This window comes from Eumetopias jubatus, unplaced genomic scaffold, assembly GCF_037043125.1.
Source record: "Eumetopias jubatus isolate StellerSeaLion01/CBP00866 unplaced genomic scaffold, mEumJub1_p1.0 scaffold_8, whole genome shotgun sequence".
Taxonomy (NCBI): domain Eukaryota; kingdom Metazoa; phylum Chordata; class Mammalia; order Carnivora; family Otariidae; genus Eumetopias; species Eumetopias jubatus.
In genome coordinates, this window is record NW_028274814.1 from 123,880,348 (window position 1) to 123,952,436 (window position 72,089).

Below are 72,089 nucleotides of genomic sequence, written 5' to 3' on the forward strand. Positions count from 1 at the left end.
TGTAGTGTTTTCTACTGGAAAGTGCTTCATAGGTATGGATATACCAGAGTTTACTTATTTGTTTACCAGTTAATGGACATTTGGTTGTTTCCAGGTTTTTGCTTCTATGAATAATGCTATGAAAATTTGCATACACTCTTTGTATGGACATTTAGATAATATTTCTCTTAGATAATATTTAAGAATGAGAGTGCCAGGTTATGTGGAAAGAACATGTTTAACTTTATAAGAAAATTGGTAAACTCTTTCAAAAATGACTGTAGCATTATGTATTCTTACCAGCAACATATGACAGTTGTGGTTGTTCACCAACACTTGGTATTGTCTGTCATCTTACTCTAAACATTCTAAGTGAGTATATAGTGTCTCTTATTGTAGTTTTAATTTAACATTTACCTGACAACTGAGCGTCTTTTCATGGGCCTATTGGTCATCCATATATCTTCTTTTGGGAATGTCTGTTTAAATTTTTTGCCCATTTTTTATTGGGACATTTGTCTTACTTATTTTAAACAATTATATTTATATTTTGGAGATAAGCTGTGGCAGCCAGCCTGGCAGAAGTGATGGTATGTGTTGTAGTCATTGTGGCTGTCATAACAAATACTATAGACTGAATGACTTAAACAACAGAAATTTGTTCTCCCAAAGTTCTAAAGGCTGGAAGCCTGAGGTTAAGATGCCACCATGGTCAGATTCTGGCAAGTGTTTTCATCCTGACATGTAGATGGCTGCCTTGTGGTGCAAGGCACACCACTTCACACACTTCACTGTGTGAAGAGAGAGAGATCTTTCCTTTTGCAATGGTTTATAGCTTTAAGTGTTTAGGTAAAAGAAAAGAGTATTTGACCTGAACCTTTTTTAAACATAATTTCAATATCATTCTTACTCACCAAATTTAATAATTATTCCTTAATAATATCAAATAACTGGCCAATGGTCATATTTATTTGATTGCTTTATAAGTGTGCTTTTTTTTAATAGTATATCCCTTTGCAACCGTCAGTTTATTCTCTGTGTTTATAGGTCCATTCTGCTTTTTGTTTATTCATTTGTTTTGTTTTTTTAGATTCCATATGAGTGAAATCATATGGTATTTGTCTTTCTCTCTTTGATTTATTTCAAACATAATACCCTCTAGGTCCATCCATATTGTAGCAAATGGTAAGAGCTCACCTTTTTTAATGGTTGAGTAATATTCCATTATACACACATATACACACACACACACATTCACACACACACACATACGCACACACACACCATATCTTCTTTATCCTTTCATCTATTGATGGAAACTTGGGTTGCTTCCATATCTAGTCTAGGCTATTGTTAATAACACTGCAAGAAACACAGGTGTGCATATATCTTTTCAAATTAATGTTTTCATTTTCTTTGGGAAAATTAGTAGACTAAGAGTAGACTAAAGTTACACAACTAGTAAATTATAATACTTGAAGTTGGTCCCATGCAGTTTGACCTAGAAGCTTATACAGTAGTCGCCCCGATCCATGGTTTTGTTTTCCACAGTATCAGTTACCTGCAGGCAACTAGGGTCTGGAAGCAGATGATCTCCTTCTGACATATTGCCAGAATGTCAATAGTAGCCTAACACTACGTTACAATGACTGCAACATTCACCTTGCTTCATCTCTTTACATAGATATTTTATCATCTCACAGCATCACAAGAATGATGAATACAGTACAATAAGATATTTTGAGAGAGAGAACACATTCTCTCTCTCATAACTTTCATTACAATATATTGTTATAATTTTTCTATTTTACTATTATTATTATCAATTATTGTTTTTATTTATTATTAATTATTGTTAATCTCTTCCTATGTTTAATTTATAAATTAAACTTTATTATAGGTATGTATTTATAGGAAAAAACAACGTATGTGCTGTTTCTATATTATTAGTATCATATATATTAGTATTTGTACTAGTATTGATGTCAACATTATATGTATATAATATATATAGGTTTGGCACTACCCACTATTTCAGGCATCCAACATCCATCATCCATTGGGGGTCTTGGAACATATTCCCCACAGATGAGGGGGGGTCTACTGCACTCTGAACAATTGCACCTGAGCTGCCATGACTGGATGCTTAGATTTTAGAATATTAGTTCTCCTTGAGCTCACAGAATATAAATACAAGAATCACATTGTATAGTCTATTGGTATATTGTGATCTCTCTCTTTTTCTTTTTGTCTCTCTCTTTTCTTTTTGTCTCATAGTGATGACTTAGGGGATATTTTAGATGCTTCATGAAAACTTGTTGAATGACATCTAACTTTGCAGGGGAGAAACTGTGGCATGTAACAATGATCTAAATATCCCGTTTTCCAAAATACTGACAAATGCAGTTTCCACTGACTATGCCCTGCTTCATTTCAGCACAAACAGCTCAATCCTCCCCCACACACAAAGGTCCAGTTTATCTAGCATGTAGCATTCCATATTTAACAAAGTAGGCCGAAAAGCTGTTACTCAAAAAAATGTACCCCGAGTAATAAGATTGCTGATGTAAAAACATATCAAAATCAAACTCACAGGAGAGCAGATTGTCCTCAGGCAAGACATATTAAGATGAAACTTCCCTACTACCTTTGTTTGTTGTATGGAAACAACTGTCATCATAAAAGGACACCCTTGAAAACCCCAAGACCCTTGCTCCCCCTAACTCCCCTGAAATGCTTGTTCACTCTTCCTGTTGTGTCTCTTCAAGCCTGAACATTGGAGAGGAGTTCTGTTCATGGCACCCTCCCCACCTCCCACCCCCATCACTACCCTAATCTCTCTACTCATCTCTCCAGGACCACACTTCACTGAACCTGCCAAAAACATTCCCTTCTCCGTTGGGGGCTCCCCCATGTTCCCTAAGAATGACTCTATCATTCAAAGTTCTCAACCAAGAATCTTTTCTACACCCCAAGATCAATACTCTGCCATGACAGTTCATATGATTCAGCAAAATGATTCTCAATAAATATTTATTGCAAGGAAGAGAAAAAGTCAATCTTTCCCTAGAACAAAAAGAAATTTCAGTGAAGGGAAGCATGAAGTGGGAAAAAATAAACCTTTCCTGAGCCCTTATTTGTGCCAAAACATTGTTCTAGATGTTTTATTATATTAATACTAATGTCAATTCCAATTTTAATGCTAAGGAATACTGACACTGATACTGATAATAATGTTGACATCAATACTAGTACAAATGCCAATACAAATACTGCTACTATCTACCAGTACCAATACTAAGGCAAAGACTGACACTGGTACTGGTACTGATCAAAATTTCTCAGGTTTTTTCCCACATGGATGGAACTCCACAAGAGTAACACTCCTGGCCTCTTACCCCCTTTTCTTACCATTCCTCTCCATGAAGAAGAAATGAGTAGCTTAATGGATGAGTAACAGCCACTGATCAATTAAAAGGCTATAATCCCTGAAGATTTATTCTCTTTTCATCTCTCTCTATCCAAGCACCGTCCACAAAAGCAGTAATCCTGGATAAGAGCGTCTGTAGGACCCAGTGTCCTTGAGGTCCTTCTTAAAGGCTTGGATTTTGAGGGCTGGTGGCACAGAGAGCAATCCAGCCCATTTGCCTAGCTAAGCACCCCTTCTAGCCCTCTGAGAGAGGAGGTAACAAAGATTGCTTGTTTTTTTCATGCTACCTGTTATGGAATGAATTGTGTCCCACTCCAAAATCATGTTGAAGTCCTAACCTCCAGGACCTCAGAATATAAATATATTTGGAGATAAGGTCTTTAAAGAGGTGATTAAGTTAAATGAAGTCATTAGGGAGGCCCCTAATCCAATATGATTGGTGTCCTTATAAGAAGAAGAAATTTGGGCACAAACATGCACACGCTCAGAGGAAAGATCATGTGAAACACAGAAAAAAGACATTCAACTACAAGCCAAGGAGAGACAGGAGAAACCAACCCTACCAACATCTTTATCTTGGACTTCCAGACTCTAGAACTGAAATAAATTTCTGTTGTTTAATTAAGCCACTTAGTCTGGTACTTTGTCATGGCAGCCCTAACAAAAGAATACACCAACCACCATACCAAAGTGGTAAAAATCGTGTTGAATTGCTCTCTTGATGGGCCACTTCTCCCAGTTATGTTTAAGTTCACAGATCATGAGCTCTTGGTGACAAGCATAGATGCACTGGCATCCTGACAAAGAAACCAAGACAATTTTCTCTGTCTTCCCTCCTTCCTTCTGATCTGAGCATCTGCTACATGGGCTTTGGCAACACTAATATTTGATTCTAGAAACATGATTCTTTCTGAGGTAATAGCTGCTCTTACATTTATACTAAACAACAACAACAAACTACCCAGTGTTATTTCAATTTCCCTTGGATTTGAACTTACCCCCTATGGGTGGCTCCTCTGTCTAGAACACTCTTTTCCAGAACCCAGTTGTCTTGGGTTAAATATCACTTCCTCGAAAATGCTTGCTCCAACCTCCAAGATGATATTAAGCACCTCTGTTAAACATTCGTATTGCACCTTATATTTTCCTTCATGAGCATTATTACAATTGGAATTAAGTCCTTATTAAATGTGATTGATTTTAAAATGTCTGTTTCCCTCCTGGGAAACCATAACCTTCATAACATCATGGGCTATGCTTTCTTCTTCCACTTGTATCCCTAAGACCTAGCCTAGTTCCCAGCACATAGTAGGTCCTCAAGACATATTTGTTAAATGCATGAATAAACCAATCCTACCAAGTAAAAGATAGATATCTCCAATTTTCTCTCAGACTCCGTTTACTCAAGCCTCAAAAATTCTGGTAAGAGCAGAATTTCCACGACATCTGAGGGAAGAGCTAAGAGGTGACTTCATTTAGGGTACCAAGGTAATACATACACAGGATGCCCAGTTAAATGTGAATCTCAGATAAGCAACTGAGCAGATAAAGTAATAGAAGCAGATAAAATAATGTTTTAGTCTAAGCTTGTCCCAAATATTGCATAATTATTTGTCACTTATCTAAATTTTATATTTAACTGGGCATCCTGTGTTTTTAATTAATAAATCTATATTCAGAGAATCATGTTAACAGGAAATTTAAATAAGCCAACAAGAGAGGTGAAAATTGCCGACTCCTTGAGAATAGGAACCAGGAGACCTTAGTATCTGCCCCACCCATTCTCACACACACATACACACGTGTGCACACACACATACCCTGTGGTGCCCAGTACAGTGCTTGACCCAAAGGCACCAATATTGACTGTTGATCTGAACTAAAGTTTTAAAATTTCACTAAGTATCTCCATCCACAAAGGACCATGACAGGAAAATGCTGCTTAAATGAATAACAGAATAAGCCAATAATTACATACCCCTAAAGCTGGAAGGAGGTAGGGACCACCAGTGGGGGAAATGTGGCCTAGAGTCCTTCTTTGACTTGTCTAAGACCTTACATTGGCAGTGGCATATCTGGGGCTATAACCAGAGCACCCCAACTCCTCAGCACTCCTTCTACACCACACACTAAAGATATTTCTGACAAAGGCAAACCTATCTGGCCATGAAATTCCATACCTGTGTTCTCAACCAGCTCCCTCAGCTATGTAACCAACAAACATCCACCAAGCTATTATGCATATGCTTTAAAGAAATCCAAGTAAGAGTTTTTTTCTTTTTCAAGCTAGTAAAGATTACTTTTAAGATGAATGAAACAAAATCATAAGTCAAAAATATTTAAGGCCTTTTTCATGAAACTGCCTTTCATTTGTAGACATATCAGATTATATCAAAGATCTCTTTATACATTTTTTTAAAGGATGGTAGCTTCAATTCAATAGTGTTAGGGAGACAATCCCTTAAGCTGTGTCAAAATGCCAGTTATCCTAGATGCCACCCAGATTTGAATAATTTAAAGAGAGACAAAACACATGCAGAAAGAAGGAATCATCTCTTGACGACGGTTGCTTTTGACGAGGCTGCTACCCCCCTCCCCTCCCCAAGCATCTTTCTCTCTCTATCAGTGGTGACAAGTGTCAAGCAAACCTTCTGTGGCTAAGGAAGGGGGAGGAATGGGCAGTGAAGCTGAGGGGAGGGGAGGGGGACGAAACATGAAACATTCTCAAACAATTGCTTAAGGAAGATTCCCTATCAGTGTGTGGTCTGGGGGAAAGAAGTCTTTTCCTTTTTTCACTTCTAATCTCTAACCGACTATTTACCTCTTTTTATAAACTTGGATCTCTCTGTTGCTCCAAAGGCTCCAAAACAAATCACTGGTCAGCCAGGATTAAGCTGCTTTGTTGCCAACGATTAGCAGTTTTGCTTGTAGTTTTAACATCTTCAGCAACAGCTGAATGTCAAATGATTCAGAAAATACTGGTCTTATTTTGATTGAATCCATACAAATGTTTGCAATAAATTGGGAGAAAATATCACATAGAAAAAAAAAATACCACATAGAGAGGATTCTAGAACATTCCAGAGAGGTGGAATTTAACATAGACCAACTGAGAACTCTAACAACATTTGTATTTGTTTTTTTTTTTAATGCAGCCATCATTTTGAAAAATGTTATATCACAGCCAACCCCATCTCAAAGAAAAAATCAATAAAACATCTACTTTAAGTCCAGACTCTAGGAAATGTTTACTCCTAACACATTAGATATTTTGTGGTTCAATATCCACATAGCATTCATTTATTGAAAGCCTACTATGTGCTAAGTACTATGCTGGAATAGAAATGAATAAAATCCAGTCTCAGTTTTCAAAAATCTTCTATTGCACTCACTTATATACTCATTTCAGCATTTAGTCATTAAAAAAAAGCCCCCAACAAGATAATTACCTGGGACTTTGCCTATGTTATTTGTGCATCCTTAAAGGTCAAGGACAATGCCTTCATCCTGTACCATCCCTTACTACACTTCACACAGATCTTCCAAATGGTAGCTGCTCATGGTATAGGGAAAGGCACTAATTGGAAATCAGAGGCTCTGACTCTGTTTCTGATTTCATGATCATGGGCAAACCCCTTAATCAGTGGGTCCTTGACTTTCTGCACTTATAATATGAGGAAAGCCCCCTTCATCATCCCTTCCAGTGCCAATGTGTGTGATTCCTTGCTCATACATGCTCAACTCATTCATTCATTCATAAACTATAAATTCTTTTTATAGAAACATCTGGTTCTTCCTTTTTCCATTTTTATAATTTTCCATTATTTTTCTTGTTTCATTGCTCTGTCTAGAGTCTCTAATATAGGATTGACTAGAAGTGTTTACAGTGAGTATCTTTGTCTTATTGCACAGTTTAAAGAGAATTCCTTTCGTGTTTTCAGTAAATATTTATCAGATATCTTTTGCCAGAAGAAGCATATTCTATTTTTAGTTTGCTAAGAGTTTTTTTTATAAATATGTTTTTAATTAATTGATTTTTCTGTATCTGTTTACACGATGAATTACAATAATAGGTTTTCTGATGTTGATCCAAATACCCATTTCTGGAATGAGTTCAAATTATATAGTTCATTTCTGAATTTGCTTTGCTAATGATTTTTGAAGATTTTATCTACATTTATGAGTGGAGTTATTAATTTAATTAACCTGATTTCCCTCTGTTATAGTTTTCTTGTCTGCTGGTATCAATCTTACATTAGCATATAAAATAAGCTGGAGAATGAAACTTTTTTTGAAAAAAGTTCAAAGTTGGAATTAACTATTTGTTGAATGTTTTCTAGAGCCCATAAAAATCATCTGGGCCTGGTATTTTCTTTGTGGGAATATTTTAAACAACAAATCCAGTTTCTCTTATTGGTTATTAGACCACACTGACTTTCTATTTAATTTTTAGTCTGCTTCAGTTATTTGCAGTAACTTTCTAGGAATTTGTTTTCAAAATTTTGGGTACAAAAATATTTGTAGCTTTTTCTTATTATCTTTTTAAATTTCTGTTGCATTTATGCTCATGTCCCTTTTTTCATTCCTAATATCATTAAGTTTTTCCTTTCTGACTTTCTCCACTGATCCTGCCAGAGGCAAGAATATTGGTCATTTAAAAGAATTAACTTTTAGCTTTATTGACTTTCTCAGTTCTATTTTTATTTGTTTTTTCATTTATTTTTGCGCTCATATTAAATAACATTTTTTTTAATTTTTTGGACTTATTATGCTGTTCTTTTTACAAGTAAAGTTAAAGATTTAGTTTACTAACTTTTGACCTTTATTTTTCTAGCTATAAGCATTCAAGGGTATAAAGGTTCTTGCTATAGCTGCATCCTACAAGTTTTCTAAGTACCTTTTTTTATTATTCACATGGTACTTATACCACAATTTCCAGTATAATTCTTCTATAACCCATACATTATTTAGAAGTATACTTCATATTTCCAAATGTATGGGGTTTTAAACAGTGATTCCTTTTTTTATATCAATCTTTAGTTGTGATCTTTATACACTATTTTTAAAAAATTTGTTGGTGTATCTTTTATGATATATAATGTGGTTAGACCTCTAGAACTGTTTCTCATGTGCTTAGACACTATTACATATTTGTCTATTAGAATAATCATTCATTTTATTCTTCAAGTCTTGTATAGCTTATATACTTTTGTCTGATTCCTGTTCTAGAGAGACTTGTCAGAGTAATGTTTTGTGGATGGTGGCTGCCGAGGAAGTGGGAGGACTGAGGAAGGAGTACTTGGGGCTATGATGGTGTTATGTCTTTGGAAAAAAGTCTGCACGAGTAAGAGCAACACACGACGCACTCTCACCTGCCTGTGCCCAGTTGGTGCACAGCACATTCCACTTACTGACTGGTGCGCTAGAAGGTCACAGGGCTCTCTACAACTTTGCATTTAATTTACTTTCTTACACTTTTCCCCCACATCCCTCTCACATTCACTATTGCAGATACATCGGACCACTTACCTCAGCTTATTTCCCTGCCATGAGTTGACTTTTCTCCTGCTATTCCTTCCTCTTAGAATGAACTCCCCCAACTCACATACATGTACCAAAACTTCTTGTGTTCTTTATGAAACCTCTCAGCATTTGCTCTATTTCTCAGTTATGAATTGTCTTGTTTCGCATTGCATATTTTTTGTGATCACATATTATTTCTCCTACTGGATTTTTAAGGACCTTGAAGTCTGGAACTTAATCTTCATCATTTTTGTAGCCCAACATTACCTAGGAAGGACCCAATAGATAAATGCTAAAAGAATATGCACATTTCCATGTTTAAATGCAGAAACATTCATGGCTGTAACTTCACTAATTAAAAATCACTTTGAGACGATGGACTCTGAGAAACAAACTGAGGGTTCTAGAGGGGACAGGGGTGGGGGATGTGTTAGCCTGGTGACGGGTATTAAAGAGGGCACGTTCTGCGTGGAGCACTGGGTGTTATGCACAAACAATGAATCATGGGACACTACATCAAAAACTAATGATGTAATGTATGGTGATTAACATAACAATAAAAAAATTAAAAAAAAACCTTCCAGAGCATTTAAAACTCTAAAAAAAAAATCACTTTGAAAGAGTCTGTCTGCCTGAACATCATAAATGTTCTGAGTTAGAGCAAACTAATTATAGCATATGAATAAACTTCTATAAATACTACTGATATTTTTTTACATTAATTGTTGTATAATTCAAGACCCAGATGTTCCAGATTTGTTGTACTAAAACAACTTGAATCAATTTGACTCAGTTCACACCCGTGGCAGGTTTTGTGACAAGTCAAATCACATTTTGTCTTTAGCTAGATTTGTCTTCATTTTCTTCAACATGAACTGGCTCAAGGTAGAGGTATCAAGAGAGGCTCAATGTGAGGGTCAAGAAAATAATTTTATACTGGTCATTTTAGAAGTTTCATTTAAATTTGAACTGTTCATGGAATTTTAATAAAGATGACCTTATTTTAGACAAAATTATGTTTGTAACAATTTTTAAAAGAGTTTTATCTTCTTCAGAAGTCTAGATGGACAGGTGCACCTTGTAATGGTTACGAGGCAGTGGAGGTCTGAGTACAGAGTGAGCCGCACTGCCAGTTCTAATTCCAGCACTTAACTATCTTGGAGATCCAACTACAACTGACTCTTCATTTAAATGACGAATCCATGTGTTTCTCAAATAAAACAATTAAGAAATTCTAACTTAAAATATATACATGGAATAACTTTGGAGTAACTTGTTTAAGATTCTTGCCAATTCTGGTGGTGCCCGATGTTGACAAAATAGTTCAGAAATGTTCCTGATGGCCCTAGAAATAGAGTTAGAAACTATCCTCAGTCAAATGCAAGACAATTTCTCTGGGAGTATCCACCTCCCAGTTGCCATTGTTGAAATGCTCTGAGATTATATTTTAGGAATTCCTGTATTTTCCAAGTGTTTTATTGTTTCTTTTTATTTTATGAACAAGTTCATTTGATTTACACATTTTAATTAACCATATTTTTCAACATCCCAGTCATCTATTGTGAGTTGGGTATGTATTCCAACTCCACATCTGGTTTTGACCTTTTATGTCAAATGCTATGTTAATACTGGGATTCTAAGTGTACATTGAGATAATACGTTGCTGAGTCAGACTTGGCCAGATGAGTAAATTTTTTCAAATGTAACTTGAAACCTATTTGCCTACAGGCTTAAAAAATTAAGCATACTTCTAAAACACTTACCTTGGACTCTGAGTTGTTGATTTGCCCCATGGGACTTACTGGTTTTTATCACCTGAAAGTGTCTTTTTTAATAATGGCTGAAATGTAGGTTTGCACTTGGATGGTATTTGTGATTATCTCAGTTCACTAAACAGCAAACCTGATTATTCTCCCAATTAAAACAGCAGTGGTTGCCTATTTCTCAGCAAGACACATGGAGCCACAACAGGGTCTTGAATGACCAAGATTTCATTTCTTTCTCAGAATATTTTATACGATTCAGTAATCAGTAAAATTGGTTCTTCTACAATGGACCTCCTCTGTCATTAGTGAGAATTAGCAAAGTTCTATTGCCCTAAAAAAAATAATAAAGTGGTCTATTACTGTGAATGAACCAGCTTTTTTGTGTGTGTGTGAAGACTTCTTTTAATTTTAAGGAGGGCTTTCATGCTTTTGTGTTGTGAATTAAATCACCATTTCATGAGGTTTATCTTTGTCTGGGAAGGAAGGAAATCAATCTTTCATTAAATCTGTGAGACCAGAAATTGTGCTTACCAAAAGGACTATAGACCTGGCAGATCCAGCACAGTGTCAAATATAGGGTGTCCAGGGAAGTATTACTCCTCACCCAATGCCAACACTCTGTGGAATGTGCATTAATATTTTCCTTTAAGGACGTACCATTCGATTTTTTTTTTTAAGTTTTACACAAGTACACTGAGGTCAATGCTCCTAAGTAGTTTGTGGGTTTGGATATATTTGAAGTTAAAGCTTGCATGCTCTGAAATGTAACACACGCAGCTGGGAGCAATCACACAGGCTGTAGAGTTGTTAAAAGAGATTCCTCAGCATCCGAGTGAGCTGTTGTTTCCTTGTGGGCTTAAACTTCCAATGTCAAGTCCTCTACAATGTGTGTGTGTGTGTGTGTGTGTGTGTGTGCGTGCGTGCGTGCATGTGTGTGTGTAGGGACAGGTTGTGGTTGTGGGTGGAGATGAAGAGGGGGACAGCAAACCAAACTGAGATGACAAACAATGTTGGTATAGTAACAAGAGCCTCAGCCCTGGAGTTAGTTCAAATCCCAGCTTTGTCACTTACCTGCCATGCTACCTTGGGCAAGTTCACTAGCTGAACCTTGGTTCCTTATGTGTAAAGTGGGGATCATACTTAATCAGGTAGTAGTTGGAAGGATTCTTGGTAATGTATGTAGTTTATCCCATAGTAGGTGTATCAGTTAGTTTTCACTGCATAACAAACCAATGCAAACTCTGTGCCATAAAACAAAAATTATTTAGTTTTCTTATCGTTCTGAAACATGGCAATTTAGACTGGGCTCAGCTGGGCAGTTCTGGTCCTGGCTGGCCCCCTGCATGCATCTCTCAACAGCTCTGCTTCTGCCATTTTCAGGTGACTTCTTGTGTCTTCTCATCCTGCGCTAATTAGTGCATACTTGTTCCTTTGGTGGAGCCTGAGATCCAAGACGGCAGAAGTGCAGAAAGCCTTTTGAGAACTGAGCTTTAATTGGCCAGTGCTACTTCTGCCATGTTCTATTGGCCAAAGCAAGTCACAAGGAAGGCCTAAATCCAAGGAAAAAGGAAATAAATTCTGTCTTGTTAAGAAACAATTTGTGAAGTCACATTGCAAAGGGCATAGATATAGGGAAGCCATTTATTTATGTCACCAGTGTAAAAAATATACTACAATATGGACAGAGAGACACATATAGAGAGACAAATCTATCCCCTGGAAGAGTAAGCCACTGTTGGTTTTTGTAAATAAAATTCTGTGGGAACATAGCCACACCCATTTGTGGACATACTGCCTATGGCTTTTCCCACTACCATAGCACAGATGAGTAGTAGCAACGTGGATGCTAAAGTCTGCGAAGTCCAAGATACTTACTCTTTGGTTCATTATGGAAGAAGTCTGCTCCAGAGCTTTACTTCCTCAAAACTGCTGATGTATGGACCAGCAGATTTGGTATCACCTGAGAGTTTGTTAGAAATGCAGAATCTCAGGCCTACTGTCTCAGAATCTGCAACAGGTTTCCTCTGGTAATGCACACTAAAGTTTGGGCAGTGCTGGACTAGATAGCAGCTAGATGGTTTGGACACAATCTGAGGAGTGTAAGGGTCCCAGTGATCACCCCTGAAGAGACAGGCCCTGGCCATAAGGCCCAGCAGGTGTTGTTCATTTGGGAGTCATCCTGGCTGCTGTGCTGGTTCCAGGAGCTCTGTCCATCTTTGGCAGAGATCCTGCCCTTGATCTAGGGATACAGAAGAGAATAGAGGTCCCATAAGTACATACTGGTGACAATGAGGCCATGGGATGCCCCAGGCAGATCAGCTGGTCAGGACTAGGCTCTGATTTCTGGGAGACCAGAGGAGGAAGAACCAGGGAATAGGCGGGACCCTGGTCTGAATCGAGGTGGCAGAAGCCAGCTGTAAGCTGGGTGGAGTCCAAATGGGTAAAGAGAAGCAGGCAACTCAGGAACCACCCTAGTACTGCAGACATTGAGTGTGGTTGTCAGCTCAGACCCATGGAGCAACTGAGACTGGGCCACTGTGTCTGCACTTGGTGGTGGGGTGGAGTCCCTGCTCAGGTTGTCTCCTTGAGATTTTAGTCTTTTAAATTCTCAAGAATATATGAATGACAGAGGAGGAGGAGCAAGATGGTGGAGGAGAGGACCTAAATTTCATCTGGTCCCAGGAATTCAGCTGGATAGGTATCAAACCATTCTGAACACCTAAGAACTCAACAGGAGATCGAAGAAAAGAATAGCAGCTATGGACTCTGAAAAACAAACTGAGGGTTCTACAGGGGAGGGGGGTGGGGGGCTGGGTTAACCTGGTGATGGGTATTAAGGAGGGCACATTCTGCATGGAGCACTAGGTGTCATATGCAAACAATGAATCATGGAACACTACATCAAAAATTAATGATGTAATGTATGGTGATTAACATAACATAATAAAATTTAAAAAGTTAGTTAAAAAAAAAAAAAGAACAGCAGCAACTCTCTGAACAGAAAAGTGACCACTTTCTGGAAGCAGGGACCCAACCAGTGGCAGATCTGGGGAGACTCCCCTTCCTGCCTCAGGAGAAACAGCGTGGGAGTGCACTGCAGGAATCTGTTGGGTTTGGAGACTCCAAGTCGGGTGCCAGAGATAGAAACGCTCGGTCACAGGCCGGGTGCCAGAGATAGAAACGCTCGGTCACAGGCCAGGTGAGCATGGAGTGTGGCAGGAGACCAGGGAGACGGGAGTGACTGATGGCTTTTCTCTGGGGACTCACTGAGGAGTGGGGGCCTGAGCTCTCGGCTCCTCCAGGCAGAGATTGGGAGGCCACCATTTTCACTCTTGTCCTCCAAAGCTGTAAAGAAAGCTTGCAGGGAAAAAAAGCTCCTGAGAGCAAACCTGAGCAGATGACTTAGCCCGGACCGACAGGGGCGGGGCAATTCCGCCTCCCACAAAGACATCTGAGAACCACTGCAACAGGCCCCTCCCCCAGAAAATCAGCAAGAACAGCCAGCCAAGACCAAGTTTATGGATCAATAAGAATGGCAGAACTCCAGCGCCAGGGGAATACAGCACAGAATTCATGGCTTGTTTTCCCCTGATTCTTTAGTCTTTCAAAGTTAATTTTTTTAATTTTCTTTTTTTCTTTTTCTATTTTTTTTTGAATTTTTCTTTTTCCCTTTTTCAACAAACATCTTATTAATCCCTTTTTTTAAAAAAATCTTTTTTATTTTTCATTTTTAGAGTCATATTCTATCCCTTCATAGTAGTTAACCTTATTTTTGGTATATATATATATATATATATATATATATATATATATATATATATATATAAGTTGGTCTCTCTTTAAAATTTTGGGATACAGTTTCATCTAACAGACCAAATATACCCTAAATCTCTAGTGTATGGCTTTGTTCTAGTCTCCTGCCTGATCACATTCTCTCCTTTTTTTTTAAATTTCTCTTCTTTCTTTTTTCAACTAACTTCTTATCAATTCCTTTTATAAAATTTTTTATAATTTTCATCTTTACAATCATATTCCATCCCTTCATCGTATTTAACCTTATTTTTGTACATATATGTTTTTCTTTCTTTAAAATTTTGTGAGGCAGTTTCTTCTAACAGACCAAAATATGCCCAAAATCTAGTGTGTGGCACTGATCTGTTCATCAGCCTGATCATATTTGATCATATTCTTTTTTTCTTATTTTTTTCTTTTTCTTTTTTACTTTTTTCTTTCTTTCCCTTTCTTTACCCCCAGTTTCAGGTCTCTTCTGATTTTTTTAGTGTATATTTTTATGGGGTCACTGTTACCCTGTTAGCATTTTGTTCTCTCATTCATCTATTCTGCTCTGGACAAAATGACAAGATGGAAAAAAACACCTCAAAAAAAAAAGAATAAGAGGCAGTACCAACTGCCAGGGAACTAATCAATATGGACATTAGTAAGATGTCGGAACTAGAGTTCTGAAAGACGATTATAAAGATACTTTCTGGGCTTGAAAAAAGCATGGAAGATACTAGAGAAACCCTTTCTGGAGAAATAAAAGAACTAAAATCTAACCAAGTCAAAATCAAAAAGGCTATTAATGAGGTGCAACAAAAAATGGAGGCTCTAGCTGCTAGGATAAGTGAGGCAGAAGAGAGAATTAGTGATATAGAGGACCAAATGATGGAATATAAAGAAGCTGAGAAAAAGAGAGAAACAACTACTGGATCAGGAGGGCAGAATTCGAGAGATAAGTGATACCATAAGATGAAACAATATTGGAATAATTGGGATCCCAGAAGAAGAAGAAAGAGAGAGAGGTGCAGAACGTATATTGGAGCAAATTATAGCAGAGAACTTCCCTAATTTGGGGAAGGAACTAGGCATCAAAATCCAGGAGGCACAGAGAACCCCCCTCAAAATCAATAAAAATAGGTCAACACCCCAACACCTAATAGTAAAACTTACGAGTCTCAGAAGCAAAGAGAAAATCCTGAAAGCAACTCAGGACAAGAGGTCTGTAGCCTATAATGGTAGAAACATTAGATTGACAACAGACCTATCCACAGAGACCTGGCAGGCCAGAAAGGACTGGCAAGATATCTTCAGAGCACTAAATGAGAAAAATATGCAGCCAAGAATACTATATCCAGCTAGGCTGCCATTGAAAATAGAAGGAGAGATAAAAAGCTTCCAGGACAAAGAAAAACTAAAGGAATTTGCAAACACGAAACCAGTCCTACAAGAAATATTGAAAGGGGTCCTCTAAGCAAAGAGAGAGCCTAAAAGCAGTGTAGACCAGAAAGGAGCACAGACAATATACAGTAACAGTCACCTTACAGGCAATACAATGGCACTAAATTCATATCGTTCAATAGTTACCTTGAATGTAAATGAGCTGAATGTCCCAATCAAAAGACACAGGCTATCAGATTGGATTAAAAACAAGACCCATCGATATGCTGTCTGCAAGAGACTCATTTTAGACCCAAAGACACCCCCAGATTGAAAGTGAGGGGGTGGAAAACCATTTACCATGCTAATGGACACCAAAAGAAAGCTGGGGTGGCAATCCTTATATCAGACAAACTAGATTTTAAATCAAAGACTGTAATAAGAGATGAGGAAGGACACTATATCCTACTTAAAGGGTCTATCCAACAAGGAGATCTAACAATTGTAAATATCTATGCCTCTAACATGGGAGCAGCCAATTATATAAGGCAATTAATAACAAAAGCAAAGAAACACATTGACAACAATACAATAAGAGTGGGGGACTTTAACACCCCCCTGACTGAAATGGACAGATCATCTAAGCAAAAGATCAAGGAAATAAAGACTTTAAATGACACACTGGACCAAATGGACTTCACAGACATATTCAGAACGTTCCATCCCAAAGCAATGGAATACACATTCTTCTCTACTGCCCATGAAACATTCTCCAGAATAGATCACATCCTAGGTCACAAATCGGTTCTCAAACAGTACCAAAAGATTGGGATTATTCCCTGCATATTTTCAAACCACAATGCTTTGAAATTAGAACTCAATCACAAAAGGAAAGTTGGAAAGAACTCAAGTACATGGAGGCTAAGGAGCATCCTACTAAAGAATGAATGGGTCAACCAGGAAATTAAAGAAGAATTAAAAAATTCATGGAAACCAATGAAAATGAAAACACAACGGTTCAAAATCTTTGGGATGCAACAAAGGCAGTCCTGAGAGGAAAGTATAAAGCAATACAAGCCTTTCTCAAGAAACAAGAAAGGTCTCAAATACACAACCTAAACCTACACCTAAAGGAGCTAGAGAATAAACAGCAAATAAAGCCTAAACGCAGCAGGAGAAGAGAAATAATAAAGATCAGAGCAGAAATCAATGAAATAGAAACTAAAAGAACAGTAGAACAGATCAATGAAACTAGAAGCTGGTTCTTTGAAAGAATTAACAAGATTGATAAACCCCTGGCCAGACTTATCAAAAAGAAAAGAGAAATGACCCAAATCAACAAAATCATGAATGAAAGAGGAGAGATCACAACCAACACCAAAGAAATACAAACAATTATAAGAACATATTATGAGCAACTCTACGCCAGCAAATTAGATAGCCTGGAAGAAATGGATGCATTCCTAGAGATGTGTCAACTACCAAAACTGAACCAGGAAGAAATAGAAAACCTGAACAGACCTAAAACCACTAAGGAAATTGAAGCAGTCATCAAAAATCTCCCAACAAACAAAAGCCCAGGGCCAGATGGCTTCCCAGGGGAATTCTACCAAACATTTCAAGAAGAATTAATACCTATTCTCCTGAAACTGTTCCAAAAAAAGAAATGGAAGGAAAACTTCCAAACTCGTTTTATGAGGCCACCATTACCTGATCCCCAAACCAGACAAAGACCCCATCAAAAAGGAGAATTACAGACCAATATCCTTTACGAACATGGATGCCAAAATTCTCACCAAAATACCAGCCAATAGGATCCAACAGTACATTAAAAGGATTATTCACCACGACCAAGTGGGATTTATCCCTGGGCTGCAAGGTTGGTTCAACATCCGCAAATCAATCAACGTGATACAATACATTAACAAAAGGAAGAACAAGAATCATATGATCCTCTCAATAGATGCAGAAAAAGCATTTGACAAAGTACAGCATCCTTTCTTGATCAAAACTCTTCAGAGAATAGGGATAGAGGGTACCTACCTCAATATCATAAAAGCCATCTATGAAAAACCTACAGCGAATATCATTCTCAATGGGGAAAAACTGAGAGCTTTCCCCTTAAGGTCAGGAACATGTCAGGGATGTCCACTCTCACCACTGCTGTTCAACATAGTATTAGAAGTCCTAGCCACAGCAATCAGACAACAAAAAGAAATCAAAGGCATCCGAATTCTTAATCTCAGGAAACAAACTGAGGGTTGCTGGAGTGATAGGGTGTGGGAGGGATGGGGTACCTGGGTGATAGACATTGGGGTGGGTATATGCTATGGTGAGCGCTGTGAATTGTTTGAGACTGTTGAATCACAAACCTGTACCTCTGAAACAAATAATACATTATATGTTAAAAAAAAAAAGATAGTAGGAAAGGATAAATGAAGGGGGGCAAATGGAGGGGGAGATGAACCATGAGAGACTATGAACTCTGAGAAACAAACTGAGGATTCTAGAGGGGAGGGGGGTGGGGGGATGGGTTAGCCTGGTGATGGGTATTAAAGAGGGAATGTATTGAATGGAGCAATGGGTGTTATATGCAAATAATGAATCATGGAACACTACATCAAAAACTAATGATGTAATGTATGGTGAATAACATAACATAATAAAATTAAATTAAAAAACAGAATATATGAATGATAATAAATGCATGTGAGGGGTTTCTATGAGGTTATAAATAGGCATGCCATAAAACTAGAATAAAACAGAACCTTCTTTGCGGATTTCTTGTAAGTATTGAGTTAATTCATATTAAGGTTTAAAGTATTGCCTAAAACATACAAAATACTCAAGAAATGCTGTCTATTGTTAAAATCATTTTTTATCATTCTTCATCATCATCATCGGGACCAGAACCTAAAAGTCATCAGGGTTTCAGGCAGCTGCTCTAGCTTCAGTCCTTGATTGAGTCTCACCTTCTTCCCATCTCTCCCTTGTCTGTTCTCTGCACATCTCTCAAGATGCCTTTCTCTTTCTACACATCAGTTTTCTCCTCCTTTGCTACTTGTGTTTTCCAGGCTCTGACAACTTTGAATTACAAATATCCTTGGATTGACATGCTAAACTCACCTGCAGCTTCACTGTCAGCTGGAAAATTCTCTTCAGGTTTCCTGTCATGAAAGAGTTGGATTGGTCCAGTTCATTCTGCACTGGCCAGAGGTGGTTAGATAGGCAGCCTATGACTCCCCTTGGGTCAGATGTCCATCCCTGGTCCAATCAGCTATGTTTGGGTGAGGGTGGGTGGTTTTCCTTGGAAAAGGGTATCAGGGGGAGAGATACTGAGGCTTGGTTTGGGGGATGGGGAACGAGACCCTGAGGATGCAGATGGCAAATCTGTTGCTTTACTATCAGGGTGAAGGTAAAAGCTAGAGATAAATGTGCCTGAATTTCCATCTGGAGACTGGTTGAGGTTCCAGCTTGGAAGAACTGTGGAAAGAAGTCAGGATAAATAAGGAAGAGGTGATACTACCAATAAATACAACTCTGAAAATTAGACATTCAACCTACAGTTAGGGATCTTCCATCCTGTGCACAGACCCTTATGGAGAACTTCATATTCAGAGTTATCAAACACCATTGAGCATTTGCCATGTAACATGTTACTTATAATAATAAATATTAGTATTATTATTATAAAAATCGACATTTACTCGGTGTTACCATGTGCCAGGTAGTAAGATAAGGCCTTAACATGCATTTCTTATTTAGACCTCACAACAAACCTGGGTCAGACAGGGAGTCCCTCCAAATACCACACAGCCTATATGACCCAGACAGCAAAAAGTCTTAGTGGATGCCAGCTAGACAGGTTTAACATCAACTCTAGTTGTGGTTTGTATTATTATCACCATTAGTAAATGAGGAAACTAAGACACAGAAGGAAAAACACAGGCTGGCAAGTTATAGTGCTGGGTATTTGAAGCTAAGGCATATAATTCCAGAGTTCTCACATCCTTACCTACAAAATTTAGAGCTGTGAAGAGTCATACTTATTCCTGAATTACCCAGAATTGAAGTAATGGTACCCACCAGCCACAATATTAGTTGGATTATGTATAGGCCTATAGCTGGAGTTTTTATTTATGCAAGGACAACTGTTTTAATGTTCCAGGATAGCAGGAATGCTAATCAATTCCTACTTCAAGATCAGTCCAAATACTGTACTTCAGTCCAATCCTTGCAGCCTTTGCTGAGTGTCCCCACTCTGCTCCATATACAGAATTAGAGACACATCTTCCTCGATATAACAATACTTTGTATGTACCTCTATCAAAGCATTTCCTACATTGCATTGAACTTAAGTATATGTACACTTCCCCAAGAAGTGAACTCCCAGATGTCAAGGACTATGGCTCTTTTGACTTTGTGTTCCAAGTATTACTATAACATTTAGGACATAGTAGATGTCCTACACGCGTTGCTGAATGGATGAAAGAATGAATGAATGGCTGACATAACAAATTTCTCATGGTAGAAGGCTATGTTCTTATGTCATTCAATCATTGTGAAGAGACAGTCAGATAATGTCACTAAAAGAAAGGCAAATATCTAATAAAATTTCCATTACATTTATTTATGATTTATGTATTATTTATTATTAAATTCTATTACACCTTTAGGGAAAAAAATGATCAAATTTATTGACAAAGAAGATTATAAAAATCATCGATCTTAAAATATACCATGACATTGTTTTAAAATCTCTGTGAAAAACATAGCTGTTTTATTTTTTTTTAATTTATTAGGTGTTACTTCCTCCTTCTCCTGTCCCTGCCTTTACCTTTCCCCACCCCATAACATCACGCAGCACTAAGATGCCACTTCATTTATTTAGATTCCATTTTAGTGGATTAGTCATTTACCTAATGGAGCTGGTCTCTCTCGTACAGAAAGCAAACATATTGAAAAGTAAATACAACTGAACAGATCAAGTAACTACGTCCGGTGGCTGCACCTGCCATTCAGACCCTTTCCATGGGCAATTTGAAAAATATCTGGCAAATTTCTGTATTTACCTTCTGAAGGTGGAGTAGAAAGAGCACTGGAACAAGAGTTAGGAAATCTGGGTCACAGCCAGAGCTTTGATCTTAAGAGCAGTGTGACTGTTGGCTTGTCACTTTCCTCTCTGGGTCTCATCTTCCTGGTCTCTAAATGGAGAGTGGGACCACATTCCCTTTAAAAGTCTTTCTAATCTTAAAATTCTACAATTCATTCATTTAATAAATATTCACTCAAGATCCACTCTGAGTAAGACACTCTGCAAGGCATTGCTGGGGATACTGAGTGGCAAGACAATATGGCTTCTGCCCTGTCTCGGGGCTTGAAACTAACAGGAACGCAGACATAGGATTGAAAACAAGCTTGAAATGTGTGTTAAATTCATTTGTTTTAAGGCTATTTAGTCTATGTTATAAAATTTCAAAGTATGGTCTTCATTATTAATCCTACAGATTTATACCTGTTCACTCATTTAGTTAAACACTTGCTGAATCCTAAGTAATCTAGAAAGCTCCTCTAAGGACAATTAAAAATGAAAGCCATAAATGAGAGAAACACTTTCCCATGATAGATACATCTTTTTCTCTTCCTTCTCCTTCATTTGGCTGATGGAATTTAACTATTATTTCAAGTCTTAGAACATGAATCACAGGATTCTGTAACCTCTTTCCTCCAATAAACCAACAAAGGAACTAAGTGTTAACCTTCTCCTCGTGAGCTTTCCAAAGTCAGCACCAGAACCCGGCTCTGAGACCCACCTGTTCTGACATAGGAAAATGTGAGGACACTGCAGATTGCATTTGTGTTTCACCTAAATTTATATACTTCCATTTGCAGTATGAAGCATTTCTCCAGACTTCATTTGTCTTAATTTTTAAAACAGAAACTCTTGTATCAATAGCTAAGTTGTGTTTTTTACACCAATATAACCATGGCAATTATCTTCTTTTTTTAAAGATTTTATTTATTTACTTGACAGAGAGAAAGACAGTGAGAGAGGGAACACAGGCAGGGGGAGTGGGAGAGGGAGAAGCAGGGCTCGATCCCAGGACCCTGAGATCATGACCAAAGGCAGACGCTTAACGACTGAGCCACCCAGGCGCCCGGCAATATCTTTTTTTTATAGTATTAGTTTGCATAGGAAAGTTCATCTTGTGATATATTATTTTTAATATATTGCCATACTTCAGTTGGTCTAAAAATTGTTGTTTATGACAGTTTCCAAATTACTTCTTTTTACTGCTAAAAAAATTTTAAAAGGTCACTAAACACCAAAATTCTGATTTCCAAGAATTCATTTTATCCCACTAACCATCTGCAATAAAATAAGTGTCAGATGTGTACTCACAAGATATTGCCACCCTAACATTTGGAATAGAAATATATGGCAATCAATTTGGGTTAGGTGATTAAACATCTTTTTTTAAGAAATAAAAAACAATATTTTAGTAGCTACTTAGGGGAAAAATATATGAAAATCCACATGTATACAAAAACTATGTTTGTGATGATTCACTCTCCAAAAAGATTCACAATAAAATTATATTGAATATTAAATTTTCCTGACACATTGAAAGGAAGTTTATTAATATAGATTTTACTTAAATCCAATTTTAGTGGCACTTACCTATTATGGTAATTATGATCTCCAGTATTATTATATTATAATACTCTTATTTTACTACTTGTCATTTACTGTCATTTAATCATAATTAACTCTCTGGATTTCTGTGGGAAATCCTGAGTATCTGAATGTTATGGAAAACCCTACTATATAATGTATTTGGAATTATGATGGGAAAAAAATTTTGAAAAAGACAAGTAGTTGGCAAATGTCCCCATGCTGTACGTGCCGCAATCTCGGCAAAAATGTTCACAATAACTTTTTTATAATCATTAAAATAATTTCAATTAGATATTCAAGAAGTAAAGCCTTGTTTTATTCAGTGTCCTACCACCTGCATTTTAAGAATCTTCCTGAAAGGCATATTAATATTATAATTATACACCTAATGATCTATCACGCCCATCATGCCCTTACAAGTAGAAAATGTTTCTTTTTGTTAGCAAAACTTTATCCACAATAAACTTAACAATGTACTGACAATTATTCTTAGTTACTAGATTTAATTCTATGAAAATGCTGAGGTTTGTCCCTTTTTCCCAGCTGTAGAGGACAAAGTAAAGTCACTTACGTTTGTTAGAAAAATGATTGCTATTTATGGCAATGCCAGAGAGAAAGAACATAAAATGAATGTGTTATATCAGCAGGAAAGATGTACTTGAGGGCAGTGGCTTTCAATATTAGTTGCATATTAGAATTACCTGAGAAGCTTCTAAAAATCCCATTCCAGAGGGTACACTCATTCTAATTAAATCAGAATCTCCGGGACGTGTGGCCCAAGCACCAGTATTTGGTAAAGCTCTCAGAGTGAAGTCAAATGTGCAACCAAGTTGAGAACTTGGGGCTATAGGGCACACAACAAGAAGAAAGAATCTGACCTTTGACTGCCTTCATATCTCTCATTTCCAGTAGACCACATTTCTGAGGTGGCCAAATAAAACATTCAGCCACCTGGACCTTTTGCTCTTAAAAGTCCTAGTCCCATAACAGGCAAGGGCCCCAATGGCTGGCCTGCTGGGGTCTTGGGCTGGTGTCAGTCTGAGAAGGGTTCTTCCAGGGAAGAGCTGTGCCCTCTGAGAAGATGGAGGCCATCTGCTCCAAGTCCCTCCACCAGCAGCATGGCTTCCCCTCTGAGGTCATCTTCTTCACATGGCTTGGTCCCTGTGTGGCTTGGCTCATGCATGGATGTTTAGACAAGGGTAGTGATAGCATCACTCCCTGTACTACAGGAGTCTTCCCACGCGTTCATTCTTAGCTCCCGAAGACCTGTTCCGACAACTCCTATCAATTCCAAGTTTATCTCTTCCTCTAAGCAATGCCCGGCATTCGTGAAGAGGAAAACAGAGGTGAAAAATACCTGAATTAATACCAAGGTGGAATTCTGATCAAAAATGGTGCTGTAGACATATCATACTACAATGTAAATAAATAACTACACCAAAATGTCCTTTCTTGTCCTGACTCCAAGGCCACATATAGAGCAATTTTTTACTTGGACACAATGTATTTTCACTTTTTTTTTCCCACTTCACTCCCAACCCCTTTTAATGTTATCAATGTCCTCCATTTACTTCTAGAGATTTATCCAGTGTGTCAGGATACACCATCTTCAAACTAATATTCCTGCTAAATAACCAATGATAATTCCCAAATACATAAACATCTTTTTAGGTCTTTATCTGAGCTGATTTCAAAAGCAAGTGTTATTTCATCTTTTCAAAGAACATATTTATCGGTAAGCAGTAAACAGAAGCAAAGAAAAAAAGAGGCTATTTCCTATTTCCACCAAGTATCGAGGACAAACATAATTAATAATTGTCTGAAATGAATAGAATTTAAGTAATCTCAGAGGATTGATATAAAGAATGTATTTTTCAAAATTTGAGCCCCATTGCAACAGTATAAAAAGCATCTAACACTATTATCTTGAGATAAGAAAAATTCATTGGAAACAGACATTAGAAAACCCACCTAGTGAAGAAATTACAGGTGGTTATTTGCTATACAACCTCAGGCAAAATTATTAAGCTCTCTTAGCTCCAGCGCTTTTACTAGTACAGTGCTGGTAATTCTTGAGGGACATAATTGCTTCACAGAAAAGCATGCGTATGGAGTCAAAAAGACGTGTCATTGAATTTCACTTCTGTTAAATACTGGTTGAGCAATTACAGACAAATTAATTAACCTTTCTGAGCTTCACATTTTTCATGTGAAAAAGAGTGAAATAATCCCTTATGTAGACAGTTATTTAACATATTAATAGCATGTATAAAGTGCCTGTTTAAATGCTGTGAGTACTCTAAGCACTTTATAATTGATACTGATTATTATTTCCCCTAAAGTTGGAAGCTACTGCAAAGATTAGCAATTGTAAGAGCCCAAAACTGGGCCAAAAATTCTTAATTTGTTCCATAAATATATATTAAGCCTTGATGTATGGAAGCCACTATGGAGACATAAAAATATAAATGTATACAACATTCCTTTGCCCCCTCAATTAGTAATAATTTAGAACAGACATATGACACTAATACAAATAACTATTGGATCAAGCAGTATGTTGGCAACTAAGTGTCAGCACCTGCCCAGACCAAGTGCCTTAAGACAGTAGAAAACAAGAAGTTTCCAGATAGAGCAATTTAGGTTCTAGCGGGAGGAAGGGGCCTTTCAGTTGGAACTTGAAGGAGTTGGATGGGCCAAAAGGACATCCAGGCAGGACAAATATGAAGTAGTCAATAAAACAGCCAAAAGAATGGGTAGAGTTTACTTAATCTGGTCATATTTTTGATGGAACAGGAGTAGCAGCAGTAATCCGATTGCTAACCATTATGTCATTCTAAAATTGTCAACTTGATTCCAGGTTATAGATTCAGTCAAAGTAAATCCAAAATAAACTAATATTTTAAGAGCCAAGACATGGATACCTTCTATATAACTCTAAGAAATGTCATTTGAGAACATTATGGCAGAAAGATGCCATGTGACGAAGGATATCAACTCTCCCCGCACCAAATGAAATTGAATTGTCAGTTTCTTTTAAGAGAACATAACTGGAAACTGAAATGACTTTTACAAGGGAAGTTTCATTGGATAAACATTTGCCATATATTAATTTACCTTTTTAGCAATTAATTCTATTTTAAGAGGGCAGGATTTAAAGGATTTGGAACAATACCAGAATATATTCAAATGATCTTGTGCCATATGACTCTGTACCATATGTGATCAAACTTAATTAAACTGATTTAAAAAAAAAGATGTCATTGTTTGCCTATAGTATGGATATAACCCTCAGAACCTAAACATTCCAAATATTGGAAATGAAGTCATAAAAGTAGTTCAACCGTGCAAAGATTTAATTTCTCTTTAAAGACATAGACCTGAGAGAAAAGGATTATCTGTTCATATGGTCAGAGTAAACAACCCACTTTTGGGCCCAACAGATGGAGGCTTTGAATCTGGGAAGGAGAAAGCAGAGAAGAATAAAAATGCAAAGCTTAAAATGACCATTTGAACTATGTTTTACAAAACCTTCTTCCCTACTCAGTGTGAGCCTGCAGGCTCATCATTACAGGTATAAGGAAACACGAAAATCCTCTGGGTCTGAAATTTCTGAGTCTATATTATTTATTCATCAGTAGGAAAGCTTGGTTTTAATATGCATAGTTAATCTTATAAAAACTGAATTAAGTAAAATTACCAGATTTTGTTTTCTCTACTTTCAATAATTTATTTCAGTTCCTTTAATATTTATCTTGCTAATACTATGCTTTGCAAGAAACAAGAAATTTTTATGATCTTTAAAAAAGAACTACCTGTAAAACTCAATATTTGATAAGAAATTTCAAGCCTGGGAATTCTTAACTTGGTCAAATAAAGGTTTCTTTCTCACAGTTTTCTCAAAAAAATTATTATCCATAGTCTCATGTTAATATTTTGAGTTAACATTTAATCAAATGATATTGAGAAAATGTACTCGAAATGTACATATAACACAACACAACCTAAGATAGCTAAGTGCCTTGAAGTGTCTGCAGTTTTCTTAAAAAATAGAGCAAAAACAAAGATTTCATTGTTCCCTGACACCACAAAAAAATTTGGGTTCTGTCTAATATACTATTCATTTTATGTCAAAGAATTTTTTTAAAGATTTATTTATTTATTTATTTATTTATTTATTTATTTATTTGAGAGAGAGAGAGAGAATGCGCACTCATGCAAGGGAGGGGAGGGGCAGAAGGAGAGAATCTTGACTCCCCCCTGAGCAGGAAGCCCTCTGTGGGGCTCAATCTCACAACCCTAAGATCATAACCTAAGCCAAAACCAGGAGTTAGACACTTAACCAGCTGAGCCACCCAGGCACCCCTCAAAGAAATTTTTATGTTATGAGCATATCATTTATGAAATCAGTATTTCTTACACAATTCCAAAAAGTAGCTATTCATTATTTCATTCATAGATAAAGTGTTGAAATGTTGTGAGGTTGAAATGAGAAAGCATAAGTGAAGCTCTGACCCTCTAGTTCCCATGACTACCCCTCGGCCAGTTTGCCTTCCCTACACACACCCCAATTCTTTCCTCTTTTCTCAGGAGTTCTCCCTGCTTTAAGATTAACCTAACCCAATACCTTCTCTCTGGGACTTTGCCTGATTGTCCCTAGTCCAGGTGGGCAAGTTTATTGACTACTCTGTATTTATCTCTAATGGTTGGACTTGGTTATACAGATTGGGAATGTAAAGTTTGTATTAAAATGGTCATTTAGTCATAATGAGCTACTTAAGACCTACTTATAAAAGGAAAAAATAACTAATAGTTCTTAAGTGTTCATTGAGTGCCAGGCTCTGCTCGGTCCTATTGTATGGATCATCATTCCAACCTCCTAACTGGTATGCACTATTATTATTCCCATCTTACAGATGAGGACACCGATGCTTGAGAGAAGCAATCTACCTAAGGTCTTGCTGCAAGTCATTTGCAGTGAGAGAGCACTTCAACCCAGGTCTTCCTGACTTCAGAATCTGTCCTCTTAATCACTGTGGTGTACTACCTTTCCTTAGGGTTTTATTCTATGCACAGGACCTAAAACTCCTTTGAGATGTAAATTCAAAAATTATAAGAAGCATTTATGAAAAGAAAACAACTTCATTGTCTTTTTAAAACAATGAATTGGCAAATGTTTAGCCATTATATAATGAATTTTTAGCATACACTACCCTTATTCATTTATGTCTATGGAAATCAACATGATGATGTTTAACACTCATTAGTCAAACATCATGACCTCACATTATGGTAAGTCAACAAAAAAGTACTTGAAAGAGTTTGATTTATTGTTTTTTTAATTTAAATTCAATTAACCAGCTTACAGTACATCATTAGTTTCAGATGCAGTGTTTAATAATTTATCAGTTGCGTTGCTGGAGGGAAGGTGGATGAGGGGATGGGGTAATTGGGTAATGGGCATTAAAGAGGGCATGTGATGTGATGAGCACTGGGTGCTATACACAACTAATAATTGATTTAAAGTATCTAACACAGTCTTCATAGCTAAATGATAATTCAAGTCAAGGCAAGGCAATTATTCATTTAAGGATTCCATGTGAACAAAGTAGTTTTAATTTGAAAATTAAGTTGTCTTTCTTCCAAAATTTTTAAAAAGATTTTTATATATACATATAGGTATACATATATATGCATATGTAATATATATATGCACATACATACATATTACATAATATATAAAAAAGATTTTATCATTCCTTTGAGAAACATAAAGATGTAAGAGTGACCTTGATAATTCCAAAGATTAAGGAAGTCATGAAGGACATGAATTTTCTACAGTCTTGAGGCAAACTCTTTGGAGCCAAATAGAAATGGAATGAGATTCTGGTCTGGCGCCCTCTAGCTGTGGGACCTTACACAAACCACAACTCCTTTGTCTCTTCATTTCTCCGTATATAAAAACTGATTTATTGAAAGAATTAAATGTAATTATGTATGTGAAAGTGCCTTTAACAATGGTACTTAGTCGACTTTTTAGAAGTTGATTCCTTTTCTCTTTCTTTTAACATTTTACACACATTTGTCGAACCCCTACTAGGGTTCTACTCATGGTTCATCCCCTGGGAATACAGACATTGAAGGCAGAATGGAACCCCCCAAATAGTCTGCGGTTTAATAAGAATGATCAGAAGACCAACGAACAAAACACAACATAACCCGTGTTGCACAGAGGTGAACACAGACTGCGGGGAGGACCCAGGTCAGAATGGGGACTTTCCGAGAGGATGGGTCTGCAGAGGGTGGTCCAAGCTTGGGAACACTCCCAGAGACTGAGGGGGACGTTCTTCACTTCGTTTCTCCTTTAAACCTCACAACAAACCTGCAAGTTACTTATAACCCTTCCCACTTTCCAGATGATGAAATAGTAGGGCCTGGAGAATTCTTCCTAATGTTCACAAGTATGAATACCAGAGAATAAATAGGGATGGCAATAATAGGATACCATGATTCAAAGACATGGCAAAAGAGGGTAGTTGGCTAAAACCAAGTAGCTGGACCAGAATGTCAACGTAAATGAAGCAAAAAAAAAAAAAAAAAAAAAAAATCAACTCTCTTCCAGGCTGGAGTGAGTAGAGTTCTAAAGACACCAAAGGTCTTATCAGAAGTCTTTGGAGTGGTGAAAAGTTAGGGAATGTCCTCAGTAGCTAAGAAAACCTCCTCATGTTATTCCACATCTCTCTTTTCCCTGGTCCAACTCAATCCAGGAGAGAAGGCAGGCCCTCACAAGAGGCCACTGAATAAACAGAGACTACCTAGTTTCAGTACAGCTTATATTAAATAAGAGAACAAACTCAAACACACAGGGTGGACAATATCAAGTGATGCAAATCAGTCAGCTTTATGTTATCATACTGAAAGACTAATATTACCCATTTGTTAGGAAACAAAAGCCAGGATGAGTGAACAAACCAGTCAACCCTTAGATTTTTCTTGCCTTCCAGGAAAGAGTTACATATGTCAACATTGACTCAGCAGGGCTGGTTGCTATTTAGAAAGAGAGCCACATTACACCCACAAGGTTTTTGTTCAATTTATGACAATGTTCCCTATAGAACATCAGTCTCTGCATAGTTAAAGTCATGATCTGGGTTGAGGTAAACAAAATTTTTTTCCCACTTTTACAAAAATTAAATCTGTGTGTGTGTGTGTGTGTGTGCATTTAATTTTATAAAGGACTCTAATATATTTGATTTCTAAAATGTCAGTTAAGACACTGAGATAAAAATGCAAAGAGGTTTATCAGCTCCTACAATAGAGATAGGGCTTGCCTTAAGCATGGCATGACTGGCGGTTCCAGTGATGTCACCAGGCCCTGGTTTTCCTGTGTCTTAGATCTTCTCTCTCCCATGTTGGCTCCCTTCTCCTCTCATTGTTGCAAGATGACTTAAGCAGCCCCAAACCTCATACCTCTCACCCTCACATCCAGTAGGAAAGGCAAGCCTTTTCTTCAACAGCACCAGAAAAGGTTCTGAGATACAACCCAATTGGTACAGCTTTGCACTCTGCCCACCCCAGAAGAAAACAATCATTATGAACACAGAAATGCAATATGTTGATAATCCAAGGAAGGGAGAGAAGAATAATGAATACACAGTGTTCATGAAATATAGTTTGAAATATAGTTCAAGGGTTCTTCAAAGGAGAAAAGGAAGAGAATAAAAGCAAATCAAGCTGGTCTTCAAGGGGATGTTAGGCAAAAGGGAGTGTCACCATCCCTGTAGAGGCTGATTTATAGCAGTCACACTACTTCAATAGCAAGCTTTATTTTAAAATGATTGGTTATTTTGTTTTCACAAATGTCACTTTTTCTAATCACTTCTCAGAATCCTTCACCAGATATTTCTTCTTTGCCATTCCCTTGAGTGTGGGTGCACTTTCAAGACCTGCCTTGGGGATTCTTTTATCATTGTGTATATATCCCTGCATAAGTCCATCCACTTCCATGGCTTCAAGCATTGTTTGAATCCATATCTCAAATTCAGATACCCTCTTTGGTGATCCCAAATAACACCCCTTTCTGGGGCTCTTAAGTCGCACTCACCTAATATTTATTAAGTATCAGCAATATGCCATTCACTACTTGATATGCTATGGGTAACAGCAAAGCAAAAGCAGGATGTGGCTCCTGACCTCAAAGAGTACTCATTCTGGGATGGAAGGTGGGCACTGAGTACTTGCAACTGTAATTAATGCTATGACAAGAGAAGAACAGGATGGACCTGTGGTCTCCAGATCCACATAGTGAACTGCTTGCTGGATGCCTCGACTCAGCATTCTCCAATGTCTTCATAACTGCAAATTATATTTCACCATCTTCTCCCCCAAAATCGTGTTCTACATTCGGTATTCCATTTAATAAAACCACCAAATACATAATCTCTCAGACTGGAAGCCTCAACTCTTGCCTCTTCTCTCCTCTCACAATTCCCTAAATCTTACTGATTTTTATTTCTCTCAGTATGCCAACTCTAGTTTCAGTGAACTTCAGACTCCTTGAATTTGATATACTCTTTCACATGCTACTCCTAACCCCTGGAATCGTCTTCACAATTCATTCTTCCCTTCTCGCTTTCTACTTCCAAGACACTTTGCATGAACCTCTCAACTTACTTTACTAGAAACAGGACATTAAGCTATACAATATCATGGATCAGAGTTTTTTCTATTTCCTGGCTGTAAAAAGGGCACTTAGAATATGGCATATTATCATTAAATACAAAATGAATAAATGAATGAGTAAATGAAAAACGTCTTCCTACCATTTCCTCTACTGGATTAAACTAGTATTATTGGTAAGCACTTCATATCAGGTAAGACCCCATCTCCACTATGTGCTATGGTGGTTTTATGTTGCGTCAGCTTGGCTAAGTTGGAATTACACTTCTCAGAATCCCCTTTCTGTATGGTCCCTGGGTAGAGTTGGGCAAAAAGAAACTTGTGGGAGGTTTAGAAGGCAGAAGTGAGGCAGTAGCCACTACACTCTTGAAGGTTATTGTGGCTAGAGGTGGCAAAATTCAGTTGCATGGGTATCGGCACGTTCCAGTTTGTTCCCACTGCTTGATTTGCAAACCAAAAGCAAATCTAAGCCCGTCACTAGGAACCTGGCTTCAAACTCACAGAACAGTGCCCACGGAAGGCAAAAGGCTTCTACACTAGCCCCCTTCACACCCTTACCCCAGGAGCTGAGAGTACCGAACTTCCAGTATTCTGCAAGCTCCAATTGGTCCATTGGTACCTATGTCTCATGATGGGTGATGGGTACCTCTTCTCTGATCCTCTAATTCCCCTTTATAGACCTTCAATCCCCAGCTCGTTCCATGTTGTATAAAGCCCATGCCTACAACACATTCCTTAATCCATATAATTCATAGATTGTTCTGCCTTTTTTTAACGGATATAAACTATTTATTGAATATTTGCCACCAAATACTGTTAAATACATTATCTGGCAGTAAATTGTTTTCAAGTTAAAACTTAAGACACAAACACTAATATTTACAATTCTTTTAAGGAATGTTATATAGTGACACATCAAGGCATAAATTCTTTTGGTATATAATTCTTAAAAAATGATACTAGCAAAAATGATGGGAAATCCTCAGCATGAGGATTTTTTACATTTTACAAAAATATGGTGAAAGATGGTAATAATCCTATTCAATATCCTGGATTCAATCCCTTCAGGAGATTGAATCAAACTTGAAAACTTGAAAATATACAGATAAGGCAGGTCAAGACTGCCACTGAGAAGTACATCTAGTAACATGTTCATCTAGGAGGCCACAGTTGGGAAGATCTGAAGTATCAAGTCAGTTCGATGAATGAGTCGGTTGGCATTTATAAACATATTTATTGCCTTGTCATCTTTAAAAGAGGTTTTCAGAGTGTCCATGAAACTTCTGGACTACTTTACAAGTTCTTTCTTTTGGTGTTCAACTGCCCTGGAGTTCTGGTACTGATATTTCTTGAAGATATTATTCACTATATCAAATTATTTTATTGTGTTAGTTATATCCTTGATCGTCTGCAGAAACCTTCCTCTGTCACAGATCTCATGTGAGATCTTACTTAGAATCTGTTTAGGTCCTCATGCCTTTTAATTTGGTCCTGGAATTCTGGCTTTGGAAGTTCAATCATATACTCTTCTATGTCATCAACTGCCATTCGAAGAAGGGACTCTGTGAATTAATGTCTACATTATTTTCCTTTAACATTTTCATAATGATGTCTTGTATGAAACCTTCATTTTCTTCCTTGTTCTTTTTTTTAAGATTTTATTTATTTATTTGTCAGAGAAAGAGAGATCACAAGCCGGGGGCAGGGGGAGCGGCAGACAGGGGGAAAAACAAGCTCCCCACTGAGCAAGGAGCCCAATGCTGGGATCATGACCTGAGCCAAATGCAGATGCTTAACCAACTGAGCCACCCAGGCATCCCTTCTTCCCTGTTCTGACACATGTAGTCCTTGTGCTGAGCCTGTACCCAGGGACTTTTCTTTAGTTTGCTTTATATATCTCCTACTCTAAAGAAGGTTTCTCAAACAAAGAAATAAAAACTTGACCATGTACTGTCATTATCTCAACTAATTTTGAACATGGCCTGCATAGTATAACATCTACTAGGAATTAAGCACAAACACTGATAATGAGAATACTTTACATTTACAGTGTATTATAGTCTTTTTAATGTTTTACCATATATCAATTATCTTCACAATTGCCACTAAAGCATGTGTATTGTTCCCTACTGTGTACACAGCACAGTACCAGACATTTATCAGTCTGTCTAATCTTCATAATGCAACAAAATCAAATTTTCATATGTGATGAAATAAAATATACTTTTTCTTTTTTTAAAGATACTACTTATTTGAGAGAGACAGACTGTGAACATGAGAGAGAGTAAGCACAGGAAGGGGGAAGAGCAGAAGGAGAGGGAGAAGCAAGTTCCCCGCTGAGCAGGGAACCCTATGCATGGCTCAATCTCAGGACCCCAGGATATGACCTGAGCCAAAGACGGATGCTTAATGGACTGAGCCACCCATGTGCCCCCAAAATTATACATTTTCTTAATAATGGCCATCAAAATGCCTTTTAGGACAAAAACTATATGGGGGCGGGGAGATATCTTGATAAAGAGCTTGGAATAGAAGTGGGAATCTTGAAGGTGTACATGTTAGCAGGAACCCAAGGAAAATAAAGATGGTCAAGGAAATGGGAGAAAAGGAGCACAATGAGGTGGAATTTAAATGTAGAAAGGGTGTCAAGCAAAATCTCACTGATGTGACCATGAGAGATAAGCACCTTAAGGGACTCTCAGAAAGCCAGGAGAGGGTTCTGGAATTTTTATATTTGAGCTCATTTTATTTGTATTGCAAGGAACAGGGAAATCCTAGGTGTCACATTATTTACATAGAGTTACAGAAATTGAGGATAAAAAGAGGAGCAACTTAAGCTCATAGAGCTGGACACAAGTTTGTCTGACTTAAGCTTCTACAATGGGTCTGAGGTCATAGGCGTATAGTCCATCCCAGACATACTTGACTCCACATCCCCTCCTTCGGCTAGACCACCTGTGACCCCTTAGGATGGGGAGAACTAACCTGAGCCAAGGAAGAGTTAGCAAACCTGTTCCCAATGTCAAAGCAGAGCCAAGAGCAAGGATAGCCTTGCGTATTCCACAGGTGAGCTTCCCCTGAAGTAGTTTAAGGGATTGACAGCAACAATGTCTGATCTTCTCTTCCCTGCTCCCAAGCTAAAGAGTGGTGTGAGCTCCCCAGATGTCAGGGAACAGGAAGGGAAGGTGTCTTAGAAATATTTCCAGAATATAAGAAACGCAAAGTTTGGGTGCCTGGGTGGCTCAGTCGCTAAGCGTCCACCTTTGGCTCGGGGTCATGATCCCAGGGTCCTGGGATCAAGTCCCGCATTGGGCTCCCACCTCAGCAGGAAGCCTGTTTCTTCCTCTCCCACTCCCCCTGCTTGTGTTCCTACTCTCGCTATCTCTGTCTCTGTCAAATAAATAAACAAAACCTTAAAAAAAAAAAAAAGAAAGAAACACAAAGGTCTTGGAGACCCTTGGAAAGAAATAGGTCAGGGGCCCACTTCCTTTTCCAGCCAAATGAATGCCTAGAGGGGAGACACAGAGGAACCTCGGCCTATAGCAATAAATGAGGCACTGTGTTCCCAAGGGGAGCTGCGTCTGGCTGTATTCATTGCTGAGAAATCCATGGAAGCCCCAAGGGAAATCCCTTTGGCTAATGAAGACAGCTCAGCCGGTGTCCTGCATGTCCACCATCCCCGGTTGTGTAAACCTAGATGCTTGAGGAAATAAAACACCCATAATGAGAAACAGAAGTTACCTGTGTTGGGTGCTTATTACATACCAGGCTCTGTCCTGAGGACTATTAAGCATTATCTCCTTTAATTCTCATGAGCCAGCTATGAGGTAGGTTAACATGATCATACTCATTCTACAAATGAATACATAGAGAATGAAAGGAGTAAAAAATAATTTATAGACTGTGTCAAAGACCCCTGGTAATACAGAGCATGGCAAGGTGCACTGGAATGAGTTGACTTTCCCCATCACTGAGAAGACAAGATAATGATGTCCCTGGACTGACCTGATAGAGCGGGGCATACAGGGATAAATAAGCAATGCACAACTTCCCACTGGGAAATGTGATGGAGATGGAGGGTGAGAAACATGGGGAAGAAGTCTAGACCATGCAGCTATACAGTGGAGCTTAGGTTTCTAATTAAGGGTTGCAGTGTAACCAAGTTCTAACATCCAGGCAGCTGGCTTGGGTGTGGGACCTGCATCTTCAGTTAGTAGGGCATTGAAAACACTCATCTTTTGGCCAGTGGAATTGAGAGCCCAGACTGCCTACACGCCAACCCTGGCTCTGCCATTTAGTAGTTTTGTGACCTTGAGCACTTTGGAAGAGGGGATCATAACAGCATCCCTTTTACAATATTGTGAAGATTAGATAAACTGTATTTGTGTTAGCAAGTATCAATTCCAACCTGGCAGCCTGACACCGACATCCTATCACCTGCTGCAGGCTGACTCTGTTTTCACCTTCACCCTCCATGTCCCCACACCACAGACCTAACATTCATCAGACTCATATATAAAAAATGATTGAAAGGTACCACCTCTGAGACTGTGTTCAATGCGATTATGATTACTCTCTCTACTCCCTGGCTGGCTCTACCACAGTTTAAGAGCGGCTTTAGAAAAAAAGAAGATGTGTCCAGAATCAGGACTAAGGTGAAGAGAGTGAGATGCATAGAGCTTAACACTGAAGGAGGCACCTGTGCTCAGGACCATGCAAGTACCTATGTCATGGCTTTAAAGAGAAAAGCTGGAGGGCTAGGATTTCAATATTTGAATTCCTGGTGGGTGTACAGTTTATATAGGAGTTACTAACTTTTTAGGTAAGTTGTATTCCTCAAAAGTTGTTAAAAGGAAAAAAAATAGCTTAAACACAGTAAGTGATGTTGCTAGTTAAAGGAATTAACTTATGAAAGCATTTGTAGAACCAAGACTCCATTGGCAAGTAATTTATTGTTTACCAGCAACTGAATTTTCCTTTGTCATGTTTGGTTACACTCTCCCTTTAAAAATTACCATGTGTTATGCATGTGATATTTGTTTTCCTGATAACAGAAGAGGTATATTCATGTAAGGATTTCTTTGTATTTTTTTTTTGCATGCAAGAAATGCAGCATTGAGGGAAGTAAAGTATCAAAGGGTCTCAAAGAAGTGCCATGAATTTTTCTACATTGTTGCAAATGAACTAGGTTCAAAAAAAAAATCTTTAAAAAATACAACAGGGTTGTGTGAACTCTACAAGAATGAGTCTTGCTAGAATTTTGGCTACTCGGTAATTCACAAAGAACCATCTTTTATCTTTTTAAAATCTCCTCTTTTTTTCTGTTTTATAAGTAGTTTTTTTTTCAAAATAGTGTTCTCTTTTTCCTCCTTGAGTTCATTCTGTGATTCTTTTTTTTTTTTTTAACTTCTTGAGTGGAACACTTAACTTATTAATTTTTATCTTTCTTTTGGGCATATACATTTCAGACTACAGCTTTAGCTACATCCCTTAAGTTTTGCAATAAATGTTTTCCTTCTCAAGTTCTAAATATTTTAAATTTTCATTATATTCCTTCGTTTCATAGTATATTATGTGTGTTTTTTAAATTTCCAAGCATGTGGATTTGGAAAGAGGGATAATCTTTCTGTCCAATTGTTTTGTTTTGTGGTTGAAGAATGTGGCCTGTGTAATATTAATCCTGATATTTATTAAGTTTTCATTTGTGACCTTCTACAGATTCCTATTTTATAAACTTCCATACATCTTTAAATAATATATTCTGTAACTGTTTAATGAAGGATTCTCTCTATATATTAGACCAACTTTGATCATCGTACTATGCATGGGATTGATATGTTAAAATTGTCCCTGTAAATTACAGATTTGTCGATTTCTCTTTGCAATTCATTCAGTTTTTGCTCTATGCAGTTTTAACGGTTATTTTCTTAGGGAAAAACATTCATGATTTATATACTTCCTGGTGAATTGTTTTCTATGTAAGATATATTTTTTTTACTAATAATGCTTTTTGTCTTAAAGTCTATGTAATTTAAGTTAATATTGTTATTCCAGTTACATTTTGATTTATAAATGCGTGGTATATCTTCTTCTATCCCTTTATATTAAAATATTCCACATAACTGGGTCATAGGTACACCTCTTATTAAAAAAATAATTGAATGGTTATTAAAAAATAATTCAATGTGTTACTGTATTTGTAGTTTTTGTTTTTAAAGTGCAATCTGGAAATTCTGGGAAGATGGTAGTGACGGTGGCAGTGTAGTTTTGCTCTTGTTTGAATCCCCCCCACCCTGGACATTAAAGCAGTCATAGCAATTAAATGGCAAAACCAAAGATCCGTGTACAAAATTACAACAGAAGTAGGCAACAATGTATCCCCCAAAACAAGCAAATGGAGACAAACCACCAACAGCCACAAGACACACATGGTATTCGCATCTGTGCAGGACAAATTACAGGAAAGCGAATAGTGTTGTGTCTAATGTTGACCAGAACCCCAAAAGAACTGATAGTTTTTTATTAGGAAGTACAGTGGGCTAATTTGAGACAACCAGATGTAACCAAGAATGAATTTTTCTCTCTCTAAAACCAAAGTGACTGAAAGGGTTGGAGCAGTTTAACCCTTATGAACTCTCAATCCTGAAATGGGCTTCCTTTCAATAAAGAAACCATGCTGTGGAGAAATTACTAGAAGTGGAATGAAATTGAACAATTTAAGGAAAATTAAGATTAAAAAAGAGAAGATTCAGACCGAAGGGGAGTAAAGAAGACAGAAAATCTTAGGGAGCAAGCAGCCATATGTTTTAACATTACATAAAAATAACAGAAGAGGGAGCTTTGTGACATTAGAAAAGCTTTCCTGAATCCTGCCTCAGTCTGAAAGGCCAGGATAACTAATTTCATGTAAATATGGGCAACAGAGAAGTATCAAGGTCAAATCCCATATAAAGTTATAAGAAATGAGGCAATAAGGAGCATAACATTTCTAGAGATTATGAAAGCCAGAAAAGTATGTCCACAAACAGATCAGCACGGAACTTACCATTTCAAAATTAGTTAAAACCCATTAAGAAAATTATACAGGATATGAAAAAAACAACATGAATCAGAATTTTTCAAGCTGAGACCTAAAATAACAGAATTCAGGAAAGAATTCAAAATAAAAGAAAATATGCTTTAAGATATTAAGGGCAAAATAGAAGAATACTGGTGGAAAAAACACACAACGAATGAATTAAAAGAAATAGAAAATGAAAAGGATTTTTTTTAATCAGAGGAAATAAAGATATTAAAAAGGGTTAAAGGAAAGTGACGAATACAAATATGGACAAAGAAGATCTAACATACAGATATTAGGAGTCCCTGATGACTAAAACCAGAGCAAAAGAATAGAACAAGTACAAATATTTTTAATTAAAAAAAACTTCCTCTGATTTTTTCAATGTTTGAAACCACATATTGAAACATCATACTGACTACCTGATATTACTGACTTAAAATGACCAATATCTAAGAAAAATCCTAGTAAAATCAACAAACTTTAAAGAAGGGAAAAAAATCCTTTGGGCATCTAGTAAAAAAGATCATGTGACTTATAAAGGAAATCTATTAGATTTATACCAGACTTTTAAAAGCAATATTTTATTCCTAAAGAAAATCGATAGCATCACTAAGATATTTAAGCAACAAAAGTATGAACAACAGTTTTCATACTCATTAAAACTGACTTTAAAGAATACCAGACACAGATGAACTGTTATCAACATACAAGATCTAATGGAATACTATTCCAAAGGGCCCTTCCTGAGGAATTTACTACAGAGGAAGTTTCAAACAACCTAAATGAATGGAGGCCTAAGACTAAAGAAGAGCTTAAGGGACAGAGAATATTATGTTATAGGTGGATGCTCTGATAATGTAGATAACATAATGTAGATCAAAATGTGATCAAAATGGCAAGAAATATGTCACATACCAAAAACCTGGAGCAAATGTATGTTTCATGATAAAGCATTCAATTTGAAGTCATGAACAAGTCAGAGATGCCCCATCACCACTTCTATTCAACATTATACCAGGGCTCAAACCAGTACAAAAGTTTAAAAGCAAAAAATATACTAAAAAGAAAGTATTAAAAAGTGTTTTAATTCAGACATGATGGTCCAAGAGATGATACAAACTATTAGAACTAATAAGGATTTTTAAAGTTCTGGATATAAGATCAATGTACAAAAAAAGTATGTTTCCTTATATAAACAAAAACAATCAGGGAGCTTTGTGACAATAGAAAAGCTTTCCTGAAACCTGCTTCATTCTGAAAGGTCAGATAGGTAACTTTGATAATAACATCAAAACCTATATGATACCTAGGTACAAACATAAGTCAAAATGTGCAAAATTTTAATGGAAAAAAAATTATAAAACTTCATTTAAAGACACAAAAACTGGTTAAAATAAAAGGAAAGAGACTATATTCATGGATGGGAAGATTCAACAGTATAAACATATCAAGTTTCCTCAAATTAATCTTTTTTTAATTTAATTTTATTATGTTAATCACCATACATTACATCATTAGTTTTTGATATAGTGTTCCATGATTCATTGCTTGCATAAAACACCCAGTGCTCCATTGAGTACGTGCCCTCTTTAATACCCATCACCAGGCTAACCCATCCCCCCAAACCCCTCCCCTCTAGAACCCTCAGTTTGTTTCTCAGAGTCCATAGTCTCTCATGGTTAGTCTTCCGTTCCGATTTCCCCCCTTTATTTTTCCCTTCCTAGTATCTTCTCTTTTTTTTTTAAACATATAATGTATTATTTGTTTCAGAGGTACATGTCAGTGATTCAACAGTCACACAATTCACAGGACTCACTGTAGCACATACCCTCCCCAATGTCTATCACCCAGCCACCCCATCCCTCCCACCCCCCACCACTCCAGCAACCCTCAGTTTGTTTCCTGAGATTAAGAATTCCTCATATCAGTGAGATCATATGATACATGTCTTTCTCTAATTGACTTATTTCACTTAGCATAATACCCTCTAGTTCCATCCACGGCATTGCAAATGGCAAGATTTCAGGGGTTTTTGATGGCTGCATAATATTCCATCATATATATATACCACATTTTATATGCTGTCTGCAAGAGACCCATTTTAGACCCAAAGACACCACCAGATTGAAAGTGAGGGGGTGGAAAACCATTTACCATGTTAAAGGACATCAAAAGAAAGCTGGGGTGGCAGTGTTCAAATTAATCTATCAATTTAACATAATTTTAATTCAGAGCAAAACTTGCTGAAGCCGTCCTTCCTCCTCCCTTGGCACGCATGTGTGAGTCCTCAGGTTGGATCCCTTCTCCAGGCACTGAGGCAGCTGTGTGGAAGATCGAGTCCTATTCTGCAGAGAACTTTCTTCCTGGTGAATGGCCTTCACTGGATGATCTATGTATTTTAAAGGTTTTTGAGTTTGGGGGAGTCTAGCAGACCTGCAAGAACAAAAATTACTCTTCAGGAAAATAAAATAAACCAACGTAACCACAGTGTTCATTGTAGAGTCAGAAATTGCTAGACTTGCAAAGAAACAGGAAAATAGCATCCATAGGGAAAGAATTCAGTTGATAGAAACTGACCAGGAGATGGCTCAGATATTAGGTTTAAAATGCAAAGACATGTCAGCAGTTACGCTGATGAAGTTTAAAGGCTTGTTGGAAAATCTGGACTTAATGGTTGAAGAGATAAGGGAATCCCTTAAAAAGGACCTAAAGGAAATTTTAGGAGTAGAAAGTAAAATACCTGAAGTGAAAAATGTAAACAACTCCAGTACCAAAAAGGAGTAGCCACAGATAAAAGGTTTAGCCACACACAAAAACAGGGTTGGCAGAGAAAATAGAAGGAGCAAACTCTGAAATAGCTGAAGATACTGAAAATTTGACTTGTAAAAGAAAAGAAATAAGTGAGCTGAGTAGCAAATTAGACAAAGCTGAAGAGTACAGTATGAACCAAGGTACGGAATTGTCCCATGATGAATCACAAAATGACAAAGTCATGGAAAGTATGGAAGAAGCCACAAGCAGTATTGACAACAACACTTGCGGAGATCATAGCATCCATACAGAAGTAACACGAGAGAACCAAAAGATTGGAGAGGATGAACTGGTCAAAGAAAAAAGAGAGGAAAAATCCCTCAGAATTTAAAGAATAAAGAGAAAATTCTAAAAAACTCCAGAGAAGATGAAGGAGCAGTACTTACCTTGGCGGCAGACTCTTCATCAGCAACACTGGACATTAATAAGCAATGGACTAATGTCTTCAACATTCTGAGGGAAAATGATTTTGAACCTAAACTTCTATGCCAAGTTAAATTAATATTTAAGTATGATAGTGAAGTAAGGACTTTTTCAGATATGCAAAGTCTCAGCAATTTTATTAGCCAAAAACCGTTTATGAACGAATTACTGAAAGATGTACTCCCACAAAAGGAAAAAATAAAGAAAGGAAGAAGGTATGGGATTCACGAAAAAGTGGAAAAAACTCTACTAGATTTGAAACATGGAGCTGAGGGGGAAGCCAGTGATGGCTTGAGCTTTCTATTTGTGAAAGAAATAAAGATTGATGAACCAGAGGAGGTGAAGAACTTAGAGACTCAGGAAGAAGTCTTCAGAGCTGGAGGAAAAGGGAGAAGAGGGTTCAGAGAAAGACTCATTTTAGACCCAAAGACACCTCCAGATTTAAAGTGAGGGGGTGGAAAACCACTTACCATGCTAATGGACATCAAAAGAAAGCTGGGGTGGCAAACCTCATAACAGACAAATTAGATTTTAAACCAAAGAGACTATAATAAGAGATGAGGAAGGACACTACATCATACTTAAAGGGTCTATCCGACAAGAAGATCTAACAATTGTAAATATCTATGCTCCTAACATGGGAGCAGCCAATTATATAAACCAATTAATAACAAAATCACTGGGTGATGGACAATGGGGAGGGTATGTACTATGGTGAGCACTGTGAATTGTTTAAGACTGATTAATCACAGACCTATACCTCTGAAACAAATAATACATTGTATGTTAATAAAAAAAAATCAAAGAAACACATCGACAATAATACAATAATAGGGGACTTTAACACCCCCCTGACTGAAATAGACAGATCATCTAAGCAAAAGATCAACAAGGAAATAAAGGCTTTAAATGACACACTGGACCAGATGGACTTCACAGATATATTCAGAACATTCCATCCCCAAGCAACAGAGTACACATTCTTCTCTAGTGCCTATGGAACATTCTCCAGAATAGATCACATCCTGGGTCACAAATCAGGTCTCAACTGGTACCAAAAGATTGGAATCATTCCCTGCATATTTTTGGGACCACAATGCTTTGAAACTAGAACTCAATCACAAGAGAAAAGTGGAAAGAATTCAAATACATGGAGGCTAGAGAGCATCCTACTAAAGAATGAATGGGTCAACCAGGAAATTAAAGAAGAATTTAAAAATTTCATGGAAACAAATGAAAATGAAAACACAACGGTTCAAAATCTTTGGGATGCAGGAAAGGCAGTCCTAAGAGGAAAGTATATAGCAATACAAGCCTTTCTCAAGAAACAAGAAAGGTCTCAAATACACAACCTAACCCTACACCTAAAAGAGCTGGAGAAAGAACAGCAAATAAAGCCTAAACCCAGCAGAAGAGAAATAATAAACATCAGAGCAGAAATCAATGAAATAGAAACCAAAAGAATAGTAGAACAGGTCAACGAAACTAGGAGCTGGTTTTTGAAAGAATTAGTAAGATTGATAAAGCCCTGGCCAGACTTATCAAAAAGAAAAGAGAAATGACCAAATAAATAAAATCATGAATGAAAGAGGAGAGATCACAACCAACAGCAAAGAAATACAAACAATTATAAGAACATATTAGGAGCAACTCTATGCCAGCAAATTAGACAATCTGGAAGAAATGAATGCATTCCTAGAGATGTATCAACTACCAAAACTGAACCAAGAAGAAATAGAAAACCTGAGCAGACCTATAACCACTAAGGAAATTGAAGCAGTCATCAAAAATCTCCCAACAAACAAAAGTCCAGGCCCAGATGGCTTCCCAGGGGAATTCTACCAAACATTTCAAGAAGAATTAATACCTATTCTTCTGAAACTGTTCCAAAAAAAAAGAAATGGAAGGAAAACTTCCAAACTCATTTTATGAGGCCAGCATTACCTTGATCCCAAAACCAGACAAAGACCCCATCAAAAAGGAGAATTACAGACCAATATCCCTGATGAACATGAATGCAAACATTCTCACCAAAATACTAGCCAATAAGATCCAACAGTACACCAAAAGGATTATTCACCACGACCAAGTGGGATTTATTCCTGGGCTGCAAGTTTTGTTCAACATCCATAAACCAGTCAATGTGATACAATACATTAATAAAAGAAAGAACAAGAACCATATGATCCTCTCAATAGATGCAGAAAAAGCATTTGACAAAGTACAGCATCCTTTCTTGATTAAAACTCTTCAGGGATAGAGGGTACATACTTCAGTATCGTAAAAGCCATCTATGAAAAACCCACAGCGAGTATCATTCTCAATGGGGAAAAACTGAGAGCTTTTCCCCTAAGGTCAGGAACATGGCAGGGATGTCCACTATCACCACTGCTATTCAACATAGTACTAAAAGTCCTAGCCTCAGCAATCAGACAACAAAAGGAAATAAAAGGCACCCGAATCAGCAAAGAAGAAGTCAAACTCTCACTCTTTACAGATGATATGATACTTTATGTGGAAAACTCCAAAGACTCTACCTCAAAACTGCTAGAACTCATACAGGAATTCAGTAAAGTATCAGGATATAAAATCAATGCATAGAAATCAGTTGCATTTCTATATACCAACAACAAGACAGAAGAAAGAGAAATTAAGGAGTTGATCCCATTTATGACTGCACCCAAAACCGTAAGATAACTAGGAATAAAGCTAACCAAAGATGCAAAGAATCTGTACTCAGAAAACTATAGAACACTCATGAAAGAAATTGAGGAAGACACAAAGAAATGGAAAAACGTTCCATGCTCATGGATTGGAAGAACAAATGTTATGAAAATGTCTATGCTACTTAAAGCAATCTACACATTCAATCCAATCCCTATCAAAATACCATCAACTTTTTTCAAAGAAATGAAACAAATAATCCTAAAATTTGTATGGAACCGGAAAAGACCCTGAATAGCCAGAGGAACGTTGAAAAAGAAAAGCAAAGCTCGTGGCATCACAATTCCGGACTTTAAGCTCTATTACAAAGCTGTCATCATCAAGACAGTATGGTACTGGCACAAAAACAGACACATAGATCAATGGAACAGAAGAGAGAGCCCAGAAATGGACCCTCAACTCTATGGTCAACTAATCTTTGACAAAGCAGGAAAGAATGTCCAATGGACTAAAGACAGTCTTTTCAACAAATGGTATTGGGAAAATTGGACAGCCACATGCAGAAGAATGAAACTGGACCATTTCCTTACACCACACACAAAAATAGACTCAAAATGGATGAAAGACCTAAATGTGAGACAGGAATCCTCTTCGACCTCAGCCGCAGCAACTTCTTCCTAGAAACATCGCCAAAGGCAAGGGAAGCAAGGGCCAAAATGAACTACTGGGACTTCATCAAGATAAAAAGCTTTTGCACAGCAAAGGAAACAGTCAACAAAACCAAAAGATATTTGCAAATGACATATCAGATAAAGGCATAGTTTCCAAACTCTATAAAGAACTTATCAAACTCAGGGCACCTGAGTGGCTCAGTCGGTTGGGCGTCTGCCTTCAGCTCAGGTCATGATCCCAGGGTCCTGGAATCAAGCCCCGCGTCGGGGTCCCTGCTCAGCGGAAGGCCTGCTTCTCCCTCTCCCACTCCCCCTTCTTGTGTTCCCTCACTCATTGTGTCTCTCTCTGTCAAATAGATAAATAAAATCTTAAAAAAAACTTATCAAACACCCAAAGAATAAATAATCCCATCAAGAAATGGGCAGAAGACATGAACAGACATTTCTCCAAAGAAGACATCCAAATGGCCAACAGATACATGAAATAGTGCTTAACATCACTCAGCATCTGGGAAATACAAATCAAAACCTCAATGAGATACCACCTCACATCAATCAGAATGGCTAAGTTTAACAAGTTAGGAAAAGACAGATTTTGGTGAGGATGTGGAGAAAGGGGTAACCTCCTACACTGTTGGTGGGAATGCAAGCTGGTGCAGCCACTCTGGAAAACAGTATGGAGGTTCCTCAAAAAGTTGAAAATAGAGCTACCCTATGACCTAGCAATTGAACTACTGAGTATTTACCCCAAGGATACAAATGTAATGATCCAAAGGGACACATGCACCCCAATGTTTATAGCAGCAATGTCCACAAGAGCCAAACTATGGAAAGAGCCTAGATGTCCATCAACAGATGAATGGATAAAGAAGATGTGGTATATATATATATATATATATATATATGTGTGTGTGTGTGTGTGTGTGTGTGTATGTGTGTGTGTGTGTGTGTGTGTGTGATGGAATATTAGGCAGCCATCAAAAAAAATGATATCTTGCCATTTGCAACAACATGGATGGAACTAGAGGGTATTATGCTGAGTGAAATAAGTCAATCAGAGAAAGACAAGTATCATATGATCTCACTGATATGAGGAATTTGAGAAACAAGACAGAGGACTGTAGGGGAAGGGAGGGAAAAATGAAACAAGATGAAACCAGAGAGGGAGACAAACCATAAGAGACTCTTAATCTCAGGAAACAAACTGAGGGTTGCTGGAGTGGAGGGGGGTGGGAGGGATGGGTGGCTGGATGATGGACATTGGGGAGGGTATGTGCTATGGTGAGCACTGTGAATTGTGTAAGACTGATGAATCACTGACCTGTATCCCTGAAACAAATAATACATTATATATTAATAAAAATTTTTTTAAGAACTTTAAAAAAAGAGAGAAGATGGTGTCCTCACCCTACCAGACACCAGGATTTATTGGAAAGTTGTAATAATTAAGGTAAACTTATAGGCCAACTGCATAAAGAATCAGAAACAGAAAGACATAAATGAGAATTAGAACCCTGAGTCATAATTGTTTTAGTTGATTATGTTTTAGTCAGGTCTCAGATTTCACTATTAATACAAAGACCATGAACTGGAATTGGACTATAACAAGATCTATTCTCCCGCAATTTGTTGTCTTACCTTGTTATATATAAAATAACTTTATATTTTGAGATGTTCAGTTTTTCATACAGGGTTTTGTTTTGTTTTGTTTTGTTTTGTTTTGTTTTGTTTTGTTTTAGACTATCCACGAAGGTAAAATAGAAGACTTTGGCATGGAAGGTAAGGAAATTTAATTGCAATGTAGTCTTTTGTCAAAGGTTCATTGTGAGTGACTCCACCCTCTTCTCATTTGATGATAAAATGCAATAGTATTCATGAAAGCGCTTAAAAAAATTCTCAGGTATTCTTCTGTCTCTGGCCAAAAGTAGTAATAATAGTAGCTGCTGGAGCCTTTATCATGATCCAGACACTGTACTGAACACTTTATATGAATTATAGGAGTTAATTCTGAACACAACTTTGTGAGGGAAGTGCAATTACCATCCTCAGTTTATGGTTGGCACATTGAGGTTAGGAGGAATTAGGTAACTTTCCCAAGGTCAAGGTCAATTGCATAGTAAGTAATGGAGTGAGGACTTACATCTGTGTCTGTTGAACAGTAGCACCTGGTCTCTTACTTACTACTCTGCAGTTTCTCCATAAAATACTGCCATTGCTCTGTTTGAAATTGAACCGGTACATTTTCGTCTTAACATCAGAGGAAAGGAAAACTCATATAATCTGAATAAATTAAAATCAACCAGTTATCTCTCCCAAAAACATCATTATAGAACTACATCAACTTTATTCTTTAATAAAAATTTGTAGTCTGCTGCCAAGAAATGCACAGGTGACCAGCAGACACTTCCAAAACAAACAAACAAACAAAAAACAAAATAAAAAACAAATTTTAAAAGTGTGAGAAACTTGGAGAGTATGCTATGTCCTGAAATATGAGTAAACCCCTAATGCCTCGTTTATGGAGTAGGTCTTGCATTGACACATGAAGAAGCTCTTTTAATTAACTGGATAGGAATTTAATATCTTCACATATGCAAGGCAAGTTGACTTGCCCAGGCAACCAGATACATCAAGCTTTCTGTATTAGTTCTGCTCTTTTGGCTTCTGAGTGAAGCTTCTAAGTCACGGGCATTAAGGTTGTCTTAAGTAAATGATTTTCTACTCAAATGTTCCTTGGGAAAATTAGGATATGCTAACCAGTGGCAGAGAGTACAAGGTGACCCAGCAAATTAAAAATTAATAATAATAATAAGAGCCCAAACAAAAATAGCCAAGAGATTAATTTACTGAATATCATGTGGTCCTCACTAAATGTGGGCAAAGAGATCTTCAGAGCCTTGCCAAAATATGAAACTCGCAATTAGGATGCCATGCAAATGCATATCTGTTTTTGCATGACGTTTTCAGAAATCATTTCCAAGAAGTTGAGGTGAGTTTTTCCACCTTAATATAGTGGTGGATTTGAAGGCATACCTTGAGTCTCAGCAATAGTGCCAAACTCAGCTAGTTTTCATGTCCACCTTAGTATTCTGCTGAATTCTCACCTTAAGGAGGTTGAGGATAGTTTTCCTAAAAATAGAGTATTATTTCTTCTGATATTTTCCTTCAAGAAATTTAAGAGTGTCACACACGATAAACATAACACTTGCTACAAAATTTCTTAGTTGTATCATTTACATCTTTAGCATTTTATTACCATTTCATTTGCTGTTTCTCACTAGGGTCCAAAACTCTGTCTCTGTTTAAGAGAGTATATTACCCTAAGAGTAATTGTCGTAATTCCTAATTATTTGTAAATTATTTCCCCATCAAAATTCATATGAGTCTTTTTTTAAGATTTTTATTTATTTATTTATCAGAGGGAGAGAGAGCCCACAAGCAGGGGGAGTGACAGGCAGAGGGAGAAGCAGGCTCCTCACCAAACAAGGAGCCCGATGTGGGACTAGAGTCCGGGACCCTGGGATCATGACCTGAGCCGAAGGCAGATGCTTAGCCAACTGAGCCACCCGGGCATCCCCATATATGCATCCCTCTTTATGCAAAAGTTCTGCAAAGATTTTCTGTTTATATTTATATACAGGAAATTAGTCTTCTAATGGAAATACATTTGTTTAATTACTTTTTTAAAAGATTTAACTCTATATTAAATTCTGTAATTTTCAGTTTTCCCCTCATTCAACAACTATTTATTGGTTCCCTACTATGTCAGGTTTTTAAAAGGTTAAATAGCCTACAGTCTAATTTCAATTCAGTAAAATGAAACTGAGCATGTGAGGTAGTACATTCTAGTCTGAAAAAAAGTAGACCAAACTTGTAAGTGTGATTATAAACACACTGATGAGTTTGGTCTGTTTTTTAGTAATAGAATTACCTGTGGTTTTACTTTTCTTCTTTTATTTTTTCTGCATATCCAATTTTATAAAACAAACACATATGCATGTATAAAAGGGGAGTGAAAAGGAATGTTATCTTAAGAATACCTTCTATTCAAGGTACACTGAGCAGGTGGCCAAGCTGAACAGCCACCCACAAGAAAAAAATTTGATTTAAGTAAAGCCATAATAGCTCTCTATTTTAAACTTTTTATTAGTCTCTTCACTGCTGGCCTGCCATGATGTCATCTTTTCTATCTGGACTGAACCGGGGGGCAAGGGGACACCCACAGAGCCATTAATGCTCCAGGAAGATATTGACCCTTGGCAGCCTGGTCACGTGTTCCCCGCAAGGCTCTGTGCTCCTCCTGCTCCACACATTCTCAGCCTTCCCACCCTGGCTTGCATCTGAGACCATAAGTCTAACACTGACGTGCCCTTGCATACTTATTGATGACCCCAGGACCTCCCATGTCGTCTGACTCTCACCCCTTTACATCTCTGTACATCCCCTGATCTGATTCAATCTCCTTCAAGACTCCAGACCCTTCCCCAGCAGCTTGGGAAAGACTGGTCAGCAGCCAAATGCCCCATATTGGCAACCTTTTCTTTGAACATCCTCTTCACTTTTGCTCTTTTAACTGAAACCTGACTGTCCCCTGGGGCCATTCCTTATTAGAGTGGGGCTGTTTTTCATCCTCTACCACCAGGCTTGAGGGTGGGTTACCTGTCCTCTATGTTTCTCACTTGTGAAACATGTCGGCCCCCCCCGCCAAAAAAAACTGAGTTCTGGTGGAGTTCATGCCATCAGCACGTACCCTGTCTTGAAATGTATTTCCTTAATGCTCTGCATTGTTAGCTTCAAATCTGAGAGAGTGACGATACTTCTAAAACGCATTCCTGGAGTAAACACACACTCAAAGCTCTGCCTGGCTTTAGGTCATAGAGGCAGGGCAGTGCTGCAGCAGTAGAATGAATTCCGTCACTGTACCCAATCTAAAATGAAATAAATCGTCGTCATGGATAATGTTGAGATGGTTAGAAGAGGAAGGGGTTTAATTCAGAGTGGACCACTCCATTGACTGCTGTGTCCCAGAGGATTAAGAAAGGAAATGAGCCACCACCGTCTAATCAGCACAATTCCAATGAGCCAACGAGAGAGCCCTATGGACCTTGGCACCCGCAGTCCCCAGCACAGCCCCGGCACACAGTAGGCCCTCTACACATACATATTAGCTCACTGAATAATGGGTTTCAGTGCCCCTCTATGCAATTTAAACTAGGTTTAGCCTATAAATTCCTGAAGCCTGCCATTTCCCATTCATAAATCCACAACTTAGCAAGTTATTCGATCTTTTCCTTAGTTTGCTTAAAGACTGGAATCTGTAGGGTCTGTCCCAAAGAAGAATAGAAAACAGATGCATTTCAGGGCTAAAAAACAGTTGTTTATTTATAACTCCAAAATTAAAGTCTAAAGCTAAAGCTACAGCACACTCTGATCATATGCTGCTTTCATTTGATGAGATGATTATTTTCATCTCTGATGGTTTCTCCCCCTCTCCTTTATTGACCTGGCTACCTAGGCAAAGAGGCCCAAGCAACATCACTGCTTATTCTTTGCAATACTTGCTTTCCTTCAGCAGATACTTATCCTTGACTTCCATGTCTCAGGGGCTATGCCAGGTATCGGGGATGCAACAACAAACAAAAGTGATTATGTCCCTGACCTGTTTACATTTTACCAAAGTGATAGACAAATGCTTCCCATATTTTGATACTATTTCATCTTGTTCTATTTTAATAGACTTAGAATTGTATCATAAAATGATAAATATTGTTTCAATAGTAATTTAAAATTAACAAAGAGACTGGGGTTTTACACCCAGTATCTATTTGATGCTCAAAAAAGCCCCAAGGCGTTGGGCAGGGGACTGGTTTTACTGACGTCATTTTTTTTATTATTATGTTAAGTTAATCACCATACATTACATCATTAGTTTTTGGTGTAGCATTCCATGATTCATTGTTTGCCTATAATACCCAGTGCTCCATGCAGAACGTGCCCTCTTTAATACCCATCCCCAGGCTAACCCATCCCCCCATCCTCCATCCCTCTATTACTGACATCATTTTACAGATGACAGTCAAGACGTTGAACATAATGACAGTAGCTGGAGTCATTCCAAGGGTATGTAGAAACTGAGACACACTTTGGGTAGGATACATGGCAAATGGGAAAGGGAGAAGATGGGAGCTAGCATCTGTCGGAGAAAATACAGTCCATACACACTGCTGGCCACCACCCTTTGAAATTTCTTAGACTGGTTTGTATGTTGGTGGGTTGGTTTGACTTTCACAGGACACACGCCACCGCCACAACTCTATCTACCTCCATGCCTGAACATCTTGTCTTGGTAGGTTGTTGACCAAGGCTACCTTTGACCATCTTAGACAGATATCCTCTCATTAGCATTTGGTGGGAAGACTCCTCTCAGGGTGTAACCTACCAGCCTTACAAGCAGAGAACATGACGTTTGTCCAGACAAGTTAGCCAACGTCATCTGTGGTGGAGTTTGCACTCTTAGAGGACAAGGCACTGTGTCTTCCTTTGATTACCTCCCATAAAAAGCTTCCAAAGACACCAAACAGGTATGTTATTGAGAGGTCTCTTTAAGATCAAATCACCATAATTCAATACAAAAGTCTATTTTTATTTGGAAATGATACCAGAGCTCTGAAAACTAGATACCTAAAATGGAAGGAAGAAATCTTATAGAACAAAACCTGCAGGACTGGTTGTATTTATGTCTGCATCCTTTATGCTATAAGGCAGATGGCCTAGCCCTGGCCAGTCCAGCTGACTGCTATTATTGAGGAGAATGTGCACATACTGTGTTACCAGAAAAGTCCGGGATAGGAAATTTCTATTAGATTAGCTAGTCTGAGCAGCCCCTTTTGCAAAGTTCTTTTCCTCTATTGTTAAAGTAGCTGTATTTGTATTCCTCTGTGGTCTTTAAATTCTACAGAAATTTTAAAAATAAGAAAAAGCAAAGCAAGGGAATGTCAGCTTGTTCAAGATAAGCATGCGCAAAAGTGGGGGCTCTATCTCTTCCATTTCTCTATAGATTTCAGGTGTAAAAACATCAGTCAGATGGAACTCAGGTTAGTCTCGAATGTTTCTTACTTAATTTGACTGTTTAAACTTTTTAGTTTCATTCTTTTCTGTTCTACATCTTTAAAAAAAATAGAGTATTTTTAGACTAAAGAAATAACATATTTTGTGAGCAGGTGGGGAGCTAGAAAATTCCAGTCACCAGGTGTCACACTATCAAACAGCACACCAGGTGTAAAAAGTGGAAAAATAACCTTCTAGGGTATCTGGGGAAAATTCCAAGAAAGGCCAGACAGTAATTATCCTAACCTCTGGCAGCCATTTTGCTTTGCAACTTAACTACAAAGAAAATATGACTATTAAAAAGATATATGCTAATTAGGAACACCTTCTAATCCAAATCCAGGGAGAAGCATACAGAGAGCAGAGTAGAAGCACAGGGTGCCTGTTTCCAGAGTCACCAGCTTTTTCTCATGTATTTCCAGCGGCAGTGTCCATCCATCATTCACTCACCTGTGGAAATCCTGTATCCTGTCTCAGAATGCTATCACTTCCAGAAACTTCCTCAGGTTCCAGTCAATTCAGCAAGACCATTCCAGGTAGTGAGGAGCCAGCAGCAATGAAAATAGACATTGGCCTCATACTGCTGAGCATCTGATGGAAAGAGAGACACCACACAGTCAAGAAACACTCACTGAGCACCTACTGTGGGCCAGGCATTATTCCAGTAACACACATTAACATGGTAGATATCAGAGCCTAGGATTGAGAGGGAGAAGAAAGGTAGTTGTAGTGTGTGTGTGTGTGTGTGTGTGTGTGTGTGTGCATGTCTGTGTGTGAGAGAGAGAATTTATGAAAGTTATAAGCACATAAGCAGTATCACAATTATTCATAAATTGGGTTAACATCATTAAAAAATAATACATAAGCTTTCCATCATAATTTACAGTTTACAAAGCACTTTCACATCAGGATTGGATCTGATGCTCAAACAAGCCCCTTTGGAAGGACAGCTAGCCTTAATGACTTCTTTTTACGGATGACAAAGCAAAGGGTAAGCCAGTGGCATATACTTATAAACACATGAACTGGGAGAGTACAGCAAATTCAGCAAGAAGCTGCCTCTAGAGAGGGAGGAACGATGAGGCATGGGGTGGGAAAAAGGAACCAAGGTGACTTCAAGTTTGTGGGCAACATCCCATTTATTTTATTTAAATAAGATCTAAAGCAGAAGGGGCAAAAGTGAACATCAGTTAATTCTTTGTGATGAGTAAGCATTTCCTCCATGTGACACAGCCCCTCTGCATTTCGAAAAACATCTTTCCAAAATATCAAAGTAGGAAAAAGCTATGACCAAAAAGGAATTAATAGCATTTTAAGAATGCTTACACCTCCCTCCATATTTTCGCCGTATATTGCAGACATTAAATGTCCTCCAGAAGTGGAGGTCCTAGCCTGCGTTAGTATCAGCAATTAACATCTAAGAAGCTCTCCTTTGTTTTTATTTTCTTTTTCATTTCCTTCCCTTTGTTTTTGTCCTTCTTTTCTTTTTCCCTACCTTCAGCAATTACATGACTCTGACTTACATAACCATTAGAACAAGTTGTTTACAGGTCTTTGTCCATTCACCTACAGGAGCATCCTGAAGGCAGCACCCTGTCTCAGGCACTGAGGTATATTCAGGGACTGGCACCCTGCCTCATTAACAGGTATATAATAAATGTTTGTTGCAAAATACACACCCCACAACCAGGGAACTTAATTCTAAATGGTATCAGCAGAGCCTGTTTCATTTATTTTTTTTTTCCTTAGTGGCCTGCTCTTTCATTAGGATTCAGGAATAAAAAAGGGGAAGAGTGATTAAAACACACACACACACAAACCACCCCTCAGGATCAAACCCACCGTGTCTTTTAAGTGTGGCTGTCTGAATTATAAGTCCTCCTAAACTTGTAAGCAAGATTTGGTTGCATTGTACTTGGAGAAAAATGAAGACTTAGTATTGATTTTTTTCCTCTGATCCAAAGAGAGTGCAGGTGTTTAAGCATTTATGAAATTGATTGACTCCCCTCCAGCAGCCAATTGATAATAAGTTTAAGCTTTGGAGTGAGGCTATGAAAGGTTTGATTATATTAACAATACTAATAGTCATGGGTTCATAAATCTTAAGAGAAAGGATGCATATGTCACATATAATGCATGAAAAAGTTGTTCTTTTATCATGGATAACTCACTATTGTGTGGAGACCTAGTTGATCAGCTATTCCATTATTTGAATAAGTATCTGATGTCTTGTTTTCTTTCAAGAAGGCAGGTGCAGGATGAAGCAGGAAGCCTGCCAAGAAAGATGATAAATTACCATTTGGTGCCTGAGACCAGAGCCCTATGATTGCAGGCTGCCAGGAATTAAGAGGGAAAGTAACCAGAAACTAGAAGGGAAATGACTTCTGACTATAACTTCAGAGGTGTTTACTTTTTGTCTTCATTATCTTTGTGGTATTTCAAGGGTCTCTGTTAGTTTTGTAACCTGCAAAATGAAGTGCTGTTTTAAAACAATCATGCACTACCTCAAAATATTATGTTACACCTGCCGAAGTCAAATAAAAAATCAGAGTTGAGAGAGAACTGGTCAGTGAAAGCAAATAAATGGCCTATGTAGACAAATGACAAGGTAAAGCAAGGGTGAAGTGTGGCTGGAGCTTCGTTTGAGAGGAAGCACCTGGGCTGGACTCTGGGGAATTACTCTGGCCTGGCTGCCCAAGCCAACCACACTGAATAGGGCCATACTCATCTTTGTGTTTCGTTCTCCAAAACTCAGAAGAAAAAAATAGCAATGGTAGCAATCGTAATCATGGTTTTGCGAATCAGTCTGTTCTATTAACATCTAACTGCCCACAGGTTATCCTATGACAAGTTTATAAATCAGCTTTTATTTTTCATGCAATGACTATTGGAATCACCAATGGTCATGGCTGCTCTTAACTTATTAAATTCAACAAGGATTTATGGAGCACCCAAAAAGTGCCTGGCACTCAGCTGGGTGTTGGAGATAGGCAGAAGACCCAGACTCTCCCCCAAAGTTCTGGTCTGCTGGGGGAGAGACAAATTCAATGCAGAATGCTCAGCACAGTGGTAATGGTACCAGGAGTGTCCTGGGAGAGCGTGGAAGTTGCACCTTGGGAGCCAGGTGGGCTCAGGAAGAGCTCCTGAGAGTGGTGACATTCAGATGTCCCTGGCAAAGGGTGGAGGAAAGGAGGTCCTCTGGGCACTGGGGCAAAAATGGGCCAAAGATGTAGACATGAATAGCATAACCCTTTTTGGCATCTCAGCTTTATGTCTGGAGCTGAGGATAAAAGTGTGGATAGTAAGATATGAATGAGGTTCTCGGGGTTTAACAGCAAAGGATTCTGGATTTCAGTCTAAGGAGTTTGGAATTTATGCTGAAATTAACGAGAAGTCCCTAAAGGATTTGAGTAGAGGAACCATGTGATCCATAAATGTTTGGCAGCAAATATTTATAATACAGCATGGCAGGCACTCTGATAGAAACATGATCTAGGTACTCTGCAGGTCCAGAAAAGCAGCTCTTCACTTGGGATAAAGAGAAGGAAAGTGAAAAAGTCACACTTAAGCTGGGTTTTAGAGTATCAGTAGGAGTACACCAAACACAAGGAATGGAAAACATTTCTACTAGATTGGGCTGGGGGTGGGTGGGGAAACATTGAGAGAGAGAGAAAGAGAGAAGGAAGGAAGGAAGGAAGGAAGGAAGGAAGGAAGGAAGGAAGGAAGGAAGGAAGGAAGGAAGGGAGGAAGGGAGGAAGGGAGGGAGGGAGGGAGGGAGGGAGGGAGGAAGAGAGGAAAAAAGAGAAAAATTTCCACAGAGCTCTGAGAAACTAAAGAAACCTCAGATTAGATTTTGATTATTGGTTTTGTTTTTAATAATTTTATAATATTTGGATCTTAAAAATGAAAAAAATCACAAACATGTCACATAAAAGGAGCGATAACCAGTACTCACTTTATTAAAATTGAACCGATTGGGCGCCTGGGTGGCTCAGTCGGTTAAGCGGCTGCCTTCGGCCCGGGTCATGGTCCCAGGGTCCTGGGATCGAGTCCTGCATCGGGCTCCTTGCTCAGCAGGGAGCCTGCTTCTCCCTCTCTCTCCCTCTGCTTGTGCTCTCTCTGTCAAATAAATAAAATCTTTAAAAAAAAATAAATAAAATAAAATAAAATAAAATTGAACCGATTGCTATTCTTTAATTACAGCAGTAGCAAAGTGAGGTAATTCTGACAGTTTCCCAGAGCAGGGTAGGAAAGAATGACGAAATAGAGGACAAAACCAAGAACCCAGAAATGTGAATTGTATTCTTTCCTCTGCTAGGGACAAATCAATAATTCTGGAACTGTTTGTTTTTTCTCAGCTCTAAAATAGCCAGACAGCACCTTGCTGTGTGTCACGAAGAGCTTGTGACTTTCGCAAGCCACAGTGGCTTCCCCTGCAGACCAGGACAGGGGTGTTGGGAGCGCTCCTCTTCGTTTGAGGGTTTAGCACTATGAGTCCTGTCTGTACTCCAAGTTGGAAATCACTTGTTACCAGATTGAGTGCAAGAGCTTAACCACAACAACTAGACAAACAAGTCACTTTGAAATAGTTGTCCTTGAGAAGATACAATACTAAGATGCTATTTTCACAGAAAGGTGAGACTAAATCCACTCTTTGCATGCCCCTCTGTGACTGTGTCAAACAGGTGGCCCTAGAGAGTGGCTCTGAGTCAGAAGGAGAGCAGGAAAGTGCATTTCAGAGGAACAAAGACCCATCTGCTGTGATTCTGAGTCTGCCTCCGTGCCATTTGTGTGACTCAGTAAGACACCCTTTTTGAGCCTTAGTTTACTCATCTGTACAATGGAGACAACAATGCCTTTTTTTTTTTATTTTTATGGGGAGATAAACAAGACAGAGTAAAGAGCATGCTCAGAAAAACAACCAGAACTTCCAGACTGTGGAGTAAATGCAAACTCGGAGAGGATGACAGTGAGGCTGGATTGTTAAAACCGGGATGAGTAAGAACAAGGACACCAGCCATTGGAGGAGTCAATCACTCGGAGCCTGTTCTACTCCACGAACAGGTGGCAACTGACACTTACTTCCAGGGGGTTCACTTAAATGGTCTGACTTGTTTCCACCATGTTGACAGCTTTTGATCATTATTTCAAAAACAAATACAACCCCAATATTGGCCACACTGCTATGACTGACAGCCATCCTCACAACAGAATTTTGGCTCCACCACCAACTCTGTAATGTTGGGCACATCCCTGAACTCTCCTGGCACATTTTCTCATCTATGAAATGAAAAGTGTGGGGGCGCCTGGGTGGCTCAGTTGTTAAGCGTCTGCCTTCGGCTCGGGTCATGGTCCCAGGGTCCTGGGATCGAGCCCCACATCGGGCTCCCTGCTCCACGGGAAGCCTGCTTCTCCCTCTCCCGCTCCCCCTGCTTGTGTTCCCTCACTCGCTGTCTCTCTCTGTAATAATAATAAATAATAAATAAAATAATAAATAATAAATAATAATAAATAAAAATAAATAAAAAATAATAAATAAAATAATAAATAAATCTTTAAATAAAAAAAGAAATGAAAAGCGTGGACTCTCTACTTTCATGAGTGTACATCTGTCAAGTTTACTAATATACAGAAGGAGGTGATGAAAAAACCAAGAGGTAAGAATAAAGAGGTGGTGTGAACTAGAATGACTAAATGAAGCATGACATTAGACTGTGTCATGGAACAACCATGGGCAGGAAGAAGAACACAGTGTCCTAGGCCATTACGATGACCGTTACTGTGTTATTTCTAGTTCTTTAGCATTGACTCAACAGTGTTGACCTTAAAGAGACACTCAGGCAGTCTGCTGAGTTGGTAAGGGAATGACAAGAACACCGAGCGCCTACTATGTGCCAAGCACTCTGCAAAATCACTGCACGCTCACCATGGCCCCCCTGAGCGGATGGAAGCCAATGGTGATTTCACACTTTGATCAAGGGCACGCAGCTCATCAGTAATGGCACCAGGCATCTGCATCTGAGGCCTAGGCATCCAGTTATTAGGTCGAATTGCCCCCCATGGGAAACTGGTTTGAAAACTGGATTTCGTTTCCTACATTTCCAATAAAGAGCACCCTTATTTTTTAACCTATGACCTCTGACACCTGCCACTGGGACTGCAGGGGTTCCTTTTTCCTACAGAAGGTAGGAAAGTGGTGTAAGATCAAATGAGATAGAGCTGTAGACTTTGAATCATTGAAAGTCTCTTTCTTTAGAGAGAATTTAGAGACTGGTCCATCTGAACACTTCCTTTCACCCAGGAGAAAACAGGCCTGCGTTGGTGGGCCACACAGCTGGCTAGAGGCCATGGCGGGACCACTCAGGCCTCCTGACCAGCGTGTGACCTGCTTTTCTCTGTCTCTTGACTGTCATTCAAGCGTGTTTTCTGCTCAGTCTTTGGTCAGGCTCTCTGCTTCCAATAAATCACAAGTTCATTATCTTCTCAGATAAAGTCTAGTTTGCTCTTTTGTTCCAGCTTATTTTTATGCTACGTTTTAAGCAATTGTGTTCCCTGTTAGACCCTAAGTAGAAGAATATTTTTAATACAGGTTGTTTTCCTCCTTACATCTTAACACCTGATGATATTTAGCTGTTGGGATATTAGTCACTCTTTCTGTGCTGGTGTGACTCAGTATCGGACCATCTGGGAGCTCAAATTCACGTTTCCAGCCTGGATCCACCAGTGTGACCCATGGGGTGAAGCCTTCGGCCAGGGTTCAGTGTGATAAGGAAAAGAGCATCACGGCCTTCTTTTTCCACTTAGGGTCACTGAGGTTAAAAAAAAAAAAAGGTAATAACCAAAGAATAAGAATGTGTTGCATGTACATAATTTACCATCTAATTGAAACAATACATAAAATGTCGATGGCCATAATGATTGCTTGTAATAATTATTTTAAAAATAAACACATCATTGAATAGTGCCCCTCCCCCACTGCTGTAAAGGAGAGCAGGCCTCTCTAACTGCTGCAGGACACTCCCTGGTTTCATCATTTCCCTCCACCACCTCTGTCACGTTGAGCACATCATTGAACTCTCCTGGCACATTTTCTCATCAAGGAAATGAAAGGTCTGGACCCTTTAATTCCTAATTCCATGCCTGAAAATCTGTCAAGTTTATTAAAATGCAGGATGCTATGTCTAAAGGTCTAAGGAGTAAGAATAAGGAGGTGGTATGGGAATAGGACAAGCAAATTAAAAAACCAGAAACTGGGGAAAGGAAAAAGAGGAGAAGGGGGAGGAGAGAGAGGCTGATAGGAGGGGACAGGAAGGGGAAGAAGAGAAGCCCCAGCCTCTTACTGGATTATTTAATAGGTGTGAGGCAGCATCGACATATCTGCAGTTTCAAAATGATACACTTATGGAATGTCTCCAGATACTGGCTCTTTTAGCTAGAAAATTCTAGTCCAAGAAGGGAAAGCAGAATTGTAAGTATTCAATGTGCTGTCCAGGGTCCAGAAAAGTCCTCCCAAGAGTATTCCTATGCCCTCCCCTGCTTTCCCATTTTCTTTCCTTTCCAGGTTCACGATAAGGTATTATCAAGGACACATTCAGGGATAGAAACCACTCTCCGTGCTTCACTATGCACTCATTCGTTTAATCCTCACAACAACCCAAGGATGTAGGTACTGTTAGTAATTCTATTTTACAGATCAGGAATTTGAGACACAGAAAGGTTAAGTAGGATACCCAAGGCCACACAGCCGTCAGGTGGCAGAGCAGGATTCAAACTCAGGGCAGCTGTAATGTTTGTGCTCCAAACATCTCCTTGGCTGTCTGGAATCAGATGTTCCTACATCTCCACATATGAGATGGTTGACCTTGGGTACATATTTAAACCAACCAAGCCATTGGGAATGTACTAAATGACACTGAATTGTACCCTTTAAAATAGTAAAAATAAATTTCATGCTATATGTATTTATCACAATAAAAAAGGTGTTAATTCTCTCTCCCTTTCAAAAAAAAATAAATAAATAAACCAAACCTTATCTTTAAACTGAGAACAATAAAACCTATTTCTCTGGGTTACAGTGGGTATTAAGTATGTATGATATTTAGTATATATGAAAGGCTTAATTTTTTTCTCTTTCCCTTGGAAGTCTCAAATTAGGTCTCTCCATTTTGCAGCCTATAAACCTATAACTCTTCTTATGGGTAATCCCTTGTTCATTCTCCTTTCTCATTGCGGCTGATCTGGGAACCTGATTTATCATACATTGGTTCATCTGGGCATAGAAATTGGTATTTGTTTTTCCTGGGGTTTGTGAGTGTGTGTGTGTGTGTGCATGTGTGTGTGTGTGTGTGTGCATGCATGCACACGCTGTAGGAAACCATATTTTCATATGTACCGAATAAATGAATCCTTCTCAAATTTTAACATTTGCTGCCTGAAAAATAAAACAGAAATACAGCTTTTTCAAATTTAATAAGCAGAAGTTTCCAGCTGTTATTCTTTTGATCGAGCCGAACACTGTATGCTCAATTTGAAATATAGTTTCCTTTAGTTTCCAGAGCCCTGACCAATATGCCAGAATTGAACTCTCTTTCCTCCTGATATCTTAACTACTTGGTTCTATCCACATATAGCACATTTTAGAGTTTTCTTTTGTGGGAAAAGAGACAAGTTTTGGAGGGAAAAAAAACACTCTTTTTTTCCCATCTATAGTTAATTTAAAAGACATAGTAAATGCCTTGTCTAAGTTCAGTTGAATTTTAATCCTTAAATACCAGCTGTATTTTTATTGGCATATCCTATATCTCCATTCTCCTATGGCTGACCACTTGAAAAGAAGAAACTTATTTCTGGGGATAATTCATCTAGAAGCATTAGGGATAATAATTTTTTTGAAAATAAATTTTTGAAAATTGAAAATAATTTAATTGAAAAGATGAAAGAAAACAAGTTGATAGAATTAGGAAAAGGGGATATAATAGTTATCTTTTATGCCATAAAAGAATATCATGAATAACCATACATTAATAATTTTGAAACCTATATTAAACACATCAGTTTTTGGCAAAAATGTAAAAAGTCAATATTGACACAAGAAGAAACAGAAACCTTGAATGCACCAATCTATTAAAAATAATGAAATTATATGCAGAAGATCCTTTCTCTTCCTTCTAAAATAAAGCTCAGATACCTTTATGCCAAACTTTATTTTTTTTATTGAAGTATAGTTAACACACAATATTATATTAGTTTTAGGTGTACAACATAGAATTTGGTCATTATATACATTACAAAATGCTTACCATGGTAAGTGTAGTCACCATCTGTCACCATACTTTGCTGTACTTTTCATCCCTGTGACTTAGTTATTTTATATCTGGAAGTTTGTACCTCTCAATTCCCTCTTAAACTTTAAAAGAATGAGTAATCTTGATCTCAGGTAAATTGTTCTAGAGCACAGGAAAATAAGGAAAGCAGCCCAATTCATTTTATGAGGCTACGAGTTTATACCAAAACGCAGTAAGGACATAAGAAAACTTATAAACTAATTTAATTTCATAGAATAGATGTAAAAATCCCAAATAATATATTGGCTAGCTAAATCCAATAGAATGTTTAAAAATGTATTATGGTCAAGTAGCATTTTTTTCCAAAAAGCAAAATAGACATTTTTTAAATGTCATTTAATTCATGTTAATGAACTGAAGGAGAAAAATTACATGTTCACCTCAATAGATACTGGAAAAAATTTAATGAATGTCAATATCAACATAAGTTTTTTAAAAAGTTAAAACTACAAATAGGAAAGAACTTCCATAACCTGGTAACCAGCTACTTACCAACCAAAGACCTAAAGCAAACATTATACGTAATTAAAAAAAAAAAAAAAACTTTTCACGCTTTTCCTTTAATGTTAGGAAAAGACAAGCATGACTATTCTCTTCATTATTATTACTCATAGTGTTTTTGGAAGATCATAATACCCTTTCTAATTATTCCCTGTCCTCTCTACCAGGCTCGTTTCTAGAGAGCTGTTCCCTGGGATCCTCCCCTTAGCGGAGTGGACTTCCCCCTCCATTGCTACCAAGTTTGGCCAGGCCACATCCAACAAGAAGCTTGAAGAGTTACCACACGGGTCGGCCATTGCTCCTTTCCCTTTGCCATTAGAAGGCTATTTCTTTCTTTCTCTCTCTCTCTTTTTTTTTAAGATTTTATTTATTTATTTGATAGGAAAGAGCACAAGCAGGGCAGAGGACAAAGGAGAAGCAGACTCCCTGCCGAGCAGGGAGGCTGATGTCGGGCTCAATCCCAGGACCCTGAGATCATGACCTGAGCCAAAGGCAGACACTTAACTGACTGAGCCACCGGGAACCTCTAGAAGGTATTTCTGATAGGAGCTGCTGCTTCTGCTTGAGTCACTAAAGGAGACAGAGTTGCAGCCAACTGCAACCAACTTGCCACTGATGGGTAAATATGATCAAGAGATAAATCTTGATTTTGTAAACCTCAAGATTTGGGAATGTGTCTTACCATGTCATAACCTAACTAAAGCTGACCAGTACAATCCTGAAGGAATGTTCCAACACGAAACATTTTCTAAATTAGATATAAGGACTGAAAGAGAAAAGGCAAAATTTTCATAATGATTTAAAATAAAAACCCAAGAAATGTAAAAAACTATTAAAACCAATAAAGTTCAAGGAGGTTGCTGGATACAAAATCGGCCAAAGCATTAATAACTTAGACCAGCAAAAACTTACAAACCATAGCCATCTCTCAGAGAGAGGACCGTAATTCCCTATCTCTTGTGTTTGGGCTGCCCATAGTGACTTCCTTTGAAAGAGGACCATACAAAAGGGGGATTAAAAAGAGTGACTTTACAGGGGAGGAACCTGACAAACACCACCTCAGCTGAGTGATCAAGGTTAACATCGACACTAAGTCATGATGGGACTTAACGTCTGTGGTCTTCTTTGCAAAACCCACAACCCCAGCCTAATCATGAGGAAAACATCATTCAAATCCTAACTGAAGGAATTTCTTTGAAATGCCTGACTAATTGGTTGATGTCATCAAAAATAAAGTCTAAGAAATTGTCACAGCCAGGAGAAACCCTAAGGAGGCATCACTGCTAAATGTAGTTGGTATCCTAGATAGAATCCCAGAAGAGAAAAATGGCACTGGGTAAAAACTAAGGGGATTTGAATAAAGTACAGATTTTAGCTAATAATGATATATTAATATCAATATATTAGTTGTATGAAATATGCCAGACTAATGTATGATGCCAACAATAAGAAAAACTGGGTGTGTCTGTACTATCTTCTCAACTTTTCTGGAAATCTATAACTATTCTAAAATATAAAGGTTATTTGAAAGATACCAATGGCAATAACAAACTTGCAAATGTAATAGAAAAGAGAATACTACTTGCAACAGCAACAAATTGTAATCTAGGACAGAGATTTTCCAGGTTTTAAATTTTAGGACCCTTTTACACACTGGACAATTATTGAGGACCCTAATATTAAGAATGATAAATTTAAATTATATTAAGAATTATAATAAAGTTATTATATATAACATAATATTATTAAATGAAAAATAGCTGTGTTTCCAAAAAATTAATGAGAATGGCATGGTTTTACATTTTTGGAACTCTCTAATGTTTGGCTAATTGTCATATCTGCTTCTGCATTCAATCTATTATATTGCATGTCATTTAGCTTCTGGAAAATGAGACTAAAAAAATATATAACTTCTTAATATAATTATGAAAATCATTTTGATCTTGCAGACTCCTTGAAAGGGTATCAGGGACCCCTAGGAGCTTCTGGACCATACTTGAGAACCACTGATAAATAAACACATCTGACCCTGAACAGAATAATTTTTAACTCTATTAAGGGACACAATAAAGACCTGAATAAGTTGGAAAATAAATCATTTTCATGGATAGGTTGACAACATTTTTTAAAGTAAATTTCTTTCTCAAAATTGCTCAAAGTATACAAAAAAAGTTGCAATCAAAATTCCTGCAAGATTTTTTTCTTGGGGGGAGGGGTGAGGGAATTTAACAAATTCATTCAAAAATGAAAATGTTAAAACATAAATAACAATTTTTTTAAATTTTATTTTATTATGTTATGTTAGTCACCGTACAATACATCATTAGTTTTTGATGTGGAGATCCACAATTCACTGTTTTCTTATAACACCCAGTGCTCCATGCAGTACGTGCCCTCCTTAATACCCATCACCGGGCTAACCCATCCCCCCACCCCCCTCCCCTCTAAAAACCTCAGTTTGTTTCTCAGAGTCCATAGTCTCTCGTGGTTCATCTCTCCCTCTGATTCACCCCCCTTCGTTTTTCCCTTCCTTCTCCTAATGTCCTCCATGCTATTCCTTATGTTCTACAAATAAGTGAAACCATATAATAATTGACTTTCTCTGCTTAACTTCTTTCACTTAGCATAATCTCCTCCAGTCCCATCCATGTTGATGTAAAAGTTGGGTATTCATCCTTTCTGATGGCTGAGTAATATTCCATTGTATATATGGACCACATCTTCTTTATCCATTCATCTGTTGAAGGGCATCTCGGCTCTTTCCACAGTTTGGCAGTTGCAGACATTGCTGCTATGAACATTGGGGTGCATATGGCCCTTCTTTTCACTACATCTGTGTCTTTGGGGTAAACACCCAGGAGTGCAATTGCTGGGTCATAAGATAGCTCTATATTTAATTTTTTGAGGCACCTCCACACTGTTTTCCAAAGTGGCTGTACCAACTTGCATCCCCACCAACAGTGTAAGAGGGTACCCCTTTCTCCACAACCTCTCCAACATTTGTTGTTTCTTGCCCTGTCCATGTTTGCCATTCTAACTGGTGTAAGGTGGTATCTCAATGTGGTTTTGATTTGAATTTCCCTGATGGCTAATGATGATGAACATTTTTTCATGTGTCTGTTAGCCATTTGTATGTCTTCTTCAGAGAGGTGTCTGTTGATGTCTTCTGCCCATTTTTTGACTTACTTGTTTTTTGGGTGTTGAGTTTGAGAAGTTCTTTATAGATCTTGGATACCAGCCCTTTATCTGTATTGTCATTTGCAAATGTCTTCTCCCATTCTGTGGGTTGCCTCTTTGTTTGGTTGACTGTTTCCTTTGCTGTGCAGAAGCTTTTTATCTTGATGAAGTCCCAAAAGTTCATTTTTGCTTTTGTTTCACTAGCTTTTGGAGATGTATCTTGAAAGAAGTTGCTGTGGCCGATGTCAGAGAGGTTATTGCCTATGTTCTCCTTTAGGATTTCGATGGATTCTTATCTCACATTGAGGTCTTTCATCCATTTTGAGTTTATCTTTGTGTATGGTGTTAGAGAATGGTCGAGTTTCATTCTTCTGCATGTGGCTGTCCAATTTTCCCAGCACCAGTTATTGAAGAGACTGTCTTTTTTCCACTGCATATTTTTTCCTGCTTTGTCGAAGATTATTTGACCATAGAGTTGAGGGTCCATATCTGGGCTCTCTATTCTGTTCCATTGATCTATGTGTCTGTAAACTAAGGGTAAATTATAGAAACATTGGCTGAACTGTTGCTATAGAGCAACTGTATTAAATTACAGTGTCAATCCCCCAGCCCTGACCTCCAAAGACAGAAAATTGAACAGTTGGAGCTTGAACTCTTTAGGGCAGTACCAGTGGGATGGTTAAGACGAAATGGTTTTCCAGTTTAGACATTTTTTTCCTTTGAAAAGGTCACCTAATATTAGAGAGAGGGCATCAGGACATGACTCTGATCTCCTCGGACTTCTGACTCAAACAAAGCTGTGAAGTCTAGTCACATCCCTCAGTTGAAGGCTTGGCTCCAACCAGTAGATGCTGGAGAGGCCCCACATAGCTTAAGCAAGCACTCCATCAACCATATGATCAGATGAAGGGGGAATTCTCACCAGAATTCTAAAAGGCTTGCACTGGATCAGCACTGTTCACTTTCAAGACCCTTCTTTAGCTGTGCCATGGATCCTTCCAAAATGTCCCCACCCTTTGGACACATGGGGAAAATGGTCTTTCTGGAAACCTGATTCCATTCCTCTTAAGATTTGGTATCAGCAAATGAGGAGATGGCTTTCCTCCTGACCACCAGGGCCAGCTCCCACTTTCAAGACTCCCCCTGGCTTTGATGAACATCACCACTTGCCCAAGAATTGACTTGAATTCAGTGTTACCTTTCACCAGAAGTCTTAAAATGTATCAACACTGCATCAACTAATTTATGTAACATACTTAAGGTCAGATTCATTGAAAAACCAAATATATTTCTATGCAAGGTCACTTTTCAAGAGCAAACCACTGCTTTTAATTACACTAATAAGGCTCATAACTATAATTGTTGTCTTTTATATTTACTAGGAAAGAAAAGAAAGTTAGGCCAAACCATTTTCATTTTACTTTTCATTTTTACAGATTTGAGTTTGAAAGCCATCAGGTCAAGTGCTGATTATCCCATATCACCCAGACATCCATGTGGGCCATCTATGCTATTTCTTAGTTCTATGTGCTATTATTTGGTTTTATCCACATTTAAAGAGAAAGGTAATGTCTTCTCTCTCCACCAGTCTGTTTCTGGTGCCTATCACCTTCCTTGACATGTAGTAGCTGCTCAGTAAATGTTTTGTTAATGACAGAATGAATGAACGAGCTTGTGAAAGTTTGTCTTCTTCCAGGTCCAGAAAACCAAGATGGAGAGAGAATAAGTAACTTGCAAGTATTTTGAAAGGCAATACATATTTCATTAAAAGTCCATCTTAATTATTAGGAGGGGAAAAAGGTTAGCCTGAAAACTTTGTGCCAGCTTCATCTAAGAGACCATTTAGGTAAATTTGGGGATAAGGAGAGCTTTTGAGTGACAGAGTATCATCAAAGACTTGTGACAGACTTTATGAATCTCTCCTGAGTCTTGACACCTGAGTGTTCCTAATCAAAACTGTCCCCCGAGAACATTAAATGACATGGCAAGGGCTTCTCACATTTCCAAAATTTCAAAACTGCTATAGATATAAACAACTATTTGGAGTTTTTATTTTTTATTCCATCGTGCCTGTTTGGAAACATAAGGATACAGAAGATTTTGTTCACAAGCATTGTCCCTTGACCATGACCTTATATTGGCTTGAGATAAATATGAAAAAAAGGGGGGTAGAGTGAACTGGACATGAAAAATAAAGCATTCATTCAGTAAGCATTCCACTGGCTTTCTGGAGATCCACCTGCTACCTAGAGGTACAAGGAGTGACTGATGGTCCCAGACCACAGGTGGCTCAGGGCCTTATGGGGAATAAAGACATCACCACAGAGTCACTAACAGTCTGATTTGGATCTGGTGCATGAGCTCTCTCAACCTGTTTCCTCACCTGCAAAATTTAGGGAAGTGACAGTACCTACCTCTTAGAATTGCTGTGAGATTAAATAAGGTATAAAAGGCTTAGCACTGCCTGGCACATAATCATTTATATCATTTGGAAAGCTTTTACTTACAAGGGGCAGAAAACCTGGATTAAATCATGTAAATGTTCGTGAGTCTGTTGACAAGAAGTCTGTAAGTGGGCTGTCCATTGACTGTTTATCAATAACAGAGATATTATCTAGCATCTCTGGAACTCTCTTGACCTGCCTTCCCTGTGTAAAAATAGCTGCCGCTGCTCTGAACTGGGACTTCTCATGTGCCTCTCCTTTAGCAATGATGAGTAGGTCTTTCTTGAGAAGCCCAACAGATTTCTTTGATGCTTCACTGGCCAGAAGTATGTATAAAATGCTTAGCATAGTCTAGCACATACTAAGTAATCAATACACTTTAGCTATCATCATCATCATCATCATCATCAGTATTATTTTTTTAAGATTTATTTATTTGGGGCACCTGGGTGGCTCAGCTGGTTAAGCGTCTGCCTTTGGCTCAGGTCATGATCTCCAGGTCCTGGGATCAAGCCCCATGTTGGGCTCACTGCTTTGTGGGTAATCGGATTCTCTCTCTCCCATTGCCCCCCCCACCTGCTCATTCTCTCTCTCTCTTTCTCTCTCTCTCAGATAAATAAACAAAAGACTTATTTATTTATCCGAGAGAGAGAACAAGAGTGGGGGTAGGGGCAGAGGGACAAGCCATCTCCCCACTGAGTGTGGAGTCCGACTCGGGGTTCAATACTGGCACCCTGAGATCATGACCTGAGCCAAAACCAAGAGTCGGACACTTAACCAACTGAGTCACCCAAGTGGCCCCATCATCATCATCAGTATTATTATTTCTATTACTTTGTAGTAAAGAGGCAAAACATATGTAGTTTCTTCTTATAATTGAGACATCTCTCAGCTTTTAGATCTGTTTGTCCCTCTTTTCTAAGGTCTGACATAAAGAGAAAAAAGAATGGATCATAGAGCATGGGAGTGAATTGGAGTAAGTTAAAGTATTCTATGGGATAGCAAAAAGGAAGGACAGTGTTGAAAGTAGGTAAACTAAGATGTGATAGGTACAGTAGAGGGAGGTTGGCAAAGTTGGAGAAAGCACAGAATCATAGACCAGCAGCTCTGAAAGTTCTTCTCATTATCCAAATGAGGAAACTAGGGCCCAGTGAAATAATTTATTCGAGGTAATACAGAACTTAAATTAGAAATCAGGTCTCCTGATGTTTATGCTTAAAAAAAATGTTACAAAAATGCACTTCAAGGGTAATAGAGAAAAAATACCTAAAATAGACTCAAATTATTTGTGGAACGGATTGCTGTCAACCTGACATATTTTTATCCCTCTACCCTGGCATAAAAGTTGTTACTAAATAAAAGCTTTCTGATTGTTGACAACAGAGAATTCCAAAATTTCTTTGGTTAGTTGAACGGCACAAAAGCCCAGTGAACATAACTTGCTTGCAAAAGACTTCCGAATCAAAAGCCAAACTTCTGATTCCTTGCTCTCTAATAATTTAGTATTCAAATAGATGATCTGGGTTCAAATCATGGCTTGTTTTCCCTTAAAAATGACCAGTTTCTTTGTCCCTCTGGAAATAGAAACACCCACTCAAATCATGTCCGTCGACCGAGAATGGATAAAGAAGAGGTGGTATATACATACAATGGAATATTAGCCATCAAAAAGAATGAAATCTTGCCATTTGCAATGACATGGATGGAACTAGAGGTATTATGCTAAGCAAAATAAATCAGTCAGAGAAAGACAAATATATGATTTCACTCATATGTGGAATTTAAGAAACAGAACAGAAGAACATAGGGGAAGGGAAGGAAAAACAAAATAAGATGAAAACAGAGGGAGACAAACCATAAGAGACTCTTACTTGTAGGAAACAAACTGAGGGTTGCTGTAGGGGAGGTAGTTGGGGGGATGGCGTAGCTGGGTGATGAGCATTAAGGAGGGCAAGTAATGTAATGAGCATTGGGTGTTACATGCAACTGAAGAATCACTAAACTCTACCTCTGAAACTAACAAAACGCTGTATGTTAATTGATTTTAAATTTAAAAAATCAATAATCCAATTATATCTAATAGTTTATATTTGACTTTGTTTTGTGATTCAGCAATTTGTCCATGGACTGGGTACATATGAGATAGATAGGAAGTAAATGATATGTCAAATGCTAGCTCAGCATAAATAATGTAACTATCTGGTCACCTTTTGGATTCTAAAAAGATGAGATAAACTTGAATATCAGAGAGAGACGAAACACAGTGGCACATCAAAGACAATGGCAACCAGCACTAAATCCTTAGTAACAATAATAATAGCTAATACATAATCAATACCTTCCACACGTCAAATGCTAAGACTTTGGCATGTGTTGTCTGCTGCACTGAATCCTCACGACGACGACCCTGTGAGGTAAGGACAGCTATTGCCCACCCCACCTGGTAGATGAGGGAAACTGAGGTCCGGAGAGCATCGCCCAAGTGGAAAAATGATAGGCCAGGGTTTGAACATATTCAGTTGTATATGATAGACACCAGACTTCAGTGCCTTAACCAAATGAGTTTAATCTTTCTTACGTAAGATGAAAAAGGTAGAGAATTCAGGGCTCATCCCTCAGCTCAGTTGCCTTCTAGCTCCCGGCCGTACCATCCTTAGCCTGTGGCTGTTGTCCTGAGGGTCAGAAGATGGCTGCTCCCTCTCCGGGTATTGCATGTGTCATAAAGCAGGAAGGAGAAAAGTAAGGGACAAAGGACAGACCAGCTGTGTTCCTTGTATCAGGAAAATGGTAGCTTTTTCAGTAGAATTCTGCTTATAACTTGTTGACCAGAACAGGTTAACACCATGACTCTAGCTACCAGGAAGTATGGAGATGAGAGTATTTTTTAACCTAGCATATTGTTGCCTTAAATAAAACCAGGGTTCGGTTACTAAGAAGCAGAGAATGAGTATTGGGTAGACAATTAGCTGTGCCTGTCACAAATCCAGATGGCTATTGGATACTAAAGCTCAATAAATAAATGTGTACATAACCTCTACACCAGCACGAAAATCAGATATTCTGTCTCCACCCCAAAAAAGTTTGAGGCCAACTTGTCACTCAAGTGATAGTTTTCATTACATTGCCTCTTCTGAAAACCCAGCCCCAGAGCACAGAGGGAGGAGGCCCTAACGGTGTCCGGGCCCTATAATCGCCACTTGCCTCCCATACCCTTTGTCAATGCAGTAAATGACCATCAAACCTTCTGCTCCCTGATGACCAAACACCGAAAATAATTTTCTTTGAGAAGACTTTGTTCAACCTAATTTGTGAGTAAAATTTCCTAAGGGCAGCAGTGAAAGGCCTAAGATAATGAAGAAGTCTTCAAACTCAGGGGAACGGATGAGACCTGCTCTCCAGAGTTACCATACACCATTAATCAATTGTTACTAGGCAGAGTCACGGAGCCCAGATAGAGGTCAGCGGATCACATGACCCATGGCCTGCCAAACTGCCAGTGTCCTGCTGCTTCAACTAAAGCAGAAGTGACTTTGTAACTCTTCCCGCTTAGCAGAATTCACAACCTATGCCAATTTCTCATATCCCCTGTTCAGTTTAGACTGTAGCAAGTCACAGTGTAAGACAAAGTAGAAAGCTAGAGATGGGGGCCAAAGGATGGGGGCTGGGGAGTCACCAAGTAAGAAGGGTAAGTTGGCCATACAGTTTAAAAGAAAAACAAATTGGAAATAAAAATTACATATAGCACACTACCTAAGTGTCCTTATTTGAAAATTCTAAGTACTTTTTCTAATTATTGTCAATAAACATTTACATTTAATCTAGTCTTTTTTTTTAATCCAAACCACAGATGCCATACCTCATCATTTCCCACAGAGCACAGTATTTTGATTTTTCAGGCATTTCCTAAAACAGATGCCATTATGTCAGACTTGTGACAGATCTTGCTCTTCATTGACTTCTGTTTGATACTGCTTGTAGGGAAGCACTTTATTTGTATCTTTAAATGGTTCTGAAAGTAGGTACATAAACATCTCAACATCTCTCTATTTCTAATGTTAGCAATACCCCAAATCCAAATTCCCTGTTGGTTCATTCTTCCTCCAATTCTAAAATTTTCTTAATACGAAAAATGTGGAAAAAATAAAATGAAAAATATGAATTAAAACAAAAAGTAAAATTACTTATTACAGGGAACAGGGTAATTTTTATTTTATTTTATTTTATTTTATTTATTATTTTATAGATGATTCCCTCCTACCTTGGTTCAGCCTGTTCTTTTTAGTCATACTTGGGACAAGGTCCTAGGCAATGACCACAATTAATGGAAATACACAAAAGGACATCCAGAGAAACAAATTGGACAATGTTAAGTTTCTGTTTCCATAACAGTTTAGATATGGGAGAATTAGTGCTATTTCATTATATATGTGGAAGCTCCCAGTTTTAGCTCCTAAAGTAAAAGAAGTCCTCTATTTTGTCAAATAAAAACTTTCCCTTGTTAAACCAAAGCAGAAAAATCTATGTAGATCTAATTCACCATGACAAAAGGTGAAGAGGCAAAATGATTTGATTTAGGATCTCTGGTGCCTATTTTTGTTTAGGCTAACTCTTTTGTGACATCACCTCTTTTTTAAATTCTGGAAGTCAGAGAGCATGTCAGATGAAATACTT

General features: G+C 38.0%; 1 pseudogene; it reads right to left on the minus strand.

Moving 5' to 3' along the window:
* Positions 1-32,369: 32,369 nt before the first annotated feature.
* Positions 32,370-41,509, minus strand: LOC114222962 (programmed cell death protein 10-like; annotated as a pseudogene).
* Between the last annotated feature and the right edge of the window lie 30,580 nt (positions 41,510-72,089).